The sequence below is a fragment of the Trematomus bernacchii genome, unplaced genomic scaffold (assembly GCF_902827165.1).
Source record: "Trematomus bernacchii unplaced genomic scaffold, fTreBer1.1, whole genome shotgun sequence".
In the NCBI taxonomy this organism is placed as follows: Eukaryota; Metazoa; Chordata; class Actinopteri; order Perciformes; family Nototheniidae; genus Trematomus; species Trematomus bernacchii.
This window is the reverse complement of record NW_022987727.1, coordinates 10,465,730-10,537,818: the sequence shown is the minus strand read 5'-3', so window position 1 is coordinate 10,537,818 and position 72,089 is coordinate 10,465,730. Positions and strand designations below refer to the sequence as shown.

The window sequence follows — 72,089 nt, the reverse complement described above, 5'->3', positions numbered from 1 at the left end:
GTATTTATATTAAGATAAAGGGGACCTTTCATGCAAAATGTACTTTTTGATGTCTTTTATACATAAATATGTGTCCCCGGTGTGTCAGGGAACTCACGCAGCGTCAGAAAAAAAAACCCATCTCTCTTTTTCTCCGTACCCAAATCTCTAAAAACGGGGATACAACGGAGCTGATCCAGATTTGCGTCCGATATGACGTAACATCGGAAATGTGGACCCACGGCACTATCAGAAAGTTGCTATCAGAAACAATGCCCGACTGTTTTGGACGTAATATGGTCGGTGTTTACATTAGCATCACTAACACTCAGACCTAACCTGTACTGGAGAGCATGTGTGTGAAGAAGCAGGAAATAAAAAGGAACTCACCTTGTGGTATAACCGGCAAGAGAGAAAGCCTTTGAGCTCCATACTGTTTCAGAAATAATCCTTGATAATCCATGATATGGCGTTTCATCACGGCAGTATTTCGTTTAGACAGTAGCTGCCGGGTCCCGCATGAGCTCAGCCCCCTCCTTTTTTTTTTATCAATTTTTTTTTTTTAAAGCTTTATCCCCAAAATCAGTACTTTTGAAACAGGAAGTGAAATAGAGGGATATGAGGCATGGCTAGAATGGGTGATCTGTTTGGTATTTTGAGCAAAACACTTCATAGACATGTTTTTTATATATGTGTATATATCTGAGACCTATGCTATTGCCTAAAAATAGCATGATAGGTGCACTTTAAATAAACCTAATTCGTATTGATTTTCTTTTTACTAAATTTGCACACATTTTGAAAAATAAGGTTACTCTCTTCCCCCTAATGGTATATTTTTATAGTTATAGTATTGGTTTATTTGTCCAGGCTTTGAGATATGCCACCAGATTACAATGGCTGTGCATGGGATATTTGCTTAAACCTAGTGTTAATTCATACTTTTCACATAAAGCCCTATGGGACATGGAAATGTGAACAGCAGCTCACATTACAACACTGTAAGCCTAATTGACAGATAGTTGTTTTTCAATGGGAGGCAAAAACCAAATAGGAAACATGGCTGTGTCTCTACAGAATCCAGGCTCTGAACCAATCCAGAGAGATTTACACGTTCGTGGAAATTGGGTCATTTAAACAGAAGTTTGGAACTGCTTTAGTCTTGTGTTTTTGTATGATTATGCAACTATGACTCAAGTGTATTGCATGTCCTCAGAGAATTTTAAGCAAATGTGTTAGACATCTACAGTGTTTAAAACAAGTTAAAACTACACAAATCAGGTTGATTTTGACAAAAGTAAAGTTAGAAAAAAGGTAACTCTCTTGCCCCTTAGGGGTTGATAGCATTGGTTTATTTGTCCAGGCTTTGGGATATGCCTACGAAATTGTTGCTACCACGCAATTACAATGGCTGTGACTGGAGTTTTGTGATGAATGATTCAAAATGTGAACAACATATGAAACAATGTTGTTGTTACTGTGGATATGGGTTTGTTTAATCCTAAAAGAAAAGATCCACTGAAAATCTAAACTACTGGCTAATCTTTGTAAAATACATTAAAATATATTCTACAACCATTTAGGTGAGTCTTTTAATGTAATTAAATATATCAGAAACTCCTGAAAACAATATCCTATGCATAACCAGAAATCAAAAGTGTTTATCCCATTATGGCATTTATAATGACTAGTGAAACTCATTTTTAATACAAGGCCAATATGCAGAATAAGGATGATAAAATACATGTGTTCGTTTAGCCTCAGTGAAGTATTTAATCTACTGTACTGATCTGGTGTACCATCGGTTAGTAAGAGAGTCCGCTATGCTTTGCCATTGATTATATCAAGCAACAGCCCAAGGTTCTGCTGGCACTCTGAACGCTACTTGGCAAAGAGAAGAAGAGGTTTCTATGTCATGCACGAAATAAATAGTTCTCTTTCTTCTCATCGGATGCAGTCACTTTGATAGTCCTCCAGAGTGTGACTCACCACAGACAGAAAATGAAAAGCGGTTCAGTGACATTCTTTTGCGTCATTGTGTGTACTTACACTTGGACTCAAACAAGCACATTTGCAGATAGAAACAGCAGATGTGTTCAGCAAGCCTCATTCGAGGTACTACTTGAAGAATACACAAACACAAACAGCACTTATTACACATTGGCTAGGTCTGGGCCTCTCAGAGTTTATTTCTTATAGAGTTGACAAAGGCCAAAGACATAGACCCTTGCCAGTACCTTCTGTTCTGGTGCTCTACGTATGCATGCGTACTAGTGCTTGGCAAGGCAACTTGGCAACTACTGAGTACAATCAGGCCATGCAGTTGCTAAACTCTCTCAGGACAGGTGATGCCACCAGCTGACTTGATAGTACTTTCTTTGCACAGTCTGCAACTAAAAAGGAAGCAAACCAGCAAACAATGACAAATCATTATTTTTTCTTGATTTGTGATGAAGACCCTAGAAGGAAATGCTTCATGTCCTGGATCTGTTGACTGAGGCAGAAGAAAACGAAGGTAGAAATGATTAACTATTACAAATGCATCCAACAGTATCACAGGGCACGGGTAGTTAAATATGCAAATGTGACGTTAGGACTACAAATAGTAATTGATATACAGCTGTTGCACCGGATTGTTTTGCTAGGCCTCAGTGTCAGTAGAGTAAAGGAGGGTCGGTGGTAGCTGTTTTTGTTTCTTCCCCTCTACTCTGTTTTACAACCTCTCCTGCCCACTGGCCTGCTTCCCTTTACTCACAGCAGGCCACTGGGTTTGTGGGTGGAATCAAAGACTCTGCTCACTTCATTATATAAGAACACTGCTGCTTGTTATCAGCCTTTCTGCACCGTCTTTCAGGCTTTAAACTTTCACAAGCTGTCAAGTGTCTTCTAAGGCTGACAGAATCCCCTGCAACCCTCCTTCTTCTCCTTTTTAGTTGTAGAAGTAGTAACTCCCTAGCAGCTTTTGTAGATGTAATTGTAGTAGCAACAGAGTAATTATGCTACCTAAAACTACCCACTTTCATGCTTAATATTGAGAAGACAAATTGAGGACTTCATTATGAACTTATTGCTGCTAGCTCAAATGTATACTTCCTCACATAAAGTCTTCTTCTGATTTAAGCTGATTTAGCTGCTTGACCTGCATCTCAGTAACATGTTGCTGCTTGCAATTTTAGCTAACGTCAGGGGGAAAAAGTAACTGATTCAGGGATTAGCTAACACAGTCGCCAAAAAAATAAACAAGAAATCTTTTCATTCATAAACAGTAAACACCATAAAAACAGAGCTAGCATGCTAACATAAACGCTAGCTAAAGCTAATGTGACATTAACAAGAAACAGCTTACTTTTAGTCAGCTAACCTATTCTAGTGATGTCTAGTATAGGCTGTAATCTTAGATTTGTTTAGGAATATAATTTAGCAAATTGGCAATATCCAAAGATTGATCTTCGGTTAAAATGACAACAAATGTTAAAATTACTAAAACGTAACAAAATGCCTCATCAAGGCTAATGTATTTATTTAAAGTTCATTACTAATTAAAATAGCAACAACACATAAAGTTATAGTTACATAACGTAGTTGTGAGCAGTCTTTGTACTCAGTTCTGATCCTCAGTACTACAGTAATAGTAATTAGTATGACTTACAGTGGTGGTCATTGGTAATGGCAGCAGTCATACAGTGTGACAGGAACCTCAGGGTGACATGTGAGCAACATGAACTGGTGTCCCCTGCACCTGTGTGCTTATGGAAGAGTTAGCAACTGCTTGAGCCACTGATATGTACCGTGACAGTGTGTGGAGATAAATCACACTCACACATTACTGCATAGCATGGCCTCACTGTGATATAAGCAGGGTTGGGAGAGTTAGAAAGTAGAAATCAAATGCTCTGTTTTAGTTTAATACATACAGTTAAGCTCACACACACTATTTTATGAACATTTAGGATCACCTACTGAATAAAAAAAGAACAAATGAACCAAAGAAAGTGAAAACCATAAAGCAGATTCAGGCCGTAGGCGTATAGATTCACACTGAAAGTATTAGCCTATAGAACAGTAGCTTACAGAGAAGAAATAAAACCTAATCCTTTTACAACAAAAACACTCTTAAATCTCACACTATTTTCTAGTTTGCTAGTAACATTGTTATCCTGCTAATAATCTTCAATTTTTGGAAATGTAACAGTTATCTAATTATGCCTTTTTTGTGTTACTGTAAGGGAACACAGATACATTTTTGTTGTATCCTGTTTATCGTTTGTTGTGTAATCCCATTACATGTAACCAGTTACTCCCCAAGCCTGTTTAAAAGGTTGTTTTCAGATCCACAGCTCGGTGGAACATGTTCTTTATTTTAAAGTGATTAAACTGGAGATTTTTTAATAGTGGGGATCTGTCATTACTATAAAACATTTGACCCCAAAAAATCTGTCAATCTAATTTCCAGTCCCATGCTGCTATTATTGTTAATTTAAGAAAACAAGTGGAACAATGAATACAATCAAATATTTGGAAAGAGAGTTAGCAATGCAGAACAGTGAGTCAGTCAGGAGCAACGTGTGTGTTTGTTAATAGGCAGAGTAATCCTGCACTGACGGCTTCTCAGCAGACAGGAGACGTCGGTTAAATGTTATCACGTGACCCAGCTGACCCCGACACTGAGCTCCTCCACAGATGCTGGTCCACTGACCACCCCGAGAACCCCGTCTCCTTAAACTAGTTCCCAAATGCAGCGCACAAGGCTCTTTGATCCCAACACTCGAACCCATTGACTTTAAACTGCTTGAACCCAATTGCACTTTAAGGAGTTATTTATTATATTGCTATTAGATCATTCAAACTCAACTATAGATTGGTTTTATCATGGAACAAATTGTCTTGACTTTCTATCTAATTCATTTTTAAATAAAAAATTTTGATTGTTAAAATAATTGTTCATACAGTATATTTGTTATTCCAAACAATCACAGTGTGCAAGTCTTTTCTGAACAAATACATATTTGATCCAGATATTTTGCAAAGGGAAATGTGAGCAGCGATATCAGGTCTAAAACCACCAGTTTCATCCCACAGGCCATAAGACTATTAAACATGTGAACTTTTCAAAGAACATCCATAAACATTCATCTGTTTGCATCTTGCAAATTATTTATCTAATATATCATATTCCATTCACTTGTAGACTCTTCTTGCCCTTCATTACCATATCTACACTGTAGCTAATTGTAGCTAATAAACACAACTGTGTACGGAGCTCCAGTCATCAATCATACTGTAAAGTTGAGCATGATTATATAACACGTCCCTTTACCAGCACAGACACTCAGCAGCAGCGATTCAACAGGTGCTGATCTCAGTTCCATTCAGTGAAACACATGCTAACACATGCAGACTTTCCCCACAGGTAAAAACGTGTTCTTTTTGATCCAATGGCTATTACACTTAGTTCTTCCAACTTCCTCCGACATGTTGCTTGCCCAGAGCATGTGATGTAACGTTTACAACTAAACTATTATATCAAAAACGGCAAAGCAATAACGTTACCACTACACATGAATCAACATCAAAGATGACAAATGTTTGAAATGCAGGCACACCTTGTGCAATGTGAACTGTGTGTACCCTGTCACCTCCAAATTAAAATGTGATCTATGATAAAAAAGGAACCGAGCACACTTGTTAACCATCATTTTGTGTGATAGGCATCTTTGAAAGCATTTCAAATAAGCCCCGTTCAAGGTAACATTTGTGGAGAACTTCTTAAAGTCAGCAGGAGTTTGGGTCCACACAATTTGGTCTTGTTCTTGGTAACGCTGTACGCACAGCTAAAGAATCAGTCAATTACATTTTTAAGTAGTGGCTGAAGAACCAAGGTCCAGAACTGGCACCAGAACAATGGGAAAACCCACAATCTCTCATGGCTTATTAGTTTGATGCTAATAAATGGCTTGATGCTGATCAATTAGCTTGATGTTAGTAAGCAATTTGCTGATGTCCATTTTCTGTTTAGACCTGAATTGGCAGTAGACAGAATCAAAACTCAGAACTCCAGAATAGGCGGCAGAATAGTGTAACACACACAACTTTCTTGCGTCTAAATAGCGATTGGTCATAATGTTGGTTAATTAGAAAATAGTCTATATCACACGATTTCAAGTATATATTTATTTGATTGCATTTAGTATTTAACCTCATAGCATCAAAGTAATCAAAGGAAATGCTTCCTATCCTGAATTTTATAATCAAAGACAATAGAGCATGTGACCATGGCTGTAGCTCTTGCCAATCATAATGTTGTCTTTACCTGCTCTCCATAGTACCATGAGCTAACAACGTACTGTACCTTAAAGCAGACTCCAGACTTCTCAAAATGAAGGTCAGGGCTACTCTTAATCTCCCCCGTGACAATTTCTCTTATTTCGAGAGCCTTGTGTGATTGAACGTGCAGGAAAGAATCTCTCAGATGGTTCTTTCACTTATTACCTTAAAAGATGGCATACATGTGAAGGGAATTCACAGCCACCCCACTGAGTGTATTTCCACTGAGTTTGTTTTTCCAAATCAGAAAGTGAAGGTCTCGTTTTTTTTGTTATGTTACAATCCCTTCAAACATTGCCAAGAAAAAAGTATTACCAATATTCCATGGCTAAGTCCTTACTGCAGCCTCCAAGTCTTTGAGTCCAACCAGCAGCCCTTTTGCTGCTTGTTGTTCCCTCTCCCCATTCCCTGAACATAAATCCAATAAAGGCTGTTTTTTTACATAAAAAGAAAGACGACCTTTTAAAAGTTAACTCGTGGTCCACATAGTGCGTTTTTAAAATTGATTCCAGTGAGAACAGAGCAAATTCTGTCTCATGCTGTTGAGAAAAAAAAGTTTTGATCCCAGTGTTTTTTTATGGAATTGAGAAAATGTCAAAAAAATTGAAAAGCGCAAGTGACCATATTTGAATGAAATAATATGCCTGTTTTTGGCTGTATCTGTCAAACGGAAACTATCATAACAAAGACTGGAAAGCCATTATGATGAAGAAGATTGGCCGGTGATCCCTTGATGTTGCTGCCGATGAGTGTCTTTTATCGTCGTCCTCCCTTGCTAAACGACAAGCTCATTCAGACAAAGTGAGCGATAATCTTCCAGTTGGAAGAAATAGTGAAAAAACTAAGTGGCACCAACATATAATACAATCCAAGGGGGCGAAGTTTGTCATGCAACAGCACTGATATGTTGACATAAAAGCTGATAAAACTGACCAGTGCTATTCTGACAGTAAAAGGCGCCATGTGTACACAGGCCCTAAGTGTATATATTCTACCTTACAAACTTACACACAATCTTAGGAAATGAAGGTCAATAATGCAACTCAAAATGTTATGGTATGTTGCCCCCCCAGCTCTGTTTTCACATTGCATGCACACACACACATACACACATACATACATTGAAAGTAAGAAGATACACTTCACACAATAGCTGTAATGACACAACTAACACAAGTAAGTGGGTGAAATACAGCAGTTGGTGTGTGTGTGTGTGTGTGTGTGTGTGTGTGTGTGTGTGTGTGTGTGTGTGTGTGTGTGTGTGTGTGTGTGTGTGTGTGGGGGGGGGGTGTGGGTGTGGGTGTGGGTGTGTGTTTGTTTGACAGTGGGTGAAGTGGGAGTAACACAAGGCCAACAGCTGCTGGTGTGACCAGCAGCAGGTGCTCCAAGGTAAAGCAGAGGTACAGCAGAAAGACCAGCGGGCCTTCAACATATTTAGTCAAATACCTCTTTGTCGATACCTACACTATATATCGGCCCACTTCAGATACAGCCTAGCCCCTTGCAAAACAACTCGATTAGGTGCATTTTTGGTGGTGGTCAGTTGTTTTTGCATTGGCATAATCTTTTGTATGCCGATCGAGAAATGGATAGTCAAACTAGCAATCAGAACAGGACAGATGTTGTACGAGAAGACACTCAGATGCAATGACAGATATATACCAAGAGTGTGCCATGATGATGGCAACAGGGGACAGGGACATTTATTTATAGCAACATTACAAGTTTCCATGATAGTTTCCAGCACGAAGGCCAGAGACCCTGGAAACACATCTATCACAGCTATCAACCAGTGTGCTTATCATCACACAAGTACCAAAGCTAGTCTGTCTGCAGCAGTTTATCAAACACTGCAGGGAGCAAGAGTGGCCCAAATCACAATCTACTGTGTGGTCTGGGGCTGCAAAAGTCAACAGAGTGCTTTAACCTTATTCTCCATTCTCAATGAAAAAAATCAATTACCTTAAAGGATTTAATGTTGCAATTTAGTGTCAGGTTTGGGGAGTAATGGATTACATGTAGCTGGATTATATAATCAGGATTTAAATAAAATGGTATCTGTATTCCCTTACAGTTACATGAAAAAATACGTAATCAGATGACTGGTACATTTATTTAAAAAGAGGGGATTCCTTAGAGGAAAACAATGTTACAATACATTTAAAAATAAAGATTGATATATAATAGGTACTGCCCGAATTGTCTTTTTCTCAGTTTATATTTAGGCTCATTCTTCTATATTTTAAATATCTTTTTACTTTAAAGCACAAGGCAGACACCTTATTTTTTAAATAAAAACTCTGACATGTCTCCATGCCTTAACGTTCAAAAAGCTCTTTATTTTATTCTCATACTGCCTGTGCTGCAGCACCTCTTTTCACCCTCTGTCTGAAACCAGAGCCCAGTCTGCTCTGATTGGTTAGCTGGCCGGCTTTGTTTTGATAGGTCAACCGTTTAGAGGGGAGGGGGGGGGGGGGGGGGGGGAAACCCCGTGATTTTAGCCTTTGCAGACCCTTTACATGCACACAAACCTAAGACACTACAGGAAAGGGAAAAGACCAAAAAGCATAATAGGGCCCCTTTAAGGTAATCCAAAAGTAACGGAAATGAATCAGGTTACATTACTTTTGAATTGTGATACTCAGAATAGTTTACTGGTTACTTTGTTGACATGTTCTGTTGTAAATTCCCCCTCTTTGGGACGAATAAAGGTATTCTGATTCCGATGTTACATACATCGTAGCAGAATACATGCTTGAAGTAACCTTCCCAACCATTGGTTTGTATATGATATGATGAACCCCTATTAAGGAGTTGAATACCATACAGTAGTTAAATTAATATTTCATAAAGTATAGTGCAATACTTCAGGCTAAGATATTCCGAATTGTGTTCAGCAAATCTTTCTAACGGCTCTCCCAGTTTGTGAGGCAGGCTTTCTATAAAAAATTGTTAAGTCTCCAAGCCCAAGCTGAGATAACCCTGATGACATCACCAGTGTTATTTAATCACACTTGACACAACTCCCTTCAGAGCCACAGAATACATTAAGCAACTGTTTTCAGAGACTCAGTAGTGCTCCTCATGACGAGTAAACTGATGTGTAACTGGAGTCCCTTTTTAACATCCATTTCCTTTCACTTCCTTTTAAAGTAACTTTAACATTGGAAGAATAATCTTAAACACACTATGTGACATCATTCTGTATCAGCTTGTTCCAACTCTTTATAGGTGCTTAAGCAGATGGAAATACTCCATGTTTTTCTAAGGCTGCAGAAAAAAAACATTCAACCCCAAATTCTGACATTTTTTGTATCTTTGTTGCCATAAATATAGCAGACCCATTTTTAAAAACATCTCACTAAGTTTCCAAAAACTGTTTTTAACAAATGTTACTCAAACAGGAGTGAAACCTGCATTTATAAGTAACTATTTTCAGCGGTGGAATAACACGTGATGTTTATAGCTCCAAGATGGCAAACGTGTGACTCAAAATAAACTGCCTATGGTGGAACATGTAACCTAGTGTCGCTCATTGACTTGTTTTTATTAGTTTCCAGGTCCTAGAATTATGAATACTGCCAAAGAATCTCACGAGACTCGCTTCCCGACAACCTATGCTAACCTTAACGATTCGGGGTCAATGCCCAACCTTAACCCAGCTTGCTTCGCAAATTGAGGGTTACTATCTAAACACAGCCACAGTTTTGGGACAATGAAGCTCTTTTGCACAGAGGAATAAGATATATCAGGCTTAGCAGGATCAGTAATATCAGTTCATTGTGGATTTTGATCTTTTCTGGGACAGTAGAATAAGAAAAATGAAGCCTTTAAAATAAAGTTCAGTGTGTTTAAACAGTGTTTGGCTGCACAGTGTGGGTTTGTTATGATGGTCCTGCTGCTGGAACCTGATCTTAAAGAGGACAAATTCTTAGTTCTCAAATGTCCATAATATCTTTTAGAATAAAAGCAAAAGACCAGGTGAGTTAAGAGTTTCCCATCTACTGTGCCATTTGGTATCCGTGACTTATGGTGGCCGAAATGTGCAAATGTGCTAAATACATGCAAATGAAAACACAACGGAAACAGGGACACTAAAAAGTGAGGCACACAGCTGGGACCCGAGTGCTTGTTGACTTTCAGGGATTATAAAGTTGGCCCATATTTTATTGTTGTTGGAAACTTACACCTCACATGTGAGTTGTATTGCCTTATTTCAACAATGTGATAGCATGATTCCTTCCAATATCGTTTAGCTAAGTTAGCTAGTCCTGAATGTCAACAAGGACATGGTTTTGTGTTTTGTGTTGCCTGCATGGGTTCTGTTTCCGATTCTTGCAAGGTTTTTATTTGCAGCATTTTAAATGTATTTGCAAAGTTTTGTTCATGCAGCGCTTTTAGTAAACCCTGCGCATGTTTCGTCAAGTTGGTCAATGTTTTCGAAACCCTGCGAGTTGGTGAAGAAGTTTCTTCAATTTCATGTGTTTTGGCCATTTGTGTTTTTCTATTTGAATCATTTCTGAAGATGCAGTGGGTTTCTCCTAATGGAAATGTTTTGGGCCGTTGTAGTGTGTTTTCACCTGTCGGCCACCTAGTGCAGCTAACAAAATCCTTTCTATGGATAGGAAAAAGCAGAATACAGGTTTGTCCACGTTCTTTTCCCTGCAGTTGTGGAATGTGATGTGGACTTTATCTTAGCCAAGTCACCAGCTTTAACTAATATATACATGTCATATAGTTGTATACATGAACCGCTAAACGTGATCATAATCCAGCCAAGCAATTTGGATAGAGTTAATATGACAAAACAGCTATAAAACTCCTACAGTTCCTTCTGGCAAGTCCCTACTTTTTAACCAGCTTGGAGCAGCTCTGCAGTGCAAAGAATGTCTTTAGCGTGTGTGTGTGTGTGTGTGTGTGTGTGTGTGTGTGTGTGTGTGTGTGTGTGTGTGTGTGTGTGTGTGTGTGTGTGTGTGTGTGTGTGTGTGTGTGTGTGTGTGTGTGTGTGTGTGTGTGTGTGTGTGTGTGTGTGTGTGATCATATTCATATATATTTCTATACAGTATATTTCTCTCTGTATGCATGTGCACAATGCCTGCCTTGAGGCGTTAATGAGGTGCTGAAAATGCCAGGGCTCACACAGTCATAGTGATCTGAAGCCAAAGAACACCACAAAATACATAGTGGACAGATTTTTTTTTAAAAGGCAGTAATGTATAGCCAAACATAAGGAAAGGCAATTTAAGTCTTTCCTGGTTTTGATTAAAGTTAATATGTGTTGAAAATAAACAGTGAGGGGCTGTAAACCAGATTTCCATAACCTCCAGGGGGCTTTGGACCTCTGAATAGAAGGATAAAGGAATATATAACTATGGCATGGATCATGTTACTATAAACTGAAATAAGTACAGGACTTAAAGCCTGTTAGGGACAGATCGGCCTAATAGACCACCATGCTGTCCAAACCACCGGGACTACCTGCCCTTGCCACTCTCCTACTTTAAGATCTTGGACAATTGCTCTTCATACTAGTCAACTATAATATCTCAAACTTCTTTATGAGTCTCTTTGTTTGGATTGCAGCAAACTGTCCAAGTTTTCTTAGAAAAACAAAGTCTCTCCACTGCGGTCGGTTTTTAGCGTCAGTATAATGTTGCTGCTAGGTGAGAATTCTGCCAGGCAATTGATTGTTTTAGTAAAATAGTGCTGATGTAATTAGGAAGACATGGACTTTTTTGGTCTGTATATCTAATCAATGCTACCACCCAGTGGAGGAATGGTGAACTGATGGGTAGGAATATACAGCTCTGCAAAAGTATACAGGGGAACTGGTTTACTATAGCCAGGAAAAGGCTAGTCACTGTGACATTTTTACCTGTGCCGGACTATGGTGATTTGATATATATGAATGCACCTGCCCATTGCCTGGAAAGGTTAGATGCCGCCTATCACAGTGCGCTGAGATGTGTTACTAACTGTAAAGCACTTACTCATCACTGTACCCTGTATGCCAAGGCAGGTCTGCCTTCACTTACTGTTCGGAGGCTCAGTCATTGGTACATGTTTATCTATAAAGCCATGTTGGGTAAACTCCCAACTTATATATGCTCTTTGATCTCACAGAGAGTGGCAAGTAGCTATTGCCTGAGATCCCAGGATGTGTTTTTATTACATGTGCCAAGTGCTAGGACTGTTTTAGGTACTAAAGCTTTTATGTGCGCTGCTCCTCTAGCTTGGAACACTATGCAAACTTTATTGAAACTGAGCATTTTGGTTCCCTTGCATCATTTTAAAGCACGGCTGGATGAAATGTTATAAGATACCTGTCATTGTGAATAGGTGGCTAATTTATACCCCTGTAATTATGTTGTGATGTCCTTTTTGTTTTCTGTTGCTTTTATGTGTAACTAATGTACCTCAGGTCTCCCTTGAAAAAGAGATCGTGGATCTCAATGGGATTTTTTACCTGGTTAAATAAAGGCTACAAACAAACAAACATGAGCTTTTGATTCATGAGTAGGGTATATCTACAATCTTAGGGTCTTAATTAAAATCACCAAATCATGAATTTTTTGAATCATTTCGATCCAACCACTTACAAGTAATTGCTTTTTTACTGCTGCAGTTATTATTTTATCTCTCACTCTCTGTTATTCCTTCTGGTAGGTCACCCAAATAAAGAACTCCATATCTGTAAGCCCAGAAAATGTTGCATGGTTCTCCAAATATCCATCCAAAATGGTTGTATTTGGACGTGTCCACATTTTTTTTTCGGTAAATTCACTTTTTATATCAAATTACAATTTTCGAAAACACATATTTTGTCACATATGCTACAGCAATGCCTCTATGTACATACTCACTTCTCTAATGAGTTTAGTATCTGTTGCGTTTTGTAACTCTGCTGGATTAAGCTTTTCAATCTGATCACCAGTAATGGAAGATAATTCAATTTGTGGCCCAAATTGAAGGGAGACATCATGTTTTGTTGTACTTCCATATTTTTGTGTGCATATGTGTAATGTGGGGCTCGACTTGTTCTTGTTCAGATTTGGACCTGGGCATGATCTCAACTACAACCTTGTTCTGTGGCAAAATATAGTGTTACCACTACAGTGCAATAGCTGATAGACGCTAGACGCTAGTGATCTGATATGTATTGTAGACTTAAAGGAGAGCAATAACGAGAATGAAATAGTTAACATCACTAAGTGACAGCACAAATTAATGCTAATGTTGCTTTATGTTGGTTAAATATGAAAATGTACAAGAAGTTTACCCTAAAATAAGAAAAAATAGTTAATTATATTAGTTGCTAAAAATAAATGAATGCTGGTTAAATCACTATAACTACATTACTTGTAGTGCCTACCCCAAATGCTGTTTTGCACTGTTTTTAAAATAGTGATGCAGAGCTTTCATTTTGATTTGTGTAACCCAAAAAAAAAGTATTATGGGACAGGAATCTACTTTAAACGTTGCTAATATGCTAATATCTACAACTTTTCCTGTGTTAACCAACATGAGCTATGACTAATATGAGCTTTTAGCTTGAACGTGACTCAATTAGCTCTGGACTCAGCCTTGACTTTGTCTTGTCTGCATTTGGACTTGATTCGGACTCGCATGGATTTGTCTTGGTCTTAACTACAGCCCATATAGCTATACTACTATCGTGCAATAAGTGACATAATGCAATACAGACACAGCTATGAGTAACAGCAACCAGCAGAGCAACTAGATATCTGATCTGGGGTGTAGAAGTAGAAAGAAGACGTCCTCACTCTGTCATCCGCATGAATGAAATTCACAAGTGAGACTGTATTTGGACACAGACCACAAAAATATTAACAACATCACCCAGGCTTACCCAGTGAATGTCAGAGCCTGCGCACAGAGTGGTGTCCTATTACATGCAACAGCCATGAAGACCATGCTTTTTTACAGTATGTTGCACGTGGTAGTTAACGTATGACAAAATAAAAAATGACTAGAATCCAAAAGACATGATGATGATTGAAATTAATACTTTTATCATTTCAACCGGCTACTATATGGCCAAAAAAATATCCAAACAATTGGTAATACAGTGTAGTAGCTTTGTATACTACTCCTTATAAGACAAACATAGTGACATCAGCGCAAAAATAGTTTTAAATGCCAACACGTTTAGATTAGAAGGACTGGGTAATGATTTATCTATTGTTTTTTTTATATATGGTGGTTCCTTGCCTGCTGCTGTCACCAGTCCACCAGAGATGGAAAGAGACAGGAGGGGGATATCGTTATCTGCCAATGCAATGAAATCCAAGACGGTGCCTCATGATGCATGCCTCACACACTGCATATCACACACACACACACACACACACACACACACACACACACACACACACACACACACACACACACACACACACACACACACACACACACACACACACACACACACACACACACACACACACACACACACACACACATACACACACACACACACACACACACACACACACACACACACACAGTCACGCACACACAGTTAGCCTAATGCTCAAACGTACATTGAAAAATGCACCAGCAAACCAAAAGCGGAAAATACACACACACCTTAATATAGACAAGACATTTACACTCCAACACATACACACAGCATGGCAAGCATAGTTATTATTGGGAGCTCGCGTTCACTTTAGCTGTGCACACACACCCTCACGAGCTCTGGAAACAAAAGGTAAGGACGAGATGTCGAATAATTCCGAAACATATGTCATCTGTGTGTATTATAGGTTCATTTAAGCTGTCGGTAGCCAATGACAGAGGGGCAGGAATGTGCTTTTAAACTATGAGTTAATGAGTTTGTAACAGAGCATGTGTCTTCATAATTATGAATACCTGCCACTGATTTTATTTTAATTGCGGTGACCATGTAAGGAGCTTCAGTTATAAATGACTTAGGACTGAGGAGTGTCATTGCTGACTTACTTAAGTGTCTCTTATTCTATGTGTTTTTATGTTGGAATTCTGTTCTAAATTGTGTCAACACCTGTTTTTGGAGACTTTTACATTAAAAAAAGTTGGACCCCTTATATTATGATTAAAAAATATTAAAGACCTGACTTTTAAGAGTGGCATAAAGACATAAAACATAATTCTTCATTTAAAATGTTGAATATATCCCAATGAAATCCCAAATTCCTGCAGCAGCCCACTTTCTCCACACGGGGGCGGGGCTACACGTTGTTTATCCAATCAAAAAGCGCCTAGTAGTGTAACCCTGGTTACCGAGGAAGTGATATTATGGTATGTAGACATGGCAGCCTGCAGTGGAGGCATGCATATCAACAGAAGATTGTTTATCGGCGTTTTGTTGTGCTGACGCGCATCTAATGGAGCTTCGGAGATATTCGGCCATTTCCGGAAACTGTCGACGATACCGTGTGTATACATATTTAAGTTTTCGTTATCAGTACTTTCTTAAAGGTATTCTAGGGTTTTTCTTTGTTTGTATGGATTGGTTCATCAACACACCCATCGCGTAGACAGATGCTGTTGAATGGGCTGCTGTTAGACAAAATGAACGTTATACACGTACATTATAAGGTTGTATATCCAAGGACAAAAAACGTATTACTGTAGCATGCAAAATAAAGCCACTGTCAATGCCATGATATAGGTTCAGCTTCAGGGCTGAATCATTCTACAGAAAAGGTGGAATCTGGGTGATACAAATCTGCTGAAATATATTCCTTCTAAAGACATCTAAAACCTGTTAAATAGCAATAACTAACTCTTAACTTGATGAATCCACAACAAGTAGAGCTTAAAGTATTTGTATTATTTGTATTATTTGTATACATTATACAAAGCTTATTCATATAGGAACGTCACTGGTGTTACGTGTTATCAGGAAGAAGAGTAACACCAGTGACAATTTGGAGAAAACACCAATTTTTTTAACCAAATGGATGCCATGTGTCAGACCAAATATGGCTTCAGTCAATATCAAAATCGTTTAACTCTTCAATACAATACATTTTCCCATTCAAATGTTCACCCCTAGGGCTATGAAATGAGTAACACTAATGACAGACTTGAAAGACGCACGCATTTGAAGATAAAATGACACCTTTAACAAACAAAGTAAGAAGTATCTGACTTTCCTTATGTCTTTGTCCACTGCACTGCCTCAAATGATCTCTTGTTACAGGAAGCACTTCAGAGACAGTACATTATTTCAAAAATAAAAGCGTTTTGTGTAGCAGTAACACCAATGACGTAATTTTTGGTGACTGACATTTATTTGATATTATTAATAATAATTTGCGTTTTTTTTTTTACCATTTCAGTGTTATATATAATGTATGTCATGTTATGTACATATGAATGAGATTTATTTATTGAAAAAAAAATATTTTAAATGAAAATAGGCTCCACTTCCATGTATGATCAAAGTGACAAGGCAGTTCCTTGAACTTGGCATTTTAAATAAATTGCAATTTATGTATAAAACAATTTTTTTTATTTAGTACCATTGCAAAGACACTCTATTTATTCAACATATATAGTGAATGTGAGTATTAGGTCAACGTCATGTATTTTGGTGTCTGCAAAAGTAAGTGACAGTACTTCCACCTTTTCTGTAGAATGACCCGGCTACAACTATCAGTGGTGGAATGTAATGAAGTAGATGTACTCAAGTATTACACATTTGAGGCAATTGTCTTCAACTATTTCCATGTAAATGCTACTTTATACTGTACTTGCACTCCACTACATTTATTTGTGAGCTTTTTACACATTTAGGTTATAAGCTAAAACAACATAGAAATCAATTAAACATTGACATATCATTGTAAAGTTTAATTAAAATTTGCTCCACATTTACCAACTGTGAAGTACACATTAATGCATCATTAATCAGTATTATAATATAATATTACGCACAACGAGTACTTTTCACCTTTAGTTCTTTCATTATATTTTGACGCCAGTACCTGTGTACTTTTATGAAAAAGATTTTGAATAAGTACGATTTTGAATAGGGGACACGTACTTACAAAGTAGTTTTACAATTTAATATTGCTTCTCTTAAAATCTAGGTACTTCTTTATTGCAGCAAATGACAATATGAAATATTTTTATAAATATAATAATATAAAACAGCCACAGATAGGTTGAACAAAGTTTTTCATAGCCTTAGCAATGAGGCATTAATGCTTTCCTTTGTGCATCTGTATGTGTGCTGACATTGTATTCTATATATAAAGAGAACCAGTGATACCACTGGATTTTTGAATGTAAATTAAAAACGATAATAATGTTGGAAAGGCCAAATAAACTAAAAAGCAGGGTCATTTTGTCACATTAATTGAAACATCTATAGAATTAGAATTGAAGACTAATGCTAACTTTATAAACTCCAGCCAAGTAGCTAGAAAAACAGAATAGTATAATAAGATAAAGGTTTAATGTATCTTAACACTTAATTGGAAGTAAATTAAATAATACAAATGAACATTTCTAGTTAATTGAAGGCTACAGATAAACTAAAGCTTTGTATTTCTTTTTACACTCCATCTAAGCTATTGAACTAATCTTTATTGATGTATATCTAGTTTTATTTTGGATTCGACAAATAACCTTTTACTGTAGTTGTTAGGTTGATTGGATCCATACCTACAAGATTTTTGGGTACAAATAGGATAAAACCAAACCTGACATACCAGATGTCCCCACCAATAAACCACATTTTGATTCTGTATCCCCAGTTTAATCCAACACCAGCCCAGTCTTCACAGCCACCACCGCCATCATGCCCGGGGAGGACAAACCCCCACAGACCCGCCAGAGGAAGAAGAACAAAAAGTCCCGCTCCAAGGGGAAGAGCCCGAGCACCGGTCCCGGTGTGGTGGGCTCCATAGAGGACCAGGATGACCTCCTCTTACCCCCAGTGGCCCCGCCTCCCCCTAAAAAGGAGGATAAGCCCAAAGTGTCTGCGGCCAAAGTGGAGGATGAGTCCTCCATCGCTATCTGCCTTCAGGTGCTGTTTCCCTACCTGCTGGCCGGGATGGGCATGGTGATGGCCGGCCAGGTGCTGGACAATGTTCAGGTGAGGGCAGGAAACAGTGAAGTGAGAGTGCGAGCTTAACATCATAATGGTGACCGCTAGAGTTTTATTTTTATTTTTTTACTTTATTTTTTCACAGACATAACTTTAATATAATTCATGGAGATGTTGTACATCAGGGATAATCGTTCATGTCGTTCATGTCCTCCTTGGACACCAAAAGGACATACAATTTCTTGATGCTATCAATTTTATATTGTACAAACATTATCAACACATTACAGACATTATCATTCAACAAAGTACAAGCGCGAGAGCTGGAGTTTTTTAATTTAATTTTAAATGTATTTCATTTTGTATCTATTTATTATCATTTCTAACTATTTGTATTTTTTTATTATGTCTTTGTTAAATAAGGACCATGCATAAAATGTACAGCACAATTAACAGTAAAACTAAAATATTTAAATTAATTTCAACTAAAAATGTACAGTACAGCCAATGTTGTCACACACACACACACACGCACACACACACATTGTCTAACACGCTAACACAGTTCAGTGTACTGTTATGCTGTTATGTTCAGTCATTGTTCTTATGTTGAACATGAATACATTTACTTTGTAAGTAACTATGGGACGTATTTCTTCTTTCATAGCAATTTTCCTTCATACTTTCTTGCTGTGAAATAGGTCTTAAATTCTATTCAAAGTGGTCTTAAAAAGGTCATAAAAAGTCTTAAATTTGAGTTGGCGAAACCTGCAGGAACCCTGTGTCAATTCTGGTTGCTCAATATACCTTTTCTTGCACAGTGGTAAAAGAGTAAAAGTCGGTGCATGTTTTAGGCTCATCTGGAAGCACATTTTCAAATCAAACCAAATCAGATCAAATTGTATGTATAGCTCAATATTCCAAAACGTATTTGGTCTCAGTGGGCTTTACAGATATACAAACATGAATGACATTGTAAAAATATTAAATCAAATTACACAAATAAAATAAAATTACAAGTAAGAATGTAAAATACAAATACAATGAAAGACCATCAAATCTAGGACCAAGGAGGATGTTCGGGGCAACCTTGAAACCAGCCCTTATTATAGGCTTTATAAAATATAATAATGAAATGGCCGTAAATGTCTGTCTCCTTCTTTAGATTTCTCTGACTTCCAGTGCTTCGTCTTTTAACCCCCTTCTCTTGCGCTCTTTTTCTTTTCTTTACTGGGAACAGTTAAGCCATTCTGAATACAAAGTTTTGTGCTCTCCACAAATATAGAAAGGTGTTCCACTGTGTTTTCTGATGAAAACTAATGTTGGTTGTCCACAGCTGACGCTTTATTGACCAGACTTCTTTCTGCTGATTGATATAACTGCACGTAGTCCCTTGTTCTATCTCACACAGGCTCCGCCCTCTACTGGACTCTATGGGTACTACTCTCATCAATGATACGCGAGCGTTCACACACTGAAGTTGTATAAATGTAGCCGGCCAATCAGGGCGAGCCTACCTGAATGCGCGTGCAGGCTCACAGTATATAAGGCAGCTACACCTCCTGACTGTCATCCTTTTCTCTTCAGCGAGCTGGACAACACCTGAGAAAAGGATTCGAAACAAGTAAAAAGTATCTTACCTCCAGGCAAGTGAATGGAGTCGCCACTGCAGGAAACCCGGACCTGTCCCTCATGCCCGGCTTAATAGGGGGCGCCGATCCCCACCAGCTCTGCTTCGAGTGCCTGGGACCAGACCACGCCGAAGACGAGCTTGAGGTGGTGGACGTGGGAGACCAGGATATGGCCGAGGCGACGCCACCAACGTTCGCCATCCCAGCCGTGCGGGTTATGGCTCTGTTTGCTGAGGAGGAAGAAGATGACTTCGCCTCATCGGTGTCTGACACTTCCGGGTCCGGAATCCGCTCCCCCCACCACTGCCGCCGAAGCCGGTAAGCCGGTTACGGTCCGGCCCGCCCGGCGCAACCGGCTTTCGATATCTGGCAGTGTGTGGAGGCGTCGTGGCAACAGCCACTGGAAGCGAGAGCTCCGGTGGCAGGAAAGGTAGGTATTCTGAGGGTGCGGGGCTGCACAGAGACCTCATATCCCGGCGTGCCCCCCCTCGATGGGAGCCTGGCAACACATCTGCTCCCACAGGCAGCAGGCTGGGCAGAGAATCTCTGCCCCGCTGCCGCGTGACAGGGCGGCTGCAAATAACACGGGTGTGTTGGGCGTCTCGCTGATTGCTCTTCCGCAAGATACCCCCACCTCACCGGATCAGAGCGATTATTTGGCCGATGCCAAATGTATATCCTGGTCCACGGTGCCGCTGCTTGCCGTGTGGTGTCCCTGACCGTGATTTTCCTTCTGGCAGAATCTACACAACACATCAGCCCCATTGAACAGCCTTGTCGTGCCAGCCTATACAACACATGAGGGGCAGAGTTTTACTCTGTGTGTGTTGCAACTTGCATATATATTTATTGCACTTGACGCACACACACGCATGGCGTAATTTCCACTGGGGAGGCCAGCCCTGGACAGTTCCTCAGTTCTGGGAGCGCTGTCTCAGGAGGTGGTTGCAATAGGGGCGTAACACAGGAAGTATTTGCGTTTTGCCTTCCAGGGGATAGCCTACGAGTACAACAGACTACCGTTCGGCTACTCCCTGTCCCCACGCACGTTCAGCAAATGTGTGGCCACAGCGCTTTAGCCACTTCGCAACCATGGCATGAGGGTTTTATTTGATCTCAACGACCTCATAGTCATGGCCAGGTCCAGGGAATGGGCAGATGTTCCACACAGCCCAATTGATCTTCCACCTAACCAAGTTGGGGGTTTGCGGTCAATTGGAAGAAGAGCAGTCCCATACCTCACCAGCAGGTGGGTATCTGGGGATTTTGCTCGATGCAGCCCCCATCGAGAGCGAGGTGTACGCCCCCATCGAGAGAGAGGTGTACCCCCCCTCGAGAAGGAGGGGGGTACAGAACTGCCTGTGGGCGGGCGGGGAGAGCCTTTCCCCACTGGGGTCCGTGCACACGTGGTGTGGCTGTGTCGACAGCCTTGTTCGACGACTTGAGTGTGGAGGACATATGTACGGCGGCGTCTTGGTCTACGCTGTATCTGAACCCCTGGGACATAATACAATTACGTTTTCCAATGCTCCTTAGGGACCTGGGAAACGTGGTGCGCAGTAAGCCCCATACAGGGCTGGAAGACTCTCCCCGCCGGGGAGAACCTTCCCCACTGAGGTCCGTGCACACTCTACACAAGGTAAGCGTGTGAGTGTGGAGGACATAGTACACTTTACGTTTTCCCATGCTCCTTGGGGACCTGGGAAACGTGGTGCGCAGTGTGTAGTCACTTGCGCTGGCACCTGCAGGGTGGAGCTATGGGCTTATTCAGACCAATTAGGCTCTACCCAGCCAAGTAAGCTGCGGCCCCGACTTCTCCACGGTCACAATCGGGTGATAGGAAGTTGGGGTGCGATGGCTGTTAACCAAAGGCCGGTCAGGGGCAGTGTGGTGGGTCGATGTGTGGGGCGATAGGGCGTTTATTCATCGGGGCTCCACCCACTGTACCCATAGAGTCCAGTAGAGGGCGGAGCCTGTGTGAGATAGAACGGGCGTTACGTATTGTAACCCTAGTTCTATAAGCACAGGCGGAGCCCTCTACCTAGGGGCCCTGTCTTCCCTATGCCGCTCGCTGAAGAGGGTGTAGGATGACAGTCAGGAGGTGTAGCTGCCTTATATACTGTGAGCCTGCGCACGCATTCAGTAGGGCTCGCCCTGATTGGCCGGCTACGTTTATACAACTTCAGTGTGTGAACGCTTGCGTATCATTGATGAGAGTAGTACCCATAGAGTCCAGTAGAGGGCTCCGCCTGTGCTTATAGAACTAGGGTTACAATACGTAACCCCCTGATCAGAGCGTGTTCTTTAGCAACAGTCCGTTCTCGTTAGCAGCGGTCTGCTATCAAAAAAATAGAAGACTTCTGGAAAGTCCAAATGTACCAATCAGAATCGAATATTCAACTAAGCTGTGTAATATATGTAAAAAAGACATTGTTGTAGTGCATGTGATAGTGATGTAGCCTGTATAATGATTTTCTAAATTGGTCATTTAGATAAACACCTTATCTTAGCATCTAGTAAAGCTATTAACATTTGTATTTGTTTTATGCCACCAAATATACTTTCTTTATGTGTATGTTCTACTCTTACGTCTTTATCCTCCGCCTGATGTCCTTGGCTTCTTGTCTGCAGCCAGCTGTGCTTAGTGAGATCAGACACACCGCTGTCTACTTTATCCTAAACTAACACGTCTTTCTTCCTCCACTAATGGACACTCATCTATCCTCACATGGCTTATTCCCTCCCCTCTATCTATTGCTCATCAGTATTTCCTTCACTCTCCCCTCTACAGTATCTGTTACCCTCTTGTGTCTGATGGAGGACAATTAGTAATGAGTTTTGGCTGAGTGCTTTGTCTCAAAGCACAGGGGACATAGAAGGACATGGAGAGAAGTCTATCTAAATGGAAAGGAGATAAAGACTAAAGCACTCTACAATCAGCACTTATGGTTGTTACTGTAGCCTGTAGTGGGTCTGGATCTGGTCTAAATAAGCACTTCCTGTTGTCATAGATTCAACCTATATCCCACATGTTACATCCTACATCATGTGTTCGCCAACAGGCTTTTTCAGTTTTTAACCATCCATGTTCTACCATTGCTTTCCAAGATATGGCTCACTCAGCTAGGGCTTGATTACAAAATCATGCAAAGACGCCTCCATAAAATTACTTGCAATGCACACTGTAGCCTTTCATTTCTCGTTCCTGAACTACTAAATAAATAATGCACCCATGATGTATTCTGCAAAATGTGGTTCTATAGGTTTTTTAATTATCCTTAATGTGTCCATAGTTGGTGATCATCCCAGAAGCTCAGGGGGGTTAGGGTTGAAAAAGACTAAGAGTGTGTGTGGGCAAGGATTATCTTTTAATTAATTGCATTCAAGTGATAAAGTAGAACTGTGTACTGTAGGTGAGGAAAAGAAACACATTTGGCAGTTGAATCCATTGTGTTACCCCTAGATTCCACCGGGTCCGTCTGCGTAGCGTTACGGCCGCGTTACGGCCGCGTTACGGCCGCGTTACGGCTGCGGCGTGGCGTTCGCAAAGATGGCGGCCACTCTAGTCAATGGGTGCTATTCCACCAGACGCGCCGCGTTACGGCTCAGAAGCGTCCCAGAAGCGTCTCGGCGCTGGGCTCTGCTCAAAATAGGATTCAAGTCTATTTTTCGACGCGACGCGAGGTGTTGCAGAGGCGCCGGGCAGGAAGTAGACCGGTCAGAGCATCCGGCCCATCCCCAAAATAAACTAATTTTGCAGACCCTATCCCTCCGTAGTCTTTCAAGTAGGAGGAGAAATGCCAGCGTTCTCCTCCGGTTTACAGGCACTGTGTACATTATATATATAGAATAATTATGATGATGAATGCATTTTTTTACCACTAAAATACAGCAACACATCTTTGATTCATGTTGTTTATAACTGGAATATTACAATTATTATTAACTTTGTCTGTACAAAGTAGCCTGTCCAGGAAATATGCCCAAATCAACAAAAACTGCGAGCCGGCAGGCAAGACGCTCCGCTTCTGAAATGCTTCTGAAACGTGCCCGATAGGAGGCCGGACCAAAACCGTATATATATTTCAGTATTATGGAAAATAAGCTCTCTGGCCAACACACATTTTTGCTCAGCAGGATAATCTCCACATATTAACACCACTCTTCAATTTTTGAAGGGTAAATGCAATCGGCAGAAATAATATGCTATTGTTAGGCTATAAACAAACTACATCATGGTCCAAGACTGCGCATTACCACCGCTAAGCTAAAGGCGGACCCGTGTTGGTGTGATGACTTTTATTAGTTTTTTTTATTCACTTGCTAACAACCAACTTTTTTATAACACATAGAAGCTTTGGAGATTCACCAGTGTTGTATTAACTGACGTATTTAAAGTCGTAAAAACAAAAGTGAAATAACTCTTCAGCTTGTGTTGACCCCATAACTGATTTCAGTCGTCTAACCACAAACATGTTCAAAAAACCATTGACCTTGTGACGAGTGAAATAGAAGTGACTGAATGCTGAATCATCTCTTAGTTTCAGGACTCTTTACTGCACCACTGTATTAGGTCTGGGTTTCTTCTGCTTGGATTACTTTTTTTTTACTTATCTCCTAAATTCCCATACTTTGTGAAGGTGTGTTACCAAAATTACTAGACTACCTTGCTTATTCTGAACAAGAAAATGTGTTATGCATACAAATGTAGAGCTAATAAGATACTAAGAGGAAAATGAATTAAACAAATGTAACCATTTACAACAGTACAACACAAACAAATAATTGTGGAAAATGAAAACTATACCATGTTGATAGTTAATAGAAATTAAATCATTACATTTCAAGTCTAGTGACAAAATGTATTGAATCAAATTAATTCCAAAAGTCACTAGTTTAATAGAACATGTAATTAGTTACTTGATTATGATAAGAAAAAATAAACATGATTGCCATGCAAAAGAGAAACTGACTGCATTATAGATACACGTCTGCATATAAGTGATTCGTAGATGCTTGTGACCTGAAAAGTGCTCTAAAATCAATATTTTATTCAAGAGAAGCTTTTTGAAAGCAGGGCAATGCTTTAGCCACAAATTAAAGTATGTGTGGGTGCAATCTGAACATGTTGTGGTGCAGACCAAGGATATACAGTACCTGGGCCTGTGAGTGGATCACAGAACAAACATGCTAATAAAGCAGGTGAACACAAGCTAGAGATGGAATGAAGCGATGGAGAGAATGAATGAGTCACGATGTGGAGGGAGAGAGATTCGAAAAAGAGGGATAAGAGAGGGAGTAACGCAGCGAAACCGGCCGACGTTGGTAGACGGATAGAAAAGGGGAGGTAGGGTGAGAGCAAGGCACGCAGCAATAAAAAGGAGGGAGAAGGGAGGCGGTAAGCCGGTTGTTTCCCTCATGAGTTTGCATGTCGGGCAGCGCAGTCAGCTGTAAAACGTCACAGCAGAGCGGAGGAAGCAGGATTGCCCTGATGCTGGCAGGAGGAAAGAAGCACTCCAGACTGCCAGAAGCCGGCTGCTGCATCTCGTCAGTGGACCTCTTGTATCTCTTTTAGACATTACGGAGCTCTTTTTTGTTTTCCTCCTCATCCTGAGCTTGCCAGAACAGATGATGTGGATTGACAAAAGCATAAAGGACTCCTAACTCTCAAGACCTTCTGGACTATCTTCTTCCCTCTGTCAATCATTCAGCTGTCCCGGCGAGCAGTACTATCATCTTTTCTGGATAAAGATGTGCCTTCACATTGGTCAAGCTGATCAGACTGGGTCAATGGATTGAGGACCCTATCCAACAAACACTAAACTCCATTGGACGGACTTTGAACTAAACCAATGGATTATTTGGTAGATTGGAGAAACTGGACTTTGTCATGACTCTTCATTGTCAGGTTTATTCTCTTGAACCTTTTGTGATGTCAAAGTATTCTTACCAACCTTTCATTATAAATTCAGGGTTGGTTAAAGACTTGGCATATATGGAGCATCTGTGCTAGTAGATGAACATCGTGAAAGACGACTAAGGAATTGGTCTTAATGATTGTGTCGTGCTGACAAATGGAATCATCATCGTGGCTGAGTCACCACAGGGCTAAAGATGCCACGCTCTATTGGCCTGTTGTGGAAATCAACACCTGTTTATTAACACGATCATTAATCAGAACAAATGGGTGGCAATCTCTCACTTGTTACACCTGATTTTCACGTCTGAAGATTTGAAGACATGCCAGTCGCTAAAAATCAATTTTCCTCAGAGGTAAAAAGGATTATTATAAACTGATAGCTTTACTCTTCATTGTCAAGAACGATTGAAGTAAAGCCTGTAATTTCTTTATAATCCTTTGAGAGTGGATCAACCATGCATTCAAAAATCCAGTGTCTCTGCTCTTCAAACATTTGACCTTGCACTTTATGAACCAAGGACGGACATCGATTGGTTTCTCGTTCACTCTGCTCACTTCTTTGGACAGGTGAACTCAACTCAAGTTTATTTGGACGCATCGGAACCAGATTTCTTCCTCCCTGCTTGGACTGCAGTGAATCTTACCATGGGATAACGATACGTTGAACTGAGTACCCCTCGTCCATCATGGTGGTGACGCGTCTGGAGCTGGAGCTATGCTACCAGGGCAGGAAGTTACGTGGAGTGACATGGAAGTTGACTCGATCTGAATATGGTTTCCTACCGGAGAGTTCCTGGCTCATTGCTGCCCAGGTTATAGTGCCCTACCTGGTGTCAGGGCTCGGATTGGTCTCCGCTGGCATTGTTATGGACCTTATACAAGTATGAAAAACTTTTCTTAGAGATTGATTCATGGGTGGTTGAATAGGGTTCTGTGCTATCTGAAAAAGTGATGATATCAAAACTGTACTTTTTTGTATACCTTCTTTCACGAATACAGAACTGTTCTGTTCTGCAAAGTTCATTTTTTTACCAAACAAAAGTTGCCAGATGTTTAATGCAGTCACAAACCTATTACCAGACAAAAAACCAAGCTTGTGTGATGTGGCAAAACCCCAAGCTAATGGAAAATTAGCATTCAAGTCAGTTTAAGTCCAACTAGAGAAGTAGAGTATGAATCTGTTTTCATGCAATTGTTCTGGTTCTTGATTGTTTTTAATACACCTTGGTACTGTGAACAAAATGTAGGCGGTACTTTTAAAACAATGAGGTTCAATATAGACCTGCTCAGCCCTATGGATGGGTGTGAGAATGGTTGGGTAGACTGACTTTACACAGACAGTTTAACATAGTGGCATGGATGAATTATTAATATGGGCAGATGCTCATATCTACAGACAGCTGTAGGCAGTTGAATGGGTCATCCATGTGGCAATAATGGATTCAATGCAGTGTGAGAGGCAGAGATTGATTTTACCTGCTTCTCGGGTATGAATGGTCTCAACTGGCACCGTTTTCATATCTTTGTGTATAAATTAGGGTCAGACCAACATTGGACTTTTATTGAATATTCAATATCTTCCAGTCATTCTTATTAACCTTCTTCATGGATTGGCCAATGCCTTAGGTTTGTAAGCAGAGTTATGAAAAATAATGGATTACGGTTAAATTGGTGGACAGAATCACTTTGGAATAATTGAACAGGTGGGGGGAACAGATTGATTAATGTATGCATCTACTGAATGCAGTAGTTTCCTCTTCCCTTTAATGGTGCTGTTCAACAGATGGAGCCCTGTGTAACACACACTTTTCTGAGACTCCCCAATCAGAATTTGATGTGGGGATGAGAGGAAAGCCTTTGAACAAAAGTGAATAGTTAATTTAATAGGAGGTTAGAGAATGGAAGAACAGATGTGAAAGAGAAAGGATATACCAACGTTGATATCTTTAAATCACATAGATGAGAAGAAATTGACATATTTCCCTGTATTACAGGGGAAAAAAGACACACACAGCTGCAAAATTGCCTACATTTGTTTTAGCCTAAAATGCATCTTAAAGGGGGCCTATTATACTTATTTTCAGGTTCATATTTGGATTTTGTCTCTTGACTGTGACATGTTTAAATGCTTTGATGTTCAATAAGCCCTTTATTTTTGCTGCATCACCTCTTTTCACCCTCTGTCGGAAACCAGAGCCCAGTCTGCTCTGATTGGTTACTTATCTGTTGTGATTGGTTAACCGCTTAGAGATGTCCCACCCCTTAGTTTATCACGATGAATGTGTTAGCCTTTGCAGACCATTTACATGCACAAAAACCTATATAACACACTACAGGAAAGTAAAATCCCCTAAAATCATTATAGGGCCTTTTTAAGATTATGCCATCATTATAAAATATTAACTAATAACTAGTATGTTTCTAGTGATACGTTTAAAACTACACCAATATCTCCATGCTCGGTTAACAAATCAAAACTCACCTCCTCAGGACTGCTTTTAATCTGTAATTATTGTTGTGTTTAGTATATTTTAAGTGGGTTGTCTTAATTGTTATTTTTTTAGGAATTGTAACCCTGTAATATGTCTTTGAGTACCTTGAAGAGCACTATATAAAAATAATTGTGCTTTTCTAAATACTCAAATACATCATCAGATTAATATCAGTAATTATGACAACAAAAGCAAAAATAATACAAATATAGTTGTTTTCCTCCTGAGGGAGTAGCACAGTTTTTGGCTATCCTGGCTTTTTGCCTGTAACACTCAGGCAGCAGCAGCATTACAGCAGAAGTGGGCCATGTCCCAAGATAGCCTCCCAACGTGACAACCGACCTGTCACTCCTGGTCCTGAGAACAAAGTGTATAAATAGACACACTCAAAGCACACCCCTAACGTTTACTATACTCTTATTTTATTCCTTTTTTCCTCCTTTGTGTCCTTGTTTAGCACCCTTTAACCTCATCCATACGTCCCATCCCTATTGGCTGTTTCATTAACAGTTCCAAAAGGTGGAGCTAGACCACAAATGCACCATAGACAACTTGTCTAGTAGCTCCAAAAATGTAATAAAGTATCCGCTTTTTCACTTGTTCTTGGACATGGCATTCATGGCTTAGCTAACTAGCATAGCTGTAGCCTTTCCTTGAGTAGGTCTACCTCAGATTTAGGAACAACAAACCAAAAAGAAAAATTATTCATTGATCCTATACAAACAGCTCCCATCAAAGTGTACTAGCGCAGCAGTGAGTATATTAATGTAATTTTAGCATGGTATCTCACATATCCACATCCATCAGCACTCTATTTTAATGTCATTTTTGCTATCTTAAAACTCTGCAGCCCAAAAAATTATAGTGATTCTTAAAGGCTACCAAAAACAAAAATGTAATAAAAACATACAACAAAAAAAAGATTCCATTGTTTTCTGTTGTTTTTTATTTTGGTTAAACTACCAGGTCTATCAGGTCTAGCCAAAGACAATGGTCCAAAACCCCAGGGAAAAGCTTTGCATTATACCAGTTCCCTCATCTCAAAGTCAATGTTTTTTTGTTTGTAATTGGGACCTGAAGTGAGGTCTGTGGTTAACACAAGATTACGAGATTTTCAAGTTTTGTTCTGCGACATAAAATATGTCAATAAATACCCTACTTAATATCCAGAGCTTCTATGTGTCATGGAAACGGCGGTTGCTTACAAGTGACTAAATAAGACCACTAATTGTCAAGCTGAACGTTTAAGGATCATAAACGTGTGTTGGCCACAAACGTTATTTTCTGCAATATATCAAAATCCAATGGGGAAATCCCATATCTTCCAAGTCCATCAAAAAAGAACACAGATGTTCCATATATACACAGATGGACTTAAGGTTGTAGCGTGCACAGCCAGAAAAAAGCTTTGCTACTTTAAAAAATAACTAGTTACTTGTTTTTCCTGGAACTTTGTCTATTATACTAAATATTCAAGAATATCTCTGGGTTGGTTATTGCAGTCATTGCCTTGTCAGCAAAATATTTCATATCTGAATTACTGATACTTTATGTGCTTCCAGGACATTTTCCCCCTGCTTTCACAACAAAACCTCTTATCGGACACTTCATTTTTGCTCTTTCATACCTCCGTTCCCTCTGTCAGTTCCTCCTCTCATCTGTAATTCCCTCGCTCCCTGCCTCTGCTCAACATCTCTTCACTCTTGGCAGCCGTGCTGTTCTTTAATATGTGCATCTATTTAAAGATTGAAACCATCTCGGACCTGCCAAGTGGAGTTGTATTCAGAAAATATGAGGCAGACTCTATGAACTGTTCTTCTAAACCCACTGGACCTCTGCAGTATGGGGTGGCGTCATCTGATGCTAAGAGACACAGGAAAAGTAGGCTACTGGGTTAGTCTAGAATATATGATGTGCTTATGTCATGAATAATGTACAAAGTTCATGGGGTCCGACCGTGGAGAGGTAAATTCGTTTTTTTTGGAATAATAATGTATATGATCTTATTCATAAAGCACCTTTAGCCTTATTACATTTTTTGGGGTTTTCCCTTTCCTGTAGTGTATTATATAGGTTTTGTGCATTTAAATAGCCTGCAAAGGCTAAAATCCCTGTTATATCTCTCATAGGCTCCGCCCTCTACTGGACTCTATGGGTACTACCTTATCATGCAAGCATCCACCTACTGAGACTTCTATAGATGTAGCCGGCCCCGGGGCAGGCCTACCTGAATGCGCGCGCATCTCACCGTATAAAAGGAGGCCTCGCCTCCTGACTGTCATCCCTTTCTCTTCAGCGAGCGGAAGTGAAACACTGAGCAAAGACGTGAATAGAGAAAGAGAAGAAAAGCATGGACACCACTACTCGAACACCGGGCCTGTCCGACATGCCCTGGCCTGATCGCGGGGGCTGATCCGGACCACGCCGAGGACGGCCTAAGCCAGTCGGGGGACCAAGACACCTTAGAATATTTGGATAAAATATTCAGGCTCAGAGCACAGATGGCGGCTGTGGCGAGTAATCTCTGCGTGTTGGGTGTCTCCCTGATTACCCCTCAGACGGACACCCCTGCCCTCCCGCCTCAGGACGGGAGCGGTTATCCGGACCGCTGCATTGGTCAGATGAATAATCTGATCCATGGAGTGGCCGCCACAGCGAGGCGGGTGAGGTCCTTGGCCACAGTGGCCTCGCGTCACGTGTGGCTAGGACTCACCGCTCTATCCAAGAAGAACCAAGAGGATCCCCTTGGAGCCCCCGTGTCCACGGAGGGGCTCTTCGGGTCGATATCCTCGGTCACCCAACGCTTCAGCCGCCTAGAGGAGGAGAGAGTGCAGCTTAGCCGCATGCTACCGCTGGCTCTTCCTCAGGCGCCGCAGCGCGCTCCACCACGGGCTTCCCTGCAGGCGAGGGAGCGCAGTGCGACGGTGAGATGAAGGGAGAGGCGCCCTCCACCTCTTCGGCCCATCCTGTGGAACCGGGGTACCGGCACTCACGGGGACGGGCTGCCCGACCTCGGCAGGCTCCGCAGCAGCAGAGTGGCCGGGTGATGTGCTCCGTCTTCACCGAGCTGACTGGCGGGGGGAGAAAATCTCTCCACCCGGGACGCGAGGGCGAATCCCGCCTCCTCCCTGTATAATGCACAGATCACTACGTTTTCTAATAAAAATGAGGTTGATCTGTATCCAAGTTTAAGTGTCATTTGTTTCCACAATGCTACACTTACACATAATGTTGACCGTACAAATTCCCCACTCGCTGCCCCAGTTGTAGCTCCTGTAAAGGAGGTAGCTAATGGCCCTTTGTGTGTCGACCCTCCATGGGCAGAACTTCCCTTCACGGGGAGTTTTGCGGCGGAACGGGTCACCAGGGAGTACCACAGCTTCATAGCTGGGGCCCCGCAGTTGAGGGCTTGTCCCCTAACACAGTGTTATGCTACGTCAGCCAAGAGAGTGTCCGAATTAACCGCTCTGTCGGTGCACCCGAGTTGCTTGTGATCCGGGGTGACCTGTGCTTATATAACAAGGGTTACCATACGTAACCCCTCATTTTCATTCCAGAGGGGGTTTCTCTCCCCCCCTCCCCATTCCTGAAAAGCTTCCATTGGACTCCTTTGTTTGATTCCGTAACATAATGACATCACTATGTAACATTATGCGCTTCTATTGGCTAGGGCTTCAACTCATTGTACATGATAGACTAAGGGGCGGGACATCTTTGGTTTCAGACAGAGGGTGAAAAGAGGTGCTGCAGCACAGGCTGTATTAGAAAAATAAAGACGAAAACATGTCACAGTAGAAACAAAAATACAAATATGAACCTGAAGATTAACATAATATGAACTCTTTAAAATACTAGCAGCAGAATTGTGGACAAGCAGGAGGAGGGAGAGAGATTCTTAACTCTACTAGTGGTGAATGCATGGAAATCAATTTCATGATTTTTGGGAATTATAAATGTTTCTGAGATGATGAATACAGGATAAAACCATTGAACTGACATGTTTATCCAAGCTGAGGTTTCGGTCAAATATGACTCCAAGTTGTCAACAATAAAGCTGTAATTTAGTGAATTTATATCTGTGTGCAATGTTTTTGTGAGTGCTAATGTAATATTTCACGTGTGTTTCAGCACTGGGAGGTGTTTAAGGTGATAACGGAGGTGTTTATCCTGGTGCCTGCGCTGGTTGGACTCAAAGGAAACCTGGAGATGACCCTCGCTGCTCGCCTCTCCACTGCTGTAAGATTTTTACATCCTCATGAAATATCATTTTGGATTAAGAACTTGCCAACCAACAGAGAACTCTGTTACTACGCCTGATAACTTCAGTTTACCACCCTACAGAGAATGTATCATGTAGAACAGATACAGTACAAAGTCACACACACAGTAATTCATTTTTAAACTTTTGATATCATTGGATTTATAGGTCCTATGTCATGCTTTTCTGGTTATTACCCGTCCCCTTGTGTGTTATGAAGGTTTTTATGCATGTAAACCCTCAACGTACACCCTGTAGCGAGTACAACTCTAACACAGAAAAGACCTGTCTATGCTGCCCCAGAACGCCTCGTTGGAGATTTCTCTTTTTCCATTTGTTTCTTCCGGGAACCGCATGACGTCATGCGGTTCCCGGAACCAAAATGGACCAATCCGCGGAGCTCCTCACACACCAGGAGGGGTGGGGACCTTTAGCGTACATTTTCAACTAACAGGGAGTCCCATTGACTTGCATAGAGCTCCCTGAACGCTGGTAATAGACGAGTTGGGATCGCGGAGAAATGCTCTCTGCAGACCCATTCTCACAGCGTTTATAAACCTTTTTCTTACTCAATATCAAGCCACACTTATTGTTTTTACTTCGGCTGTGAGTGTTTGTGTGTGCTCAGGATGAGTTTCGCGCTGTCTCGCTGTATTGCCGACCCGGAAACCACACCAGTAAGTCAGCTCACCGAGCAGCGAGCCTCGCAACGTCCCGACCAATCAGAGCACACTGGGCTCACAGGGAGGGGGGGGGGGCAGGAGCTCCAACAAGGCATTTAGGACAGAGAGTGAATACACATACTATACAGAGATGCTGTACGACAAACCAATGTGAGTTTGGAAAATTGCACAATATAAATCTATTCTAGTAGACCGCAACAATGGAATTATGATCAGTAGAAATGGCCATGACATGGGACCTTTAATTAAAACACTATGCATAATATGTTATGTTTGTTTTACACATTACGCAGAGCACTTTTGCAGGTGTTTACATTCTTATTTTCCCGTTTTTTATGAAAAACAGACATATTGAATATGAAATACTCACTGAGGGCCTGTACCAAACTAATGCTTATATAATGACTGATGGTATCTTTGTGTTTGCAGGCCAACACAGGCCAGATGGACGACCCTGGTAAACAATGGACCATGGTGTGCAGCAACCTGGCACTGATACAGGTAACATCACCTGAAACACCTTTGAAATACTTTGTTGAGGTACATGTGGTACCCTATGGTCTAATACTGACTTTGGAGACACATTACATTACATTACATGTCATTTGTTAGACGCTTTTATCCAAAGCGACTTACATACATTCAATACTGTGGACAATCCCCACAGGAGCAATTTGGGGTGAAGTGTCTTGCCCAGGGACACAACGACATGCTGACTGCAGTGGGACTCGAACTTGCTATCCCCTGATTTGAAGTCCAGCACACTATCCACTGAGCCACACTCTCCCTCGCCACAAAGCTTACTGTGTTCACCAGGCAAAAAGAGTCATTCAAGTAACCATTGAAATACATTTTTTAAGTACAGTATATATGGTGGTCTAATTTCTGATTTTCTACTGATTTTTTACAGCCTCGTGCAAATGTCACCACACTGTTTGTCAAATGCATTGTTAAATCCTAATAATGATGTCATGTTTGCCATTCTTTTGCAGGTTCAGGCGACAGTGGTGGGTTTCCTGGCAGCAGTGGCAGCTATTTGTTTAGGGTCCTTTTCTCGAGGGGGGATTGAACTGGACCAGGCCGCTGTTCTCTGTGCCAGCAGCATCATCACTGCCTTTGTTGCTGCTCTTTCCTTAGGTGAGTAATTAAGATCGTTTTTCTTGTTTTGTATTAGAAGTATAATACATCTATCATATCTATATTTTCCAATTGTTTTAGCTACATTTTTTTAACCAAGTCTCAGTTTGCTAAGTAGTTTTGCCCTTAAGGGCTTCCTTACTTGTGACAATTAGTGAATTACGGTAGGGAATGTGTTTAAATGTAATATGTATGCTGTGAAGATCCACTCATCTTGGATCAAGGGGGCAGCAATTAAGCACACATTTGGTAGAGAATGCTAGAACATTTACATTTTACAGGCTCAGCCACTTTCTCTTTTGAGCTGATGTGTAATCAAAGACATGATGGCTGAAACACTTGCTTCATAGCAAGCCTATATTTGTTTCTTTGTGTCTTGTAGGTAATTACATTTGAGTTTTTTTTATTACAAATTACAGGAATAGCAGTTTTTATATATTTTTGTGAAGAGTCAAACAAAGCCTCTTAAAGTCTTTTTCACACATCCTTGGACGAGAGCATGAACAGATCAGAATTTGGAGTTCAATTTTTGTTGTTGCTATAATTGAAAAATGTATACGCTTTAAACACACAAATATGATTTATGACTAATAGAATCATATTGCTGTCAATTCTAATGACAGCAATGACCTGTGTGACCCGCTCTATTGAAATCAGTCAGATGTCGGCACATTACAAGACAATCATGGGTTTATGTCAAGAACTCTTGTTTGGTTGATTTTAAACAAACAAAACAGTGTCCATTTCAGTGATAACTGTCAGCTCTGACTCTGATCAGCGCCCCTCCCTCTCTACGACTCCCTTAGCTTTGCCATAGACTGCAAAGACCACATCAAAATCAGAGCTCATTCAATTGTGGTCCTAAGGGGGGGCAGGGGTACTATGCCCCCAAAATATTAGGCCTTGAACCCCCTCTTAAAATAACTTAAAAGTAACTTTAAAATGTACTGTAAACTTTGAAGGTGTTTTTTCTCAGAACGGCGTCTTCATAACAGTCATCATGTATTATTTGGAGTACGAAAACAGTAAGGCTATGATTGGAAAAATAAGGATCTCCTTTTTCCAATGGTGTACATAACTCAAAGTTTTGTTTTGGGGTCAAAGTGACTTTATCTGTGCCTCTGAAGATCGTCTTTAGTGATAGGAAAAACCCAGCATGTTTCTGCTGAAAGCTTTTATTAAGTTGTCGTGTAACCCTGATAAAAGCTCTCTCTGAGAACACTGAACACAGTCCTTTTTTTTAGCTTGTTTGAAAGTGATTACTTTTTCTCCACCATCATGTTTTCTGTTTCTCTCTTCTCTCTGTCTTTACTCTTCCTTCTTCCCTTCCGTAGGCCTGGTGATGATAGGAGTGATCATTGGCTCCAGGAAGGTAGGGATCAACCCGGACAACGTGGCCACCCCCATCGCTGCCAGTCTAGGGGATTTAATCACTCTGTCCCTGCTGGCCACCGTCAGCACCGTACTGTATGAATATATAGGTGAGGAATAATCTCAGCTCTGATTTATGACTATGTTCCCTCACATCTGGACCTTTTCTTTCAATCATATTTTTTTCTTTTTCTGGAAGTAATGAGAACAGTGTCACGCAGTGATTTAGGGCTGCAGATCTCAATTGATTCAATGTCAACTATCAAAAGTAATCAAGAAATGTATTGAAAGTAAACTTAAGCCCAAATCTTTAGATCACAGATTTCTAATGTGAGCGTGCTCCTCTATGAGAGTAAAATGTATATATTTGAAGTGTGGAAAAAAATGAATTTTTATTCATTTTGTGAAAGACTAATCAATATTTTTCATAATTTTCATTATAGACTCATAAATTATCAATTAATCCATCAAATAATGGACATGAAATGATAATAATGTATTATATAGTTTGAATTATTGTAATTGTTGTATTAATAATATTAACTTGCAAAGTAACTATTAAGTAATGTTGTGAAATAAGTGTAGGGAGTAAACATTACAATATCTTCTTCCAAATTGTAGTGCATGACACACATCTTTTTTATTTGTCATACTATATACCACCATATGGCATTTTAAACCAATGTCAATAACCAAACTGCAGCTGTCAACATTGCATTTTGTCAACTTAATGATATCATAATCATATTATCAAAAAAAATCCCAAATTGGGATCAATAAAGTACTATCTTATCTTATCATATACAGTATCCTGTCATGTATGTCTATTACTGTGTTCTCTTTTTTTCTTCATATTATTTTCTTTGAGTCAAATGTACTAGCGTGTCTCTTCCTGTCCCCCAGACGTGTGGTACCTGTCCCCCCTGGTGTGTGTGCTCTTCCTGGCTCTGATCCCCCTGTGGGTGGTGTTGGCGCGGCGCAGCCCCCAGATCAGCGAGGTGCTCCGCTCAGGGTGGCAGCCTGTTTTAGTCGCCATGTCCATTAGCAGGTACACACTTTTCATTCTTCAATGGGGAATAATATGAAAAACATCTAAATATTTTTTTATACAATTTAATTTTCAATTTTATCTCAATTAACTTCCAGCTTAACTTGTTTTAGTTTATGCACTGTATTTTTCATATTAAGTGTTTAATTAACTGTTACATTTGACTAATTTGGGGATTTTTACCATTTCTCCTTATTGTTGCCGTTATTTTTTACTTATTTGCTTTTCTTAGTGTCAGGATTTTTTTGTTTAATTTTTTATTTATTCTTACCCAGCAATTTTTTTAATCAGGTCTCTTTTTATCAAAATCGCAATGTGAACAGTTGCGATATTCAAATCGCGGGAAGCACAGTATTTGTTAAATGCTAAATATGTGTTAAAAAAGCATATTGAAAAAAGTATTGTGGAGCTTAGAAAAACATATTTGTTTGGTACAGATCATCTTATACAATCACACCATAATAAATATTTGAATGGTAATAGAAATTATGATTAAAATATGATAAATCCCTTCTATATAGTGAATCATATCCCAATATTAGTCAAAATAGTCACAATATTTCGTTTTTTTAAATAATGCAGCCCTAGTCTCTACCTCTATGTTTTTTCTAAGTTAAAGGTTAACCAGTTAAGCCCATGGATGTATAATAAGAACTGGATACAGCGTCGGAGGCGGGGTCTCGTTCTTTCCTATGAGAGCTGCTCATTGGCGCATGAGGACAAAAGGGCCCAGGGACATCACATACTGATACGGAAGTTGCAGTACCGCCGTTTGGAAACAAAGAATATTTTCCTCAGAGTCCGGCGCACTTCATGGGGGCTTGGTTAAGCCCCATGCCCCTGGTACTGGGGGCAAAACGCAACATCTTGCAAGAAACAGCGTCTGAGGGCTTCTTAACATTTAACAAACTATGAATGTGTCATACCCACTTAACGGGAAGAAACTCAGCTATCAGACAATAGTAACAATTTTTAGCTAAACAAAACACAAGGGTAATAACAAGCCTCTGAATTAGCCCTGAGCGAAAAAACGCACTTAGCACAGAACTCACGGTAGAAATATTTTATTACTTATCGGATCTGCAAACCCAGACAACACACAACGTAGCTTTATGGGACCAAAACGGAAAATAAGTCTTACCGTTGCTGTTTTCTGATCAAAAGTTGTGTTCAATGGCATTAAAACGCATAAAACGCTGCTGAAGGTTAATCCAATGTCTCTGTGTCATTTTGAAATGATTACTGATAATCCATCGTCATATTTATTTGCAAAAACAGAGTTTTCATATATAGCTGCTATGATAGCTACGAGAGTGTATGACAGCTTCCGGTTTTGGGCATTCTGGCTGCGCATCACTCATTCACCAATGGGTAATGTTTAGATAGATTTTAGGAACTTCCCCTCGATTCTATTGGCTCTAATGGTTAAAAAGAGGTGTCAATCATCAAAATCGACCGAGGGGGGCCAGAGATATGGAAAATGCACCCAAATGACCCCAGAAGTGGTTTTCTTTTTCTAAATCTCTCTAAAAAGGTCAAATGTTACTTGTTTTGCATACATCTTGATACAGGGTACTTATTATATGTTGTACTTTGGATTCCTAAAGCTTTTAGTCTTCGATCCCATCATTCAAGGGTAGTTTTCACTATAAGTAATGTTGTTTTTTTGGACGGACAATATAATTTACAATTTTTTACTATGTTCAATCTGAATTTACTTTAAAATAAAAAAATTCTATATTGATTCGGACTTTTCTACGTCCAACTCACAAGTTTATCATTGCTTTGAGAAAAAAGATTATTAATTTACCCCTTTTAGAAGTGAAGTTATAGTCATTTGTTCTGGGAATGTCATTTTCGAGCCTGAGACCTTAAAAACAGGCTTGGGGCTTAACAGGTTAAAGAACTTCCTGGCAACCTAATTAATTATAATTCAAGCAGTATGTCATTAAATACATTAAAATGATCTTTGCAGGTTAATCTGAGCTGGTTGTAGTAGATCAGTTCGGGATTTGCTAATAAAACAGCTGAAAATAAGGGTTACCTTTATCTGATTATTTTGTTTGTTTGTTCTAACATCAGAATGGGAAACCCTGGCAGTGACTTTATGTGGCTCTGATTATCTCTGTGTTTGTGATTCCCAGTTTTGGAGGCCTTATACTGGACAAGACAGTGAGTGATCCAAACTTTAAAGGCATGGCTGTCTTTACACCTGTTATGAATGGTAAGCTCTTTCAAGCGAAATGTCAAAATGAGAGATGAAATGGCATTGTTGCCATTTATTGGTTATTCTCCAGATTTACAATTTCTGCAACACTTGCATTATTAAAGAGGCCCTATAATGCTCAGGTTCATATTAGTATTCTGTGTCTCTACATGTCTCCATGCTTTAATGTCAGGGCCGTATCCAGGATTTCCTAAATACCGAGGTCCAAACATGCTAGGGGGGTTCGGGGGGGTTCGGGGGGGTTCGGGGGTATACCCCTCCCCCCGAGATTTGGGGGATTTTCATGATCTAGTTATGTGCTTTTTAAGTCCTGTGCGGGGTCACAAATTGGATAATATATTGATTTCAAACCATGTCAGTGGGCTGCAGCATAAATTATTTTTGAAAGTGTAATGCATAAGAATCAGTTGATTGTTACTATTAATGATCTGGACATGCAGAAGAGGCTAAAATGATCCCAAAACATTGTCAACATTCATTTTCCATGTCTCTCTCCTTTCCATAACCTGCCCCCTCTCTTCCATCTTCTTTAGTCTCTCTGTCTTCTTCCTGTTCATTACTCTCTCTGTCCTCTACTCTTTCTCTTTGTTCAATCTCTCCCTCATTGTTCACTTTTTGCTCACTCCTGTCGCTCCTGCCAGTGAATTAAAAGCAATTCAGCAATTTAGTTCATTTCACTTGTTTGTTTGCATTATATTTTGTATTTAAATCTGTTCTGTTTGATTCTCAAAAGAGAACAAAGATGTAAGCAAATTGTGTTTTATACAATTGTATGTTATTATGACATCATAACTGCAATAGATGTATGTTGTTTTAAAATTATGCCTATTTTCTATAGTGTAAATTAAGACTATTGTTATAGATAAATAGATAGATAGATAGATAGATTGATAGATAGATGGATAAATCGATAGATAGATAGATAGATGGATAGATTGGAACTTGGAGAGGTCCCAGTTCACCTCCTGGCCTGCCGTGGTGCCCTTGAGCAAGGCACCGGACACCCCCCTTCCCCCCTCACTCCCATTGCTCCCCGGGCGCTGTGCAATAGCTGCCCACTGCTCCTAGTACTAGACTCCTGGTACTAGGATGGGTTAAAAGCAGAAAACTAATTTCACTGTGTGTGCTGTGTGCTCTGCATGTGTGATCATTAAATAGGGTTTCATCCCTCCCAATTCTATTCTATTCTATTCTATAGATAGATAGATAGATAGATAGATAGATAGAGTTTTTTTTTAAGCCTATACATTCTTTTGTGTGACTGTACCTGCAGTTCCTCCCTGACTTCCATCACTTTCTCTCTCTCTCTTTCTCTCTGCCTGTCCTGTCTCTTCCTTACCAAAGCTGAGCTTCGACTGACGTATACAGTCTTTTCATTATATCTGAGTCAGTGTAAAAAGAAAACAATACAATGTTATATCTTCAATGTTTTACTCAAATTGAAATGAAAGAAAAGCATTACAACGTTTGTTAAAAGGTAATCCTTCTGACATTGGATGAATGAAATTAACTTTAGCTCTCTAGCTAGTTTATTCACGCAATTTAAACAAAAGTATAGCCTATAGCTGCAATATAAATTAGTGTGCATGTTGTCGGACGTCCACTGACTAACGTAGAGCGTTCACACAGGATCTGCTTGTCATATGATGTCCTGATGAACAGAAACACAAGCAGCCCGCTGCACTCAGATCTCTAGATACCTCATCACTCCTCCGCTGCTCCGATACAATACCGGGCTGCGGTGGTTTGTTGATACATGTCGTCTTCTTCTGTTTGCTTTAATCGAGGCTACGTAGTTATGCAGCGCCCCCATCGGCAGTAAATGGAAGTACTACAAAGAACCCCGTTTAGTTCAGTTATTTCCCAAGTTTAGTTATACACAGCTCGGAGAAAATTACCGAGGTCCGGACCTCGGTGACCTCAATGGTGGATACACCCTCTGTCTGAAACCAGAGTCCAGTCTGCTCTGATTGGTTAGCTGTCCGGCTCTGTTGTGATTTGTCAACTACTTAGAGTTGTATGGCAAAAGTCCCGCCCCCTAGCATATCACCTACAATGCGTTGGAGCGCTAGCCAATAGAAGCACAAGTATTACATAGTGATGTCACTATGTTACAGAAGTAAACAAAGGAGTCCAATTCAGGCTTATTATATTGCAAAAAAATGTCACTGAGCTAAAAGAATAAAAATGATTTGTCTGTAATATTATTGGTGCAATATATTTTCTGAATCTGACCTAAGATGGGGGCAGATTGCACTTGCAAGTGTTGTATGAGTCATGGTGCTTTCAGTGGACTCAATCCATTCTTTGTAAATTTGCCCCAAAATAAAAATAAATATAGTGTGACATTTTGCAACCAGTATATTTAAATCATTTCATTTTCATTCACATAAGGTGTCACAATACTGACTTCAACTCACAACAACAACAAAAATCACTTTTGTCAGATCTTCAAATATGTTTTCACATGTTGCCATAATGCTCTTCCGTACCTCACATTCCTAGTCATTCTGTCCTCTCTGTTTCCTTCCCCTGTGTAGGAGTGGGTGGTAACTTGGTGGCCATCCAAGCCAGCAGGATCTCAACGTACCTGCACTTCTGGAGCATCCCGGGGGTGCTGCCCTACAAGATGAGGCAGCACTGGCCCAATCCCTGCATCACCTTCTTCTCCTCAGGTAACACTGCCATGCTGAATGCATGACTTTGCACCTTTCTACATAATAATAATAATAATGCCGGTTGAGCGGCCATGAGGCAGGCAGCGTAGAGTTGGAGCTCCTTGATCCTGACAGCTAAACGCCTACTTTCTGTGGTTAAAACAGTCTAATAGACAGTATTATGAATAAGGCGTTGGTGTAATGACCAATGGGAAACGGAAAACTGCCGGACAGAAGAAAGAACAGACGCCTCCAGTTATAGAAAAGTCCGCTGATGATACGGCTAACGGTAACCATTTTTACCCTGAGGAACTAGCACTACAGGAAGCTAACGATATGGCAGACATACAGACAATACTCCAGGAATTAAGAGACTTTCGTCAGGAAAACGGCGACGCGCTCCGTGATATTAAGGACAAAATTAATGCAACACACAACAGAGTGGACGAGGCTGAAAACCCAATCTCAGGGGCAGAGGAACAAGTGCAAGTCGTGGAGGAGGCTTTGCTAGAGGTGCTAAAGCTACAGGAGAGACTGGAGGCTAGGCTCACGGATCAGGAAGGGCGGTCAAGACGGGACAACATTCGACTTCACGGTATAGTGGAAGGGGCCGAAGAACACTCTACGGGAGTGGCTGCCTTTGTGGAGAATCTGCTACGAGCAATCATTTTCTTTTGTCTTATTATATAAATAACCCTGAAATTGGAAGACTTATAGTTTTGATATTTTTTGTGGGCAAAGTGTGTGGACGTTTCCCCAGAGACTAATTACAGAAACGGTCACTCAAGGGTCATGGGCTCGGGTTTATGTGTGCACGTTCAAGTACGGAGCAACGGGAGGGCCCTCTGAACCCTGGAGGCTGCAGAGACTATCCCTCCGAGCCACTAATAGATCTTGGCTCACACAAGGTCACAAACATGACCTCTTCATGAGCAGATTTGTTTCGTTTTTTCAATGTCTGCAGGCATTGGTTAAGAGTTATCTCAATTTTGAATAAAACATGGAAGATAATCCAGCTCCGATCAGAGTAGTTACTTATAATGTGAAAGGTGTCCTCAACCCTTTAAAAAGGACTACAATTTTGAAAAAAATTTGAAAAGATAAGGCAGGAATAGTATATTTACAAGACACGCTTTTAAAAGAGCCAGAACATGCTAAACTCAAAAGACAGGGCTTTGGTCAGGTTTTTTCCTCATCTTTCCCTTCTGGGCGCCAAAGGGGGGTAGCAACGCTAATATCCACAAAGATTGTTTTTGAAAAAGTTTCAGAGTTTAAAGATAAGGAGGGAAGATACAATATGGTCATTGGAAAACTGGATGGAATTGAGGTCACCCTATTAAATGTATATGTACCGCCAGTTGCTAAATGGGCTTTTTACAAGTACATTTTGATGATAACAAAAGCACAAGGAACAATAATATGCGGGGGGGATTTCAATTTAAGACTAAGCTCGATTTGGGATGTCTCAGGGACCAATCATAATCAAAATAATGCACTGAGGAAGGTAAGAGGTCTGTTAAAAGATATGAGTATTTGCGACATATGGAGGGAATTAAATCCGACTACAAGAGACTACACTTTTTTTTCTGCTCCCCACAACTCTTACTCTAGGATTGATTATTTTTGTATGTATAACAAAGATGTGGGTAAAATAAGGTGTAACATTGGTAGTATGGACCTGTCTGACCATAGCCCTGTTTACATGGACAAGCAAAGCTAGACTTACAGAGAGACATACGAATGTATTTGGAGGAAACTGACAACGGAGAAGTCTCCCCCTCTATATTGTGGGATGCGAGTAAAGCAGTAATGAGGGGTAAAATGATAGCAAAATTAGCACTTCAAAAAAAACTCAGATAAGAAAAACTAAGAAAATTGGAATTAGAGTTGACTAATCTGGAGAGGAAAAATAAAGACAATACCGAGTCAGACACCACCCAAAAAATCCAAGACATCAGAATTCAAATAAACGATTTGCTCACATTAGACATTCAGAAGAAGTTGGCATTCCTGAAGCAAAGGTACTATGAAACGGGTAGTAAATCAACTAAATTCCTGGCCTATAAATTAAAGAAACAGCAAGCAGAGAGAATCATTTACAAAATGAGAGACCCAAGCACAAATCAAGTAACCCACAAAAGTAAGCAAATCCAAAGTTGTTTAGAAAAATACTATAAAAATCTCTACTCCAAAAAGCACCATAAAGGAGACACAGCGACGGACGCTCTACTTAACTCACCCAAGCTTCCTAAAATGACAGCAGAACAGAATTAAACTGACAGCTAATATAACCGCGGATGAACTAGAGACCGCAATAAAAAGACTCAAAACAAATAAATCCCCTGGATCAGACTGGTTTACCGCTGAATGGTACAAAACCTTTAAGGACTTGTTGTCACCGCCCTTACTAAACGCATTTAACTGGGTACTGGTAAATAGGGAAACTCCACCATCGTGCCGAGAAGTTATTTCAGTTTTACACAAGGATGGGAAGGACAAATTGAACTGCTCCAATTACAGGCCAATCAGCCTACTAAACCAGGATTACAAGCTGTTTGCCTCCATATTAGCTAGGGGGTTGGAGACTTTTCTCCCCGATATTATAAATCTCGACCAGACAGGTTTTATTAGACAGAGGCAAACATGTGATAATATCAGACGTACTCTGCATATAATCAATCACATTAAACAAACAGATATGGAAGCGGTTATACTGGGTCTGGATGCGGAGAAGGCTTTTGACTCAGTGGACTGGTCCTTTTTATACAGAGTGCTGTTCAGGTTCGGTTTTCATGAAACATTTATTAAGACAATAGAAACACTATACAACAAACCTACGGCAAAGATTAGGATTACTGGGTCATTAACTAACGCCTTTGAATTAGAACAAGGTTGTCGGCAGGGATGTCCCATGTCCCCACTTCTCTTTGCCATTTTCATAGAGCCATTAAGCCAGTGGGTAAAACAGAGTGAGGAAATACAGGGAATTACAATGGCTGGAGGAGAACAAAAGATAGCCTTGTTTGCGGACAATATTTTAATATACCTTGGGTGCCCCGAGCTCTTCCCTCCCATGTTTATTAACAACCTTAACAGAATATGGATGTTTATCTGGTTATCGACTAAATACCCACAAATCTCAAATACTGACGTTTAATTACACCCCTAGTCAACCCATCAGAGATGTGTTAAAAGTTAAATGGGAGGCTGAAACTATGAGGTATGTGGGAGTGAATATCCCCAAAAATATTGACGAAATAATATCACTGAATTATGACCCCCTAATTACCAAGATTAGGTCTGATCTTTCCCGATGGAATGTAATACCGTTCCTCAGTTTAGCACAGAGGGTGGAAGCTATAAAGATGAACATTCTCCCGAGACTCTTATATTTGTATCAATCCATCCAAGCTGAACTGCCGAACGGACATTTTCTAAATCTGGACAAGGCAATTTCTAGATTTATCTGGAAGGGAACAAAAGCCTCGGATTAAGTTCAAGACCCTCCAGCTACCTAAAGAGAGAGGGGGTCTCTCGCATCCTAATTTTAGAATTATTCCAAAGCAGCTCAGATAAAACCTCTGGTCGATATATGCAATCCTTCCTACGTAGCACGATGGAAGGAGATAGAATGCCGGACATTGAGCAATGTCCCACTACAGGCGGTAATAGGTGGGGGTATTTAAAAAAATATATATGAATGGGAGTCAAACCCGTGGGTGGCGACATCACTCAAAATATGGGCACAGGTGAGAGAACATGAGAATAAGGAACCTTTTCATATGTTGAGATGGATAGCTTATGATTCTGATTTTATACCCAATAGGACAGACGCAGGATTTAAAAAATGGGCAGAAAAGGGGCTGATAAAATATAGCGATCTCTTTGTTGGTGGAGTACTCAAAAACTTTCAGGATTCAAAAGTTCAATATGGCCTTACCAAACAAAACTTCTATAGGTATTTGCAACTTAGACACTACATAGGGAAATGTATAGGAAGGGGAGTCTTAGAAAAGACAAACTTGGTGTCACGCCCTGGCTCATGGACGGACAAAAGAAGGAGACCACACATCATTCATATCCAATTAAAGTATATTTATTTAAAGAAACTAATTATGAAGTCAGTTAATCAGTAGTGTGTGGGTGTGTGAATATGTATCAGTATATAAAGCAAAGACAAACAAACCAAGGTCCAGTAGAGCCAAGCAACCCAAGAGGAGAGAGAGACTGACTGCTCAAGCGCCCATACCTCCCCCCTTAAGAATGAGGTATCACCTCAGATCCTGAAACAAAATAAGAACATTAGACACATTTTCTTCCAATTCATAACTCCAAGTAGCACGTTTAAGAGCACATACAAACTGCATTATAAGTGATACTAGGCAAAAAAGGAACTATGGAAAAGGTACATGAGGTGACTACTGAAATTTGCACAAAACCCGCAATTGTTACAGCCTAACCCCAGGAAAAGCAACTACTGCTGCTTAGTGGACGAAACAGGGAATGCCTGTATGGCCAAAACCTCAAGAAGAATGGGACGAAGCGCCCCTTGCCTGCCCCACTTTACCCAAAGATGTTACTGTAGCTCTCTTTGGCATACTTCCGTGTGTTGCAAATGTTGCACTCTGACCTTCTAGCCCAATTGACATTGCCACATGTGTTGCACTTCCAATCATTTACACTGAAGAGACCCCTGCTCCTCCCAGCCAGAGTTTTCCAACTAACTGTTCCTCCAGCTTTCATAATTTTCTTCCTGCCACATCTGTAACAACTGGTTCTTCTAGCAAAGTTCATCATTCCACACTTATCAGAACAAAACCAGTCCTCGCCTCCAACATGAAAACTCTTTCCTGCAATGTTTATTTTGTTACCACTGATTGGCTTTGCCTGATCTGGCCAAACATGACCACCTGCCAGGTCATTTCCAAAAATGATGTCCACTCCAGTCACTGGCAACTGGACGAACACCAACCTCCACTTCTCTCTGGACCAAATCACAGGACAGAAACAGTTTATGCTCAGGCACAAAAATGGTTTGCAGACCAATCCCTCTAACTGGAACACGGCGCCCCATGTCTGAATCTGGAGAAAAAGGCAAGATGCCCTCCCTCACAAAAGTATTCAAAGCTCCCAAGTCCCTCAAAATCCTGACTTGAACTTTCTTGTTACTCCCAACTACAGTTACAAAACCGTCAGACATAAACGAAGCATAAACCGACTCAACCTCTGAGATATCAATTGGCTTAACCTGCACTTGCAATGGAGCCAAGACTTCTGTTTCACCAACTTTGGGATTATGAATAGTTGTAGCCAAACCAACTGACTTCACATGAAAAGTGTTGATTTTCCCCTCTAGCAAAGGACATTCTTTTTTCCAATGACCCTGTTGATGGCAATAATGACACACATTTGCATTGCTTATGCCATTAGGATGCTGTGCAAACCTTGGGGACAAAGAATCTGCTTTCTGGGATTCATTCCTATCATAACGCTCACCAAAGATGCGCTTGTGCGTCAACACATACTCATCAGCCAGTACTGCTGCCTCCCTTGGACATGTGACTTTATGTTCATTAATATATGTTGCAATGTTATCAGGGACAGACCGTTTCAATTGCTCCAGAATGATTAAATCACATAACTGATCCAGTTTTTTTACACCAGAAGAAGAGTACCAGCGCTTGAAATGCAAGATCAAATCCCGTGCAAATTCCACATGTGTTTTGTTACCACTCTTTCGCCAGTCTCTAAAACGTTGGCGGTACACTTCAGGCTTCAACTCATAAGCCTTCAAAACAGCCGATTTCACCATATCGTAATCTTTACAGGTGTCAGAAGATAAAGCAGAGTAGGCTTCTTGCAGCATTAAAGTTCTGTCCTCATCAGGCCAGCCCCTTGAATCAGCAACACGCTCAAACAGACAAAAAAAAGTGTCCACATCATGTTCGTCAAATGTTGGCAACAACAGTAAATGACTTGCAACATCAAAGCGTGAACTTACAAGTTCCTCATTCAAAGCCGATGCAGACATTTTACCTGCCCTAATCAAAGCCAATTTTTGCAGTTCCAAATCCAGTTTCATTTGTTCCTTTTTGTATCAGATTTGTTCCATATATTTTTCATTGTCTAACCTCAAAATCAACTATTCTTTCTGTTGTTCAAATGTTAAGCCAGACGCAAAATTAGTTACAATGCTCTTACCTCCCCTGTCCATCAGAACCAAATCTTCCACAATGTTAGCCATATCAAACCACAAAAATCTAGCAACCTAGATAACCAAATTGAGATAACATACACCAAACCTTTACACTATGCAACTAGTGGCAACAACAACTGGTGACTCCCCATGCTCAACTAACTAATTAGAGTTTGTCCCTTATCTGACTAAACTCGTACCTAGTCTTCGTACAGATACTTGTGGCGGGTATTTATTCACTGAAACCAAGTGGTACTGGAAGGCAACTGTATACACAGCGACCCCACAAGAAACCATGGACGTGATCCCGAGACAACTGCTCTAGCCACTTTCTCTGTCACACTAAACCCAACCCCCCACAGCAGACTCTCCATTAGAACCTGCTGCTAGGCCTCACAGAGGAGAACACCAGTCACATGCCACACCAAACATTTTAGCATATTTACCTAAAAGAAAACTGGCCCAAACTAGATTATAAAGCTCTCCAAAACAACTTCATCCATGTGTGATACTCCAACCTAAATTAGCACAGAAAATTCATACTAACAAAATGTGACTTGGACGAGCCCCCATGTCACGCCTTGGCTCAAGGACGGACAAAAGAAGGAGACCACACATCATTCATATCAAATTCAAGTATATTTATTTAAAGAAACGTTAAAAGTTAATTATGAAGTCAGTTAATCAGTAATGTGTGTAGTGTGTGGGTGTGTGAACATGTATCAGTATACAAATCACAGACAGACAAGGTCAGTAGAGCCAAGATGAGAGAGAGACTGACTGCTCAGGCACCCATATTTGTAGCTGAGCAGTCAACCAAAATCAGGTGTCAGCAATCTCTCCTGATTGGGGAGTGGCTAACCAGAGACTTGAGTCTAAGGCCTATAGGGGCCGTCACACTTGGGTATTCTGAATTTGTTTTTAAAGGGTTACAAATCAGATCAAGGTCTCAAAAACATCTCAAAGTTATATAATGGACTAAATGAGTTAATTGCACAAGACACAACATATGTAAAGGAAAAATGGGAAAAGGAAGGAAATCTTACTCTAGACTTGGAAATATGGGAAAAGCTGATCAAGCAACAATGGAGATCTACTTCCGCCCTGACCTGGAGGGAATTTGGGTGGAAAACAACAGGTTTTCATAAATAGAAACACTTCATGTTGGAGGTCATGTGGTGAGAAAAAGGTGAATCATTATCATGTGTTCTGGCAGTGTCCTGTGCTCCTGAACTACTGGAATCAAATCAAGTCCTTTATGGAAAAGATACTTGGGGTCGGGATCCCATTTAACTTTGAGACACTATACCTGGGCTTGAGACCAGACACCGTCAAGGGATATACAAGCAAATATATGTTCAATATCCTATTAATAGCAAGTAAAGCCCTGACTATGAAATGGTTGACAACGGAGGCACCTAAGGTTGAGGACTGTTTTGATGTTATTCATGACATATATGTTATGGAGAAACTGACTTCTGTTGTGAGACTTGAAAGGGACAAGTTGGGCTTCATTGGTTGAGGGCATATCTACAGTCAGATCGGATTTTACTTGAATTGTTATTAGACACTGTATAAACACTTACCCCCATGTTCTAAGTTGAGCTACTCGGTTGTAAACTTGATTCTCTTGTTTAGGAATATATGTACAAATATGCCCCCCCCCCCTCCCCCTCCCCCTCCCCCTCCCTCGTTTTTCTTATTTTATTGTTTTTAATTCTTTGTATATCGTCTATTTATGTATTATTATTTTTATTTTATTATTTGTATTCATTTGTTGTTGTTGTTATTATTCCCTGTCTTTAACTTGTAGTCTATTTTAATTTAGTTTACTTACTTATGAATATTACAACCACGCTATTGCAGAATGATCATTTTATTACAACTGATTATTGATTATTATTCTCCTTTTGCATATGGAGAGTTGAAAGCATGTTCTGCTGTATACTGTATATGACCTGTATTCCTAATAAAACATATGAATAACAAAAAATAAATCATTAAAATATAGTTAAAACAAAACACTTAATTAAACACAACATTAATTACAGTTAAAATCAGTTCTGAAAAGGTGAGTTTTGGTTTGTGATTTGAACATTTGAGATTGAGGCAGTCCCGGATGTGTTTGGGGAGTGAGTTCCAGAGGGAGGGGGGGCAGCGATGGAGAAAGCTCTGTCCCCCCAGGTTCGGTGCTTGGTCCTATGAGGAAAAGACAGGAGGTTGGCGTCTGAGGAGAGGCGGCTGCGGAAAGGAGTGTGGTGTGGTGTTGGAGTCCAGAACAAATGTCCTTACGGGGACAATAAAGTATATCGTATCGTATCGTATGTCTGTGAGGTAGGAGGGGGCCTGGTGATGGAGGGCTTTGTAGGTAAGGAGAAAGATCTTGAAATGGATGTGTTGTGGGATGGGGAGGCAGTGGAGGTTCTGCAGGACAGGGGTGATGTGGTCATGAGAGAGGGTGTGGGTGAGGAGTCGGCGGCAGAGTTCTGGAGTTTATTGAGGAGTTTGGATGGTGTACCATAGAGGACGCTGTTAGTCTAGTCTGGATGAGATTTCATTTCATTTCAAACCTTTATTTATCGAGGTGATGAAGGCATGGATGAGGGTTTTGGCAGTAGAGAAGGAGAGTGATGGGCGGAGATGGGATAGATTTCTGAGGTGGAAGAAGGCAGTTTTGGTGTTGTGCTTGATATTGTTTCCAAAGGAGAGGTTGCTGTCGTAAATGACTCTGAGGTTGCGGATGTGACAGGAGGGAGACAGAGTGGAATTGTCAATGGTGAGGGAGGGGTTGTTATTGTTTTTGGTGAAGGATTTGGACCGATGTCGACCATGTCAGATGTATCAAAGTTCAGGTTGACGTTGCATCCAGGATTTTATTACATTACATATTTTGCGATTCAACCGACGTGCTCAACCAGAGTGCCTAAAAATAACAGCAACTTCCTAGAATTCCTAAATGTAAGGTGTTAAAAGCAGTAAGATTTTGTTACGTTCTATAGACTTGAATTTGTCATCTAGCCAGAAAGACAAATATCTTTTACAACGAAGGTGCTTATTGCAGGAGTTGAAGTGATGTCAATGTATTTGACCCAAAATAGAACCTCCTGATACGTTTTCAAATAAGAGTTCTAGGATGTATTCCAATTGAACATTTGAACTGAGTTAACCACAAGGACAATCCATTCATAAGTGATCAAAAGTACTAACAGAAAGTTCACTGTTCTCTGTGTCTCCCAGGGGTGAACTCCAGGTCGGCGCGGGTGCTTCTGATGCTGGTTGTCCCCGGTCACCTGGTCTTCCTCTATGCCATCTCTCTGCTGCAGGGAGAGGAGGCGCCTATCAGCGTGGCCTTTGCCATCTGCTACCTGTTTGCTGCTCTTCTGCAGGTAAACTGTCGCAGATTTCTTCTACATCCCCAAGAAAGTAGTGCAGTGATGATATATTTTTGTAGGCCAAGCCCAAAGTTAGCATCTCAAAGGTTCCCGCGACAATACGCGATGGGATGTTTCCATTGGAATCCGGTATGATGCAGAAAATAGGCTTTGTAGCCACACTTTCATGATACTTAACACATTTTGTTCAGCAAGGTAATCCAACATATTGACGCAACTTTGTGATTTTTTGGAAGCGTAAATGTAATCGGCAGAAGTAAAAGCTAATTCAATGCTATAAACAAACTACTTCATGGTTGCATGCGCTATCACCACCACTAAGCTAAAGGCGGACTAGTGTAGGCGTGACGATGTTAAGAAGTTGATTTAGTCACTTGTTATCAGCTGCTGTTTTTATGACACATTAAAGCTTCAGACATTCACAAGTGGATTAAATAATAAACAAAACATTTGCATCGGTAGACAGAAAGACACTTTTATGTATATTGTATGAGCTGCTGAGGTGCACTAGTCCAGTTACCCCCAAAGTCAAACCAGATAAACAGAACTAACCTTGGTCGAAACGTCATGTTCCAATTATATTTTTCTGATGGATATTAAACTGGATATAATTATACAGATGTGGTTATAATACAGTTTAATTGTTGGCACCATTTAGGTTGGTTTGGTCAGTTAAAGTTAGTCAAAACCCTGGCGATTGTAGATTTAAATCAATGATACACCTGCAAAATTATCTTTTTATATCAATAATCCACTCCTTGTTACCTTGAATTTTTGAAGAAAACTTTTTTTTTAAATGACTCAATACTAAACTAAGAACATTCTTGATAAACTGAAGGACAAGAAGCTTTCCTGTGTAACTGTGTGACTGCTTATGTGAAGGTATTTAAAATAATAAGGTTTTAGCCAAAATGCATGTTTTATAAAGCAGTTCCATACAAATTGATGATTGAGACTTATTATTATACTACGAATGTGTGACCCTTTTGGATTTATTGTTCACTGTTGAGGAATCCAAGAAAAACACATTTTTCCTCTGGAATTCAAGGTAACAGTCATTGATAAAAATATATCATTTTGAGGATTATTTCCCTAATTCCATTTTCCCTGATTGTTTCCAAGTTTTGTCGTATTTTCCTCTTAATGCAGCCTATTTAGCTCAGTTTTCTTCCCCTTCTAGGTGGCCATCCTGCTTTACTTAGCCGACCTCATCGTCCGTGTGATGTGGAGACGGAGCCTGGACCCTGACAACTTCTCCATCCCCTACCTGACCGCTGTGGGGGACCTGCTGGGCACCGGCTTCCTGGCCCTGTGCTTCCACAGCGTCTCGCTGGTTCAGAACCTGGGACTCTGAAGGTTTTTCCTTTTACTCATGAACTCTTAGTCAGCCACCATCTTGTTTCACCTGTTTCGTTACACAGAAATGCTTGGATTGGACAATAAAGCATTCTTCAATGGTTATCACTGGGACAATCCATACTGAGGAATCTGTCTTTGTCACAAGTTCAGACCTTTAATAGGATGGAGAGACTGCACACACCCACCTTTTACCATCCATGTGGGTGAGGAACCACGTCCAACAAATCTAATAATTGTATTTAAGGGAAAAAGCCTTTCAAGTTTAAATTCTCCACCTGTCAGTATGTCAAACTTTATTTTGCTATCATTCCTCTCTATCTGTCTTTCACAGAGGTGGGAGTAAGTCATACATGTGCAAGTCATGAGCAAGTCTCAAGTCTTAACCTACAAGTCTCAAGCAAGTCCCAAGTCACTGTGGTGAGAGTCAAGCAAGTCAAGTCAAGTCATTGCTCAGGTCAAGCAAGTCACAAGTCAAGTCATACAAAATTCTGATGAATAAGCCCAGTTTCCGCATTTAAATCAGTAAAAATGTTGTGGTTATGAAAAGTTTAATTTTATTTTCAACATAAACAGCAATGGAGAGTGGGGCGCTGAAATGATAACCCTTTAAGTTCTAAAAGGGCTCTAAAGTGATAACAAGAGTACAACACAAATATTTTACATAAACATGTTAAGCATCCTGCCCTGGCTCCCCTTCAGCAGGGTCACAGCATTTATCCATGGTCTGTCTAAGGTGCTCCCATATGACACTGTCTCATTGTTTTCCTAACTGTGTCTGTGCACAAAGATATATTGCATCAAAGCCAATACAACAAAATAGTGTATGTACCAGGGTGCATGATGTGTGCAGTGTGCGAAAAAGCACACGTCCCACCGTCCGGGACGTGTTATTTACAATATCGGACAAGTAGATCTTTCAATTGAATTGTCCGACGGACAAGTGACGTTTTTCGCCCTTATTTATTGACAAATTATTGATAAATTCAGCTTACAAAAGGCAGAACTCATTCGCAAATTGTCCGTGTCTGCCATTGTTGTGGTTTTGCTTGTCGATTCCTAAGGAAATGCATCTCGCCGCTTTCTGTACTGTTAGACGGGGGCGGGCGGGAAGTAAAACTCGGTTCCGAGTAAGAACAAATAACAATTGTCCGTTTAACAGCCTCATCTTTGTCAAACTTTCTTATGTTCTTTCTCTAACACGTAATGAAGGTTATTAAGCGTTTTAGCTCCTATGTTGTTAATATTGACCGCCATTTCCTTTATGAAGTAAAGCAGCCTCCCTGTCTGTGTCCTCGCGCTGTCCTCACATCCCCGGACCTCCTGACTCGGAGGAGCACAGGGATGTCAGTATTGTTTATGAAGCAGGGTATAGAAAGTACATTATTGAAATGAAACATCAGAGGAGACTGGGCCAATTGTACATTCTCAAACTACACTACTTAGAACTAACTAAACAATTATTTGTATATAATTGTATTCAATAACCGTAACAATATTAAACAGTATGAAGTGATTTGTAAATAGGAATGCAGATTTGACTTAATGTTTTCATAAATATATTTTTCTCCCAGTTTGTCATGGGACTTATTTTTACCCTCTCAAAGAACCAGAATCGAGAACCGAAAATAACCGGAATCGAAAAGCATAACCGGAAACGTTAAAATCCAAACAATACCCAACCCTATGTGTGATGCAGTTTAATCTTACCGCTCACTTACGATTTTTCACTTGTCCAGACGAACTTGTATTCGGACAAGTAAATTGCCAAACTCACTTGTCCATGGACAAGTACTCTCTAAAAACGTTTTCTTACACTGATGTGTTTGTGTGCAGACAGTGCAACATTAAGATTAAACAAATGTCTTTCATTTGGGAACACCCACATATACATATCAGGGTTTCCGTTAGCCGGTAATTAACGGTTTTTAGCTGGTAACATTTAATAAAAACCGGTAAATTCAAAACCTGCCGGTCAAAATGTCCGGTAATAATTAGGGATGCTCCGATCGATTGGCCGCCGATCATTATCGACCGATATTCACTCTTAATAGTTTGATCTGTGCTCTCTATAAAGGCCGATCAGGAGAGCTGGATCTGATCGATGTGGACATAAACGCGAGTGAAGTATAACAACGCGAGAGAGAGATCAGATCAGCTGCTGAGTCTGACCAAGGGTCGCAGCTCTGATCACCTGAAGCCCCGCCCACTGTTTAGCGCGCCGCATGAGGAACTGACGGGCTGTCAGGAGAGAGAGGGACGGAGAGAGGAAAAGAGAGGATCCGTTTCTCCCGTGTTATTATTCAAAGTTAATGTAAACTTTTGAATAATGTACTTCATCTACTATAAGTAGTTTGTTTGAATGTAATAATGATGTTGTTTGTTGTTTGTGGAATCATTTATTGAAAAATGAATCTGAATTTTTCGATCTGTTACGATTATAAACTGAAGCAATATAAAAATGACTCCCATTAACTGAGTTTTAAGCATCAGCATATCCGGTCATAGTCCGGTAATTACCTGCTAACGGAAACTCTGCTACACAATTCTTATTATTATTATTGAAACATGACCGGTAAGTTTCAAATTTGTCCGGTAAAATAAATTCTGTCCGGCGAGAAAAAATCCTAGCGGAAACCCTGATACATATGGAGTTGGCCAGATGTGTGTAAATTACTGTTCGTGGTAATTTGAAAACAAATACCGTTGTCGGACACACACAAACACACCGAACACACTCACACAGAGCAGAGCTGAGCAGAGCACAAACACGAACACATCATGCGCCTTAGTGACCGGACATTTCCTTCATAAAACGAGTAATAGAGGGAATAATCGGGCAGTTCGATGTGTGTGTGTGTGTGTGTGTGTGTGTGTGTGTGTGTGTGTGTGTGTGTGTGTGTGTGTGTGTGTGTGTGTGTGTGTGTGTGTGTGTGTGTGTGTGTGTGTGTGTGTGTGTGTGTGTGTGTGTGTGTGTGTGTGTGTGTGTGTGTGTGTGTGTGTGTGTGTGTGTGTGTGTGTGTGCGTGCGTGTGTGTGTGTGTGTGTGTGTGTGATTAAACGTAGCAGCCTGCGGTCGCTCTTTAGCTGTTCTAATTAAAGTAAACACAGTGAAGGCGTTGCGTAAAAGGCAGAGTTACACGTCCCGCTGCCTCCTGGTGCTGTAGCGATTTCATGAAGTGAATGAGAGTCCGAGTTTGAAACATATCTAAAATAATGTATGCACTGCCATTTCCCAACATAAACATTACAGTCTGCAATGAAACGGTTGTCTCCTGTGTGCTCCACTTCCTACTTTTTTTTTTTCATTGCCCTTTAGGGGCTCCGTACAATACAAAAACAAATGCAAATATTTAATTAAAAAAAGTAAAGTCCTTTACTTGCAAAATTGTCTTTTCAATTGACAAACATCATAAGTGTAATTCATGGCACAATTCAAACGGGATCGAAAGATCATCTTTCTCTCGCCATTGACTTCAATACATAATTCTTTTCCGAAATAAGGTCCCATGGAGGTCCACCGGAAAGGGAGGGACTTCGCCTCTCTATTTGGGTGTATTTGCCGTATCTCTGGAACCCATTGGTTGATTTGGGTGATTGACACCTATTTGTAACCGTTAGAGCCAATAGAATCAAGGGGAAGTTCCTAAATCCACTTAAACATTACCATTGAGTAGTTAGAGTGATGCGCTCGCAGCATGCTCAAAACCGGAATCTCTGTTACACTCTATATGAAAAATAAGTGTATTGCCATAAATGTTATTATGGATTATCAGTAATCATTTCAAAGTGACACAGAGACATTGGATTAACCTTCAGCAGCGTTTATATGCGTTGTAATGCCATTGAACAGAACTTTTGATCAGAAAACAGCAAAGGTAAGACGTATTTGCCGTTTTGGCCCCGTAAAGTGAAGTTGTGTGTTGTCTTTCCTGGCTTTCGCTGCGGTGAGTTTTGGTCGCACAGTGATGATACTTATACCAGTGGAATTTCAGCTTTCATATGATATCTAGTTTGTGCAGATAGCATGAAGTATAAAATATTGCTACCGTGAGTTATGTGCTAAGTGCGTTAGCATTTCTTCGCTTAGTGCTAATTTAGATGCTTGGTGTTACCCTTGTGTTTCGTTTAGCTAAAAATGGTTAATATTGTCTGATAGCTGAGTTTCTTCCCGTTAACTGGGTATGACAAATTAATAGGTTGTTAAATGTTAAGAAGCCCTGAGACACAGTTTCGCCGGCGGGGGCAATCGGGCTAAGAGGTCACCTATTATGCAAAATGCACTTTTTTATGTTTTTTATACATGTGTCCACGGTGTGTCAGTAGACTCACAAAGTTTCAGGAAATACAACCCTCTCTCTTTTCCTCATTACCCACATCTCTAAAAACTGGGGTACAACGGAGCTGATCCAGATTTGCTGTGGTCATGACGACATTACTAAAATGTGGGCTGGCTTTACGTTGAAGTCCTGGCAACGTTCCACCCACAGCTCAACCTATCGTGCCCTATCAGAAACGTCACTGTATCAGAAACAATGCGCGACGTGTTTTGGAAGTTATATGGTCTGTGTTTACATTAGCAAGCATTGCTAACACTGTACTGGAGAGAGTATGTGTAAAGAAGCCAGATGTAAAAGGTACTCACCTTTTGGTAAACCCACAAGAGAGAAAGCGTTTGAGCTCCATACTGTTTCAGAAATAATACGTGATGTGTCAGAATAGATGTCAATAATATGGCGTTTAATCACGGCAGCATTTAGCTGAGTTTCGGGGGCAAAACGCAACATCTTGCAAGAAACAGCGTCTGAGGGCTTCTTAATATTTAACAAACTATGAAAGTGTCATACCCACTTAACGGGAAGAAACTCAGCTATCAGACAATATTAACCATTTTTAGCTAAACGAAACAAAAGGGTAATAACAAAGGCTCTGAATTAGCCCTGAGCGAAAAAATGCTAACGCACTTAGCACAGAACTCAAGGTAAAATACCCTTATTACTTATCGGATCTGCACAAACAAGATATCGATTAGCAAGCTGAGATTCCAAAGATTCCAGACATATAAGTATCATCACTGAGCGATCAGAACTCGAACAACAACACAAAATTAGCTTTACCGAGCCAAAAAGGCTAAAAACGTCTTACCTTTGTTGTTTTCTGATCAAAAGTTGTGTTCAATGGCATTAAAACGATAAAAACGTTGCTGAAGGTTAATCCATAGGTTAATCCAATGTGTCGGTGTCACTTTGAAATGATTACTGATAATCCATCATTCAATTTTTATGTCAATAACGGAGATTTCATATTAGCTGCTTACGATAGCTACTAGAGTGTATGACAGCTTCCGGTTCCGGGGCATTCTGGCTGCGCATCACTCATTCACCAATGGGTAATGTTTAGATGGATTTTAGGAACCTCCCCTCGATTCTATTGGCTCTAACGGTTACAAAGAGGTATCAATCATCAAAATCGACCGAGGGGGGCCAAAGATATGGAAAATAAACCCAAATTACCCCAGAAGTGGTTTTATTTTTCTAAATCTCTCTAAAAAGGTCAAATGTCACTAATTTTGCATCAATCCGAGACAGGGTTCTTATTATATGTTATAGTTTGGATTCCTAAAGCTTTTAGTCTACTATCCCATCATTCAAGGGTGGTTTTCACACTATAATTTACATTTTTTTACTATGTTCAATCTGAATTTACTTTAAAATAAAAAACATTTATATTGATTCTGACTCTTCTACATCCAACTCACAGGTTTATCATTGCTTTGAGAAAAAAGATTATTAATTTACCCCTTTTAGAAGTGAAGATATAGTCAATTGTTCTGGGAATGTCATTTTCGAGCCTGAGGCCTGAAAAACAGGCTCGGCGCTCAACTGGTTAAGAAAACAAAAACAGCCTAGATCACAGCTTTTCATAGGGTTTCATTTATTTTAAGTTATTGGGCTTTTTTTATCAAGTAGGATTTGTTAGAACATATTTTCAACTTTAATTGACTGAATTTATTTGAAAAGTGGGCTTATTAACACATGAATACTACTGTGTAATATATTTTTACAAATATATTTAAGAAGTACAATATAAGAAAAGCACAAGTTTCAGGTTTGGGCCATATTCCAATATACTTTTAGAATTTTCTGAGGGCCAATTAAAAATGGACAACGAGCGTAGTTGGCCCCCAGGCCGTAGTTTGAACACCCCACATTAATCCAAATGTCTATATTTGCATTTATTCTTTGCGGACATATTAATATCAAAATCAACGGTCAGAATATTAAAAGAGTTAATTCCATCACATTTATTGGGGCTCATATTTAACAAATGTTTAAACTTGAAATGTCATATTGACGAACTGACCAAAAAACGATCCAGATGTGGTGGGCTATTTTTTCAATAGAGGCATTTTCTGCCAATGTTATATACCTCACTATTTGAGCCTCATATAAATATCATATGGGGCATAACCTTCGCTAGTTACCTGAATAAATTGAAGGTTTTACAAAAGAAAGTCATATCTTGGTCCACGAACAATGCCTCCACTGACCTTCTGTTTCAAAGCTTCAGTATCCTGAAGCTCACTGAATGTAATATCTTTCACAATGCCTACAAGGGAGAGAATATGCTAAACGACAGACTGTTTGAGAGCTCATCCCAACTCATTTACCCTCGCATATATATGAAACTAAGGATTTTAAGAAGGGTAAAAAGAGCAAACTTAAATGTACCAGCTCTAGTGTGGCCTGCAGAGGTCCTCAAGTGAGGAATTAGACTGATAACACTACAACAAGGTCTTTGTCCGTCTTAAAAAGCGCTTAAAGCAACCCTTGTTGAATACGCTGAATATAAATAGTTTATGTTTTATTGTCCAGGCCCTTGTTCTCAAGATTCCTATAGCTTATTGGGGTATCCAATTGTCTCCATTATGTGCGCAAGTCGCGCAAATGTTACGTAAATATAAACCTGCGGCGGAAATCCCTCTTGTCTGTCAAAGGGAGAATCTAGTAATTCTTCATGTTAGTAGGCTAACTGTAGTGTGATTACTGATTTTATCAAAGTAACGAAGTAACGCGTGTCGGGCAATGTTAGTAACTGTAGTGTATATATTTACGTATCATTTGCGCGACTTGCGCACATAATGGAGACAATTGGATACCCCAATAAGCTATAGGAATCTTGAGAACAAGGGCCTGAAAAATAAAACATAAGGTTTATATTTACGTAACATTTGCGCGACTTGCGCACATAATGGAGACAATTGGATACCCCAATAAGCTATAGGAATCTTGAGAACAAGGGCCTGGACAATAAAACATAAACTATTTATATTCAGCGTATTCAACAAGGGTTGCTTTAAGCGCTTTTTAAGACGGACAAAGACCTTGTTGTAGTGTTATCAGTCTAATTCCTCACTTGAGGACCTCTGCAGGCCACACTAGAGCTGGTACATTTAAGTTTGCTCTTTTTACCCTTCTTAAAATCCTTAGTTTCATATATATGCGAGGGTAAATGAGTTGGGATGAGCTCTCAAACAGTCTGTCGTTTAGCATATTCCACTATTCCCAGAACATTACTGAATTATAAAAGTAACGCGTTACATTACTCCGTTACAGACAAAAGTAATATTATTATTATTATTAATAATTACTTACTTTGTAACTAGAGTTGGGTGTAACGCGTTACAAAGTAACGTTACTGTAATAATATTACTTTTGTCGGTAACGGAGTAGTGTAACGCGTTACTTTTATAATTCAGTAATCACACTACAGTTACTAACATTGCCCCGACACGCGTTACTTCGTTACTTTTATAAAATCAGTCATAATCACACTGACAGACAAGAGGGGTTTCCGCCGCAGGTTTATATGCACGTAATCTGCGCGATTTGCGCGTCCACATCTCCACGTGCAGTGCTGCATAAACATGGCTGAGTCAGCGATAACTTTCGAGGGGTGGAGGTATGCCCATTATTTTGAGTTCGTCCGAAGAATAGACAGGAATGTGACGGTGAGGTGCAAACTGTGTCCAGGCCAGAAGCTGTTATCCACTGCTGCAAACACCACGTCAAACCTCAACAAACACCTGCAAAGAACACATGCTAAAGTGAAGCTAATAGCTAAGGACCCCCAAACCCAGAGTGAGGATGTTGTGAGTGCGCCGCCGCCGACTCCGAAGCAGCAAAAATTAGAATTTGGAGGACCGGTAACCAAAGCAGAGATGGACAGGCTTGTAGCATCCTTTATAGTAGAGAAAATGTTGCCCATTTGCACAGTGGAATCACCATCGCATCGTTCAGAGATATACTGCGCAAAATACAGATAGCAGGAGACAGAGGACAGCCATGGTCAGAGCTATCTGGATCAGTCTTATGCGACAATGGAAACTGAACTAAAGAGAACATTTGAAACTTTAGCAGTCTGCGTGATCTGCCTGTAGGGAGGGGCGGGCCGGCCCTGCGAGTAAAGTAACGAGTAAAGTAACGAGTTACTTTATGTAGAGAGTAACAAAGTAGTGTAATATATTACTTTTTTTTAAAGTAATATGTAATATGTAATATATTACTTTTTTTTAGTAATGACCCCATCTCTGTTTGTAACGCGTTACACCCAACTCTGACTACACCACACTACATGTTTAACTTATCCACTCATCACTCATCACACACAATCTTACATAAATAAAAGTTATTTAAAAGTATGTTATGGCTATACTGTGTCTTCACTTGTTCATGTGGTTTGTCAGTTGCAACATACCAGAAGCTTCATGTAGGCCTATGTTGATATATAATGTGCTGTCTTCTGTACAATTGTCCATCTGAAAACCTATTGAAATTATGAGTGGTTTATCAGTAAAAACAGGGCTGAAGGAAAAAAGGTTGTTAGTAATATCATAATATCAATTCAAGAAACATGTTTATTAGGAATGTTTTATTTTTAAATGGCTCATTTGGAATATTTGCTTTTTAAAGAAAATATGGGTAGCTCTTAAAAGAGCTTTTGGTTTGGAGGCTCTTAAAAGAGCCATGGTGACCCTACACCACATTCTGCTGCCATGGCACTGCACCATCCTCATTAAAATAGGAGCAGAAGTTCTCCCGCAGTTGGAGTGATCTGCGTGTGGCATTGTTGGAGCCCATCCTCGGTACATCACACAGGGTTGGAGTATCTGGAGCTTCATCCGTGGACTCCTCGACAGATGGGCGTGATTTCCTTCCTATTGTCTTCCTGCGGAGGAAGTTGTGCAACACAAAGGCGGCCTTCACACACAACTCTGTTACCTCCGGGCTGGTGGAACGCCTGAACATTCTCCACCGAGATGAGAGGATGCCAAACGCACATTCAACCACCAACCTGGCCCGACTGAGGCGGTAGTTGAACATCCTCCTTTCGCGTGTGATCTGGCGTTCAGGGAATGGACGCAGCACGTTGTCCAGCAGCGGAAAAGCCTCATCTCCAACAAACACATGGGGAAGAAGCCGCTCTGCTCCTGGGATGACAGTGTCAGGTGGTAGCTGCAGACTGCCATCTCTGAGGCTCTCTCCAAAAGCGGAATTCCGCAGGCTCCCACTGTCGCTGCTCCTTCCAAAGCCTCCAACATCCACTACCCTGAAGAGGTACTGGGCATCCACGACAGCCAGTAGTACCAAGGAGTGGGTGGACTTATAATTGAAGTAGAGGGACACAGAATTTGCCGGAGCCTGGATCACCACGTGCTTCCCATCAATAGCCGCGTTCACACCAAGTACTTTGCCGTACTTAGTGCCGGCACTTATTACCCCAGGGTACTTAGTACAGATCGCGTTCACACCGGAATAAGTTCCCTGAGGGAAGATTACGCAAATGAGCCGCTGACGTCACTTCGTCTTCTTCTGCTTTGGGTTTACTGGCAGGCCGCAAACAACTTCACGGCGTATACTGCCACCCGGAGTCCCCGGCCGGAAGTCCCCGGAGTTGGGGACTGGCTTCAGTAGAAGCTGCTGGGACTCCCAGCAGCTTCTACTGAAGCCTTCCGAGTAAATCGCCAGAACGCCGACACCTTTTGTGTTGCCATAAGTTAGTCTCTCTGCGTTTGTGCGCTGGGCGAATGCTAGTGCTAATAATGCTAATGCGAGGATAATAAAATGACGGCTCTACAAAACATTTCAGAGTTTTACGGGGCGTGGTTTGCAATTCGCCCAGCCAATCAGAACTGGGGCACTTTTTTCCCCCAGGAAAGTACCATCTCTCAGCAGGCACTAAAAATGGGGGTAAAAGTTCCCGGCACTAAGTATACTTTTTGGTGTGAACGCGACATAAGGGGTACTAACGGAACTAAACGCGAAAAGTACTCCGGTGTGAACGCGGCTAATGGCACCAACACAATTTGGAAAGTTCCAGCGCTCCTGAAACTCAGCAGCGATGGCTCTCCAGTCCTCCATCTGTGGTACCGGCATGGTCTCCTCAACCAGGGCGGTCCAGATGGCACCCGCAACCTCCCTGACGATGAGAGCCACTGTTATATAACCGACCCTATAGCTGAATGCTATGGTCCTGTATGAGTCACCGGTTGCCAGGTACCTGAGAAAAAAGTAATATACATGATTTAAAAAATAAAACAATTTCAGATCCCACACACACACACATACCCCACACACACGCACACACAGACCCCACACACACACACACGCACACACAGACCCCACACACACAGACCCCACGCACACCCACACAGACCCCACACACACACGCACACACACAGAGACCACACACACACACACACACACACACACACACACACACACACACACACACACACACACACACACACAGGGGAGCAATACTGTGTTTACCTAGCTATCTTAAAGGGGACCTATCATGCAAAATGCACTTTTGTACGTCTTTTATACATGAATATGTGTCCCCGGTGTGTCAGGAAACTCACCAAGTGTCAGAAAACACAACCCTCTCTCTTTTCCTCCATACCCAAATCTCTAAAAACGGGGCTGCAACGGAGCTGATACAGACGTTAATTTTTCTGACGTCAGAAAAGGGGTGCTCCGCCTATATGGGCAACTCTCCACCTATCAGGGGAATGGGGGTTTGGGCCACGGCCATTGCCGCTCGAAAGCGCTGGAGACGCTGTAGTACATATGCCAGGCCTGTAAGTGGCGCTGTAGTCTGCCACAAAAGCAGCGAAGAAGACTTCTCACAGAATCAGCCCTTGCAAAAACAGGGCTGGAAATGAGCAAATAGAGCGAAATGAGGCATGGCTAAAATGCATGATCTGTTTGGTATTTTGAAAAGAAAACTTCACAGACATGTTTTATATAGGTATGGCCCTACAATATATTATTCAAATATAGCATGATAGGTCCACTTTAATTAATGTTATCCATCTGAACTAAATCACAGACTTCATTCATCATTCATCCATGGCATGCATTCTCTCTCTTTCTATACAGAGTCAGATTAAAGAAGTAGAAATACACAAAACATACCGTAGGCAGATGGCGAGTCGCTCGGCGGGTCCGATTGACAAACGCATGCTGGTGTCCGCCTTTGTAATCAGTGGACCCACTTTGCCGAGCAACTCGTCGAAATGGTCTTTGCTCATCCTGAAGTACTGCTGAAACAGTTCGTCATCCAGACGGAGCTCTTGGACCAGAATGTGGTATTCCCCCCGTTGCTGACGTTTTCTGAGTATTGGATGTACCCAACAGCGACGCACACCACATCGCCTCCTGAGATACAATGCATATACCAATGCCACCCTTGCTACCAAACCGGCATCCATTTTGGCTAGAGTGGAGAAGAACCGGGCTTTTTTGCTTTGTATGTCCGGGGCGGGAGATTCATGTGATTGTTTGTTGGTCGCGTTGCTCGCGTTAACTCCCCAAGCTTCAGACACGCCCACCGCCAAGCGTCAACGCACGCCAGCGTGTGTAGGGGCCTGCACTTAGTACTCATTTCATTTCATTTCACACCTTTATTTATCCAGGTTGTATCCCATTGAGATCATTGATCTCTTTTTCAAGGGAGACCTGCTCAAGTAGGTTCCACATGAAACATTAAAAACATAAACAGAACAACAAAAGGACATCATACAGTAGCATTACAGTGATTACAATTTACATACTATCCACATGCACAGGTACCAACAGCTTCCGATTCAGTAGCATCCAACCAAGCTTTAAAAACATTTAGTGGCACCAGATTGCTCAGTTTCCATTTTAATTGCAGACTATTCCAGGACAGTGGAGCTGCGCATCTAAATGCTATTTTCCCTAAGACAGTCCTAGCAGTTGGCACATTTAATAAAACCATAGCATGCGATCTCAGGCAGTAGCCACTTACAATTCGCCGTGAGATCAGGGAGCAGATGTAGGATGGAAGTTTCCCTAACATGGCTTTATATATAAAAATGTAACAGTGACTGAGCCTCCGTACAGTTAGTGAAGGCAGACCAGCCCTTGCATACAGGGTACAGTGATGAGTTAATGCTTTACAGTTTGTCACAAATCTCAGTGCACTGTGATACGCAGCATCTAACTTGACCAGGCAATTGGCAGGTGCATTCATATAAATCAGATCACCATAGTCCAGCACAGGTAAAAAGGTCACAGTGACTAGCCTTTTTCTGGCCTCGAGCGAGAAACAGGACTTGTTCCTGTAGAAGAAACCTAGTCTAACCCTCAGTTTTTTAAGCAGGTTATTGACATGACGTTTAAAAGTGAGACAATCATCAAGCCAGATACCAAGGTATTTGTAACAGGCAACCACTTCAAGTTTTATTCCTTGCGTAGTTAAAATATCTAAAACAGGCTCTGGTGTCTTTTTGGCTTTTGAAAAGAGCATTACCTTGGTTTTATCAACATTTAAAAGAAGCTTTAGTTCAGAGAGCTGAGTCTGAATAATGTTAAAAGCAGCTTGCAATTCAACAACAGCCTCCTTAATGGAGGGACATGCACAGTACATAACGGTATCGTCCGCATAAAAATGTAAGGTTGCTCCATTGACATTTTCACCTAAACTATTGATGTAGATGGAGAATAAAAGTGGACCTAAAACAGAACCTTGAGGAACACCATTAGTAATGTTTAACCACTCTGAAGACAGCCCATCAAAATGAACACATTGGGACCTTTCAGAGAGGTAGTTCACAAACCACCCCACTGCATGACTGGATATGCCAATACTGAGTAGCCTCTGCTTTAAGATGCGATGATCGACGGTATCAAACGCTTTGGAAAGGTCAATAAATAGAGCTGCACAGCTCTGCTTATTATCTAAAATACTCGCCACATCATTCACCACTTTCATTGTGGCAGTTATGGTGCTATGTTGCTTTCTGAAGCCTGACTGATGTTTAGACAGGATGCCCTTTGTACATAAAAACACCTTTACATGCTCACTCACTAGGCGTTCAAGAACCTTAGCCAGAACTGATCATTTAGAGATTGGCCTATAATTATTTAAAACAGTTGCCTCCCCTCCTTTCAGCAAAGGCAGTACTCCCATGGAACTAAGTACAGATCGCGTTCACACCGGAATAAGTTCCCTGAGGGAAGATTACGCAAATGAAGCCGCCGACGTCACTTCTTCTTCTTCTGCTTTGGGTTTACTGGCAGGCCGCAAAGAACTTCACAGCGTATACTGCCACCCGAAGTCCCTGGCCCGAAGTCCCCGGAGTTGGGGACTGGCTTCAGTAGAAGCTTTCCGAGTAAATCGCCAGAACGCCGACACCTCCTCATCACTCCACCGATCCCATGTTTTTTTTTGTGTTGCCATAAGTTATTCTCTCTCCATTTGTGCGCGGGGCTAATGCTAATAATGCTAATGCCAGCAAATACAATGGCGGCTTCAAAAAACCTTTCCGAGTTTTACGGGGCGTGGTTTGCAATTCGCGCAGCCAATCAGAAATTGGTACTTTTTTCTCCCCAGGATAGTACCACCTCTCTAGCAGGCACTACAAATGGGGGTAAAAGTTCTCTGAACTAAGTTCTCTTTTTGGTGTGAACGCAAAATTCCAGGCACTATCGGAACTAAACGGGAAAAGTACGGGTAAAAGTACCGGTAAAAGTACTCCGGTGTGAAAGCGCCTAATGAGGGTGTTGGTTACCTATTGAGAACAAAAAGCATCGAATTCAATGACGGGGGGATTAGTAATGGAATTACTATTTAGTGTGATGATTATCTGAACTTTCTTCCTGGTGTATACACAGGCCCTGCTTTATTTCATTTGAATTACATCTACAGAGGGTTATCACAGGGCTTGGGCAGTAACGGATTACATGTAATGGGATTATGTAATCGGAATACAAAAAAAAGGAACTGTATTCCCTTACATAAAAAAAGACAATCAGATTACTGTAACATTTTGAAAACTAGCAGGATTATAATTTTACTAAAAAAGAGGATCAGATGTTATCTCTTCTCTGTAAAATGTACTGTTCTGTAGGCTAATACTTTAAGTGTGAATCTATACACCTACTGCCTGAATCTGCTTTATGGTTTTTACATTCTTTCGTTCATTTGTTCTTTTTTAATTCAGCAGGTGAACCTATATGTTTATTAAATAGTGTGTGTGAGCTTAACTGTGTGTATTAAACTAAAATGGAGCATTTTCTGTCAGCTCAGATGTTATTTCTGCTTTTTTAAACTGTAGTATGTGCTCATGTGTTTCACTGTTGGTGTATAGGCTGCTGCCTGAATGTGCTTCATGAAAGGCAGATTTTCCTATAAATAAAATAATTTTTGATCTTAAATATCTTGGTTTCCTCTTTTGTTTTCCTCTTTTGATCAGGTTCCCAAAATTAGGGTCTCGGCCCCCATCAGTGGTCACGTGGCCTTGTCGATTATAAGGGGGTGAAAGACAACTATACAAATGAAAATCTACATTTACTTTACCTAATGTAGATTCTATTCATTCATGTGAATAAAACTAAATTAATTTGGTATATTTACATTTTGATTTATGTTTTCGAAGAAGACACTTATTTACACAAGTTGCTATATTCACAAAGCTTTCCCTCCAGCATAGTAAAAAACCACCAAAGACATAAAGATAAAACCATTTATAACAGATACAATAAAACACAATGTGTCAGGGTGATAAAAAGCTGAATGTCTTGAAAAAATAAGCATATTATCATTTGAATGAAGTGCTACTTAAGCCCTGGAGCCCCCCCACAGGGGGGCCCCCCAACGGTTTTTTTCGAGACTGTGTCACAGGGCTTCTTAACATTTATGAAACTATTAATGTATAGCACCAGATTAACGGGAATAATCTCAGCTAATTGAAGATATGAACCATTTTTACCAAAACAAAACACAAGTCTCATAAGAAGCGTCTATATGACCCCTGAGCGAAAAAATGCAAACTGACTTTGGCACAAAACTCAAGATAAAGATACCCTTATTACTTATCGTAACTGCACATACAATATATCCGATTAAAGCTGAGACTCCACAGATTATATAAGTATAGTATCATCAATGAGTGATCCGAAGTCGCGACAGGGGAAGCAAACACAGACATCACAACACGTACCTTTACGGAGCTTTTACGGGAGATCGTCTCACCGTAGCTGTCAATCTGATCAAAAGACGTGTTCAATGGCATTAAAACGAGAAAAAACGCGGCTGAATCGGTTAATCCATAGGTTAATAATGTGTCTGTCGCTTTGAAAAAATTATTTATAATCCATAATTCAATTTTTATGTAAAAATCGGGGGGGGGGGGAAGTTAGCTGCTAATGGTAGCCACCAGAGTGTATGCAGCTTCCGGTTTTGGCTATGCGTCACTCTCACTCCTTATTTGGTAACGTGTTGATGTGTGTAGAACTTTCCTTCGATTCCATTGGCTCTAGCGGTTATAAAGAGATCTCATTCGTCAAAATCGACCAAGGGGGGCCAGAGATATGGAAAATCCACCCAAATGACCCCAGAAGTGGTTTTTCTTTGCTAAATCTCTCTAAAAATGTTCAATCTGAATTTTCTTTCAAATAAAAAACATCTATATTGATTCTGACTTTTCTACATCCAACTCACAGGTTTATCATTACTTTGAGAATAAAGATTATTAATTTAACCCTTTTAGAAGGGAAGATATGGTCATTTGTTCTGGGAATGTCATTTTCGAGCCTGAGACCTGAAAAACAGGCTATGGGCTTAAGAGGTTAAATTACTTCTAGAATGCAGGACTTTCACTTGTAACAGGTTAATATGTATATGACATACAGGATGTTCGGGTCCACTGGACCCGGGGCTAACGTGTGGAAATTGTAGGTCCTGTGTACCTACACTCGGTCCTCCTCCTGTCTGGGAATTATGTGTGTATGTGTGTGTGGTGTGGTGTGGTGTGGTGTGGTGTGTGTGTGTGTGTGTGTGTGTGTGTGTGTGTGTGTGTGTGTGTGTGTGTGTGTGTGTGTGTGTGTGTGTGTGTGTGTGTGTGTGTGTGTGTGTGTGTGTGTGTGTGTGTGTGTGTGTGTGTGTGTGTGTGTGTGTGTGCACTGACACCTGTCTGCTCTCACATTCCCGCATTATGTCTTGCGGGAACCAATCTTAATTTTTTTCACACTCTATCCCAGCTGCACATTTGGGGCGAGACACAATAAATAAAGCTTCGCCAGTTTGGGTCCTTATCACAACTGATCAAGATGGCCAAAAGATTCTCTGCTCAGAGGGCCTTGCAAACAATTTTGGAAGAGAGAGAACCATTTAATGATGATGTAGAGGAGGAGGAAGAGGAAGAGGTTTCAGAATGTGAGGATCACATTTCTGAGAAGTCTGAGTCTGACAGTGACTTTGAAGAAGAGGATGAGATTGAGCATCAGCTAGTTACAAAAAAAAGACGAGCCACAGGACCAGCCGGTCAGCGGGCAAAAAAACTAGTAGCACTTTAATTCATTAATGTGATCTAACAAATGTAAAAGGGCAAATATTAACCATACATGCTGTTTATATTGCTTGTAATTGGGATGAAGTAAACATCTGTTGAGTATTTTAACATAAAATAGTTTGATTGTGTTGAATTGAAGCCCAAAAAGGCAGCGGGTCCACCAGACCCACGAACACTGGCTGAATAACAAAAATATGAACACCACACAAGGGTTAAAGTATCAAAGTAAATGTACTCAATCTGTACATCATATAATTATTATTATTGATAAGGAAGGAGCTTACTATATAAATTGATGATTAGCTTTTCATTTTACCAAGTATACATTTGTTTTCCTTGACCCAAAATGATACATGAGTAATTATTTTACACATTAGGGGTTTTCAGTTTACACCAGCAGTTTTCAAAGTGTGAGGCGCGCCTCCCCTGGGGGGCGCCAGAGAGCTTCAGGGGAGGCGCAGCTTGAGAAAAAGAACAACGAGAAAAAGACGAGTAAAGTGACACTTGCACACTTTTGGCTGTCTGTGGAGACTGTGGGTTCCCCCACCTCGCCAAAAAGGCTGTAAAAGTGCTCATTCCCTTCACCTCCACCTACCTGTGTGAGTGCAGGTTTTCCGCATTGACTTTGATCAAAAGCAAGTGCCGGTGAAGGCTGCAGCCAGAGGATGATCTGCGTTTATTCCTGTGTGCATCAAAGACGCAGACTCATTGTTCCCACTAAAGTAGGGGTGAGTGTAATAAGGAGGCAAAGTTGACGTTCAGTGTGTTGCCGGGAGCATATAAGGATTTATCCACGATGTTGAAAATGTAAATTTAAAAAAAAATATATGTGTTGAGAACACCGTGCGAAAATATACGGGTCGTGCTGCAGCTAGATTTGCCTGTCCTCTGTAAGAAGGTGTCGGCGACTGACATGCAAGGAAGAACGGCTGTCCACAGGCTGTTCCAACTTTAACAACTTTATTAACTTCCATGGTAGTGAATTGAACATGCTATTGTAATTGGGTGTGTGGTATATTTTCATGCACGCACACGCATGTTCCACAACACACTGAACAACACTCAATTGTCCGATCGCTACCAGTGTCCTTGCGATCTTGTTATAAGTTGAGACCATTCGGGCTTATACTAGAGGGGTGCAAGGAATAGTCCAAGTAGTGGGGGAGTTTTATACAACATGTTTAAAACATAAAGATAAAAATGTTTTAAAAAGTTATTGTTTAATGTTTTAAGGAGGTGATGCTACTCAGCCAATCATATCGGTGCACTCAGTGAGTCAGCACGATAGATTCAAACACACACACAGAGACGAGACAAGAGGAGAGAAACAGTCTTCATTTTCTCTTACTGGACCTCTTTGAAATGCAATTGAATACCCCTGCATTATAGCAACAACAACAATAATAATAATAATAGCAATAATAATTGGGAGGGGGGGCGCCGCTGTTCTTATGTTCTCTGAGGGGAGGCTCACCTTCCCACACTTTGAAAACCCCTGGTTTACACTATAGTAGAACAAGGGGTCCCTTAAGGAAAAAGAGTAAAGCAGGAATTAAATACTTTCTTTTCAAAATGAAGCAGCTTGCAGTTGCAAAGCCTTACCACTGGGTGGAAGTAAAACCAAAGCATTTTTTTTTCACACAATAAGAACACACCAGCAGATGTGCAGAGTTCACATGAGGCCACAGTGTGTTTGTCAACACTACACAGCAGTGCAAAAAAAGCAGGCCCTGAGCCAAAGTTCCTCTTTAACGTTCACCTAAAATCGTCTACAACGGTGACAGGAAGTCTTTTCCCCTTTACAAAATTAAAGATAATTTCTACTTCAATAAAGGGGCCCTATTATGCCCCCCCCCTGCCTGAAACGCCTCCTTTGTTTAGCTCAATAACATAGTGACATCAATACGTAACATTTGCGCTTCTATTGTCTAGGACTGCAACAGATTGTACCTGATAGGCTAATAGGCAGGATATCATTTTTATCAATAACCTTTTGTACATTTTGATAGCACATTTTCAGGTTCATATTTGTATCTTGTGCCTCTACTGCAGGCATGGGCAAACTAAGGCCCGCGGGCCATATACGGCCTGTTGGGCTTTGTAATCCGGCCCGCCGAATATTGGTACAAAATTGTCCAAATGATAGTAAAGACCGCATTCATTTTGCCTTTTTCCTGCAATACCCAGTATTTCAGTTGATCCCACTGGATGGCACACTCTAGACACAATTGACCTTTGCTGGAGTCGGCAACCCGGCAAGATCTAAGAAGCAAATACGTCACGCTTACATTGGAGGGGGTCAAGATTAACCTGAGGAATAACAGTTCATGGCGAAATACAAGTTGTAACAAGCAGTAGCGCTGAGCAAAGTGACTAGAACGCGACCACACACTTATATAAAGTCAGGCAACACTAACCAGGCTTAGTGTGATTCTGTTAATTTTACCTTACTTTAATGACATTACATTACATT

At 40.7% G+C, this 72,089-nt stretch overlaps 2 protein-coding genes across 3 annotated transcripts; one reads left to right on the top strand and one right to left on the bottom strand.

Moving 5' to 3' along the window:
- Positions 1 to 14,862: 14,862 nt before the first annotated feature.
- Positions 14,863 to 52,858, top strand: LOC117494014 (solute carrier family 41 member 1-like). 2 transcript variants are annotated; one of them, XM_034144637.1, is made up of 11 exons: positions 14,863 to 15,037; positions 18,075 to 18,415; positions 32,539 to 32,646; positions 33,781 to 33,852; positions 34,344 to 34,488; positions 35,823 to 35,969; positions 36,763 to 36,907; positions 39,052 to 39,131; positions 41,675 to 41,809; positions 51,225 to 51,373; positions 52,560 to 52,858. In XM_034144637.1, exons 2-11 carry the CDS (start codon positions 18,119 to 18,121, stop codon positions 52,731 to 52,733), a joined length of 1,452 nt encoding a protein of 483 aa, XP_034000528.1. In that variant the 5' UTR covers positions 14,863 to 15,037; positions 18,075 to 18,118; the 3' UTR covers positions 52,734 to 52,858. The 2 variants fall into 2 exon arrangements, with proteins under 2 accessions (XP_034000528.1, XP_034000527.1); XM_034144636.1 differs by lacking the exon at positions 14,863 to 15,037 and adding an exon at positions 15,618 to 15,741.
- Positions 52,859 to 61,769: 8,911 nt separating this feature from the next.
- LOC117494312 (protein ANTAGONIST OF LIKE HETEROCHROMATIN PROTEIN 1-like) lies at positions 61,770 to 64,330 on the bottom strand. The gene is made up of 3 exons (XM_034145156.1): positions 64,215 to 64,330; positions 63,091 to 63,294; positions 61,770 to 62,466 (listed from the first exon to the last, which is right to left on the bottom strand). Exons 1-3 carry the CDS (start codon positions 64,328 to 64,330, stop codon positions 61,770 to 61,772), a joined length of 1,017 nt encoding a protein of 338 aa, XP_034001047.1.
- Between the last annotated feature and the right edge of the window lie 7,759 nt (positions 64,331 to 72,089).

Coding starts and splice junctions, on each gene's coding strand:
- LOC117494312 (XM_034145156.1), bottom strand. CDS start 64,330: ATGAGCAAAGACCATTTCGACGAGTTGCTCGGCAAAGTGGGTCCACTG. Junction 63,295..64,214: donor CGACTCGCCATCTGCCTACG/GTATGTTTTGTG, acceptor CTTTTTTCTCAG/GTACCTGGCAACCGGTGACT. Junction 62,467..63,090: donor AACTTTCCAAATTGTGTTGG/TGCCATTAGCCG, acceptor TGGTGTGAACGC/GGCTATTGATGGGAAGCACG.
- LOC117494014 (XM_034144637.1), top strand. CDS start 18,119: ATGCCCGGGGAGGACAAACCCCCACAGACCCGCCAGAGGAAGAAGAAC. Junction 35,970..36,762: donor CGTACTGTATGAATATATAG/GTGAGGAATAAT, acceptor CCTGTCCCCCAG/ACGTGTGGTACCTGTCCCCC. Junction 39,132..41,674: donor CTTTACACCTGTTATGAATG/GTAAGCTCTTTC, acceptor TCCCCTGTGTAG/GAGTGGGTGGTAACTTGGTG.